Source organism: Rana temporaria, chromosome 4 (genome assembly GCF_905171775.1).
Source record: "Rana temporaria chromosome 4, aRanTem1.1, whole genome shotgun sequence".
Lineage (NCBI taxonomy): Eukaryota > Metazoa > Chordata > Amphibia > Anura > Ranidae > Rana > Rana temporaria.
This window is the reverse complement of record NC_053492.1, coordinates 17123604-17195692: the sequence shown is the minus strand read 5'-3', so window position 1 is coordinate 17195692 and position 72089 is coordinate 17123604. Positions and strand designations below refer to the sequence as shown.

Here is a 72089-nt window from a genome sequence, read left to right as displayed (position 1 = left end):
CACTCAAATGAAATCCACATAGTGTAGTATGTATAAAAATATTTCCAAAGAATAATTTATTTAAATAAAAAATAGAAATAAAAATGACATTTAGGAAAAAACATCAGCTTGTGGTTCCAGATGGCACTGGGTCCCACCAGATAAAAGCAAGCAAAAATTAACAAAAATAAACAGAGCTGGCCGCCCGTCCCAAGCGGGCTGGGATTATTAACGGCTGACAGCGCCGTCGATCTCCTTCACAGCCCAGTGTCGGCTAGTAGCGGCTAGTGTCGGCTGGGACATAGGCGTGCGAGCGTGTGTGCGTAATTGCGTGTGGAAAACATAGCAAATGACGAGGAATCCTATAGACCACGATTAAGATTTGAAGTCTCCCCAGAACCAAAACTGAGAACCCCGCCGAGATACAGTCAGCATCCTGGATCACGGAAAGATACAAGAGAACAATGACGCCATCAAGAACCAGCTGCAGTATTTAATACATTTCCCACTACTCCAAGGAGACACAGATCTCCCCCTACAAGAAACGGGGGATGGAGACAAAACACATCACAATCTGATAGGAGGTTTGAACAAAGGGAGAATAGGGGTTTTCCCAGAGGAGGCTACAACAGACCCCCTGGGAAATGGCAACCCAAGGTCACATACAAGAATCCCGATGGAGAGGACAAACTTGGAATCGGGGAGGAGCCACCGGATGGGAGAATACACCAAGAGACATAGAGAGAGGACAGGAACCCCAGGACCAGCGCACCCACCCCAATCAGGAAATCAATGGGAGAATAGGGAGAACCCAGGAGTGGGAGAGGACCAATGCACCAACAGACTGGCACCAAGAAAGAGGAGACGTACTAGAGGGAAGAGAGGGGGGCAGAAGAAAAAGAGAAAGGGAGAAGAATGGAAAGCCCTAGACCTTGGCCTAAAGTTTGCACCTGACAAGGCTTTGAATAAATTTGACACCTACATAGACTTACAAAAGTTTATGAGGAAACTATACCTCAAAAAACATTTTGCCATTAACAAAGATCAACGAATATTGGAACCATCAGTGTACATACAGACTACACTGAAGAATAAATCAATTTACAACCCCCAAACACCTGGTAACCAATGCCTGGGAGCTTTAAAAAAAATGGTGGAGGAGGACATTAAACATCTTGAAAAGAAACAACGTAGAGGTGATAAAAACATCTGGAGAACCATCAAACAAATTGGGGAAAAGAAGGGGGTAGTCATCAGACCAGCAGATAAGGGTGGGGGGGGACTAGTCATACTTAACAAAACGGACTATGAAACAGAGAATCTACTACAAGTACCCAATACGTATGAGAAACTTAGAAGTAACCCTGCATCCCTCTATAAAAGGCAATTAATAAAGTATGTGAAAAAGGGAGCAGACTTGGGAATTCTTAGCAAAAAAGATGCAACCTACCTTATATCAGAATCAACCAAAACCCCTGTCATTTATCAGGTACCGAAAATCCACAAGAGACTTGAAAAACCTCTTGGTAGGCCCATTGTAAGTGGCATCAACTCGATTTTTTCCAGACTAAGAGAATACTTAGACCAGTTCTTAAAACCCTTAGTGATCAAAGGAAGATCCCACTTAAAAGACAGTACGCAGTTAATGGTGGAACTCCAGGGCATCACAAACACAGATAATTTCTTATTGGCTACCATTGATGTAGACTCCTTATACACCAGTATCAGACAATCAGATGGTTTAAAAGGAGTGGAGATGGCCTTACACCAACTAACAGAGATGAGACAAGAACAAATCTCGTTTATCTTGGAGGGACTTAAATGGCCATGGAGAACAACCATTTCTGGTACAAAAGGGAGTTCTATGTACAGAAGAAAGGAGTATCTATGGGGGCACGCTACGCTCCTAGCGTAGCAAACCTATTTATGGACATGTGGGAGGAGGAATACATATATGACAAGAACATACCCCAACTTAAACTCTATAAACGGTACATTGATGACCTAATAGTTTTATAGATTGGAACAGCTGAATCCCTGGAAAGTTTTATGCAATAGCTTAACAACAACAGATACGGCATAACTTTTACAGGCAAATGGCACACGCAGAGTATTGACTATCTGGACCTCCAAATTTTTAAGGATAGAGGTGAACTATGCACAAAAACATTCTTCAAGAAGACGGACCGAAACGGATACATACCTACGTCCAGTTGTCATCACCCGAAGTGGATAGGAAACATACCCAGAGGGCAATTGTTAAAGCGGATGTGCCACTAAAAAAATATATTAAAAGCCAGCAGCTACAAATACTGCAGCTGCTGACTTTTAATATAAGGACACTTACCTGTCCTGGAGTCCAGCGGTGATCGCAGCAGATGACGAGCCGATCGCTCGTCACCCTGCTGCTCCCCCCTCCATCCACAGTGAGGGAACCAGGAAGTGAAGCGCTCCGGCTTCACTGCCCGGTTCCCTACGGCGCATGCGCGAGTCGCGCTGCGCCCGCCGATTGGCTCCCGCTGTGTGCTGGGAGCCGAGTGTTCCCAGCATACAACGGGGGACGGACGGAAGGTAAGGAAAAAACCCGTCCTTTGCCCGTATCGTAGGGCCGGAAGTGGGTGCAGATACCTGTCTGTAGACAGGTATCTGCACCCCCCTCCCCCCTGAAAGGTGTCAAATGTGACACCGGAGGGGGGGAGGGTGCCGATCAGCGGGACTCCACTTTAGAGTGGAGATCCGCTTTAAGAATAAGGAGAAACTGCCACCGGGTGGAAGACTATGATATTCAGGCTGACATTCTCATTAAGAGATTTAGAGAAAAGGGCTATAAACAAGATCTATTATCCAAACTCAATGAGAACATACGAGATATGGATAGGGGAGTTTGCTTAACAACAAAAAGCCACACCAAACATCAACTATGGACCTAGCCTTCATCACTGAATATAGTAACTAATACCAACAACTGGAACAAATTTTTAAAAAATACTGGCCCATCTTGAAGGCGGACAGAACCTTAGCTGCAGGACTGCCAAAAAAAAAGGGATTTTTAAATACAGCTTACCTGTAAAATCCTTTTCTTGGAGTACATCACGGGACACAGAGCGGCATATTCATTACTATGTGGGTTATATGGAGTACCTTCAGGTGATGGACACTGGCAATCTCAAACAGGAAGTCCCCTCCCTATATAACCCCCTCCCATAGGAGGAGTACCTCAGTTTTGTAGCAAGCAGTATGCCTCCCAAAATGGTCCCCATAAGAGGGGTGGGAGCTCTGTGTCCCGTGATGTACTCCAAGAAAAGGATTTTACAGGTAAGCTGTATTTAAAAATCCCTTTTTCTTTATCGTACATCACGGGACACAGAGTGGCATATTCATTACTATGTGGGATGTCCCAAAGCAATGCTTTAATGAGGGGAGGGAGACATCTTCCCAAGACAACAGGATTTAATTTAGAGATATACTCAAATAATAATAATAAATCCAACTTAGTCGAGAAAAATTAGACTTAAATTTAAATTTCAACTCAAGGGCGCCCCCGATTCTGAGGGTCTTAAATCACAGCCTGCAGCACCGCCTGCTCCAAGGCTGTATCAGCCTTCCTTCTAACGTCCACCTGGTAAAATCCTTTAAACGTGTGGACTAAAGACCAGGTTGCCGTCTTGCAAACTTGAGCCATAGAGATCTGATGGTGTGCTGCCCAGAAGGCGCCCATGGCTCTGGTAGAATGAGTCTTTGCTGACAAAGGAGGAGTCAACCTCTTCAAGCCGTAGGCCTGAGTGTTTAACTGTTTAATCCATCTCGAGATGGTGGATATTGCAGCTGCCTGCCCTCTCTTGGGCCCATCTGGCAAATTGAACAACACCTCTTGTTTTCCAAATCTTCTCTGTAGCTTTAAGATAGGCCTTCATGGCCCTGACAATAACCAAGGTATGCAGCAACCCTTCCTTTCTGGAGGTAGGTTTAGGAAAGAAGGATGGTAATACCAAATCCTGGTTTAGATGACAACTGGATCTAACCTTTGGTAGGAAGGAAGGATGAGGGCGGGAAACCGACCCTGTCCTTATGCAAAATAAGATATGGTTCTTTTTTGTTTACAAATGTTTTATTGAAGTACGTGAATTGGTACACAGATAATTTGCAAAGAGTATACAATCTTATCAGCGGTATACAGTGGTTAAGTATCATGCATGGTAATAAAGGAATGTTTTACATCGATTGGAACCTATGGAGGCAAAAGTAAAGAAGGAAGATGACAGTACGACGAAAAAGGTCGAAGAGTTATAAGAATGAATAGAGCGACCATAAGACTGCTACCAGTATGACCATTTGGTCTCAAACACTTGAAGGCTATCATTGATAGTATGGTATATTCTCTCTGATAGTTTTAAAAGATCCATTCTATCTAGCACCTGTGACCATAATATTTCTTCAGATCTCCAATTTAGAGCTATCATCCACTGCACTGAGCTGCAAAGCGAGTGAAGGAGTCTGGTGCAGGGGAGTGGGATGTCAGGGACATCACCATATAGAAGGCATATCTGGGGGGTGAGGGAGATTTTTTGTTTGGAGGATTCTTCAATTCTTTTAGTAACTTCCCTCCAGACTTGTGAGAGATGTGGGCAGCTCCAAAAAATGTGTAGTAAGGTGCCCTCTAGATGGCAGCCCCTAAAGCATTCTGGAGAAACTGAGGGGTAAAATGTATTGATTTTGGACGGGGTGAGATACCATCTCGTGAATAGTTTGGTTGGTTAGTTTCTCTGAAGGATACTGCTCTGTTGCTTTTGCGAAGATTATCTGTCATGGTGTGCCAGGTCTCAGGAGAGAGATCAATGTTCAGGTCAGATTCCCAGTGTAACATGGGTTGTGTTTTTTCTGGGGTAGAGAAGTCATTAAGGTAGTTGTAAATTCTAGAGATCATCCCTTTGTCTCTGGAAAGTGATTTGCATATTCTCTCGAATATGGTGACAGTGGGGTTCGTGGAGATTGAAAAGTGTGTTTGAAAAAAAGATTTGATCAGTAGATATCTCTCAAATTCTGTGGGAGGAAAATTAAAGTCTCTCTGAAGGGAGACGAAGGGTACAAATTTCCATCTGGATTGAAGTGAACCCAAAGTAGTGAGTCCCTGTTCAACCCAAATGGAAAATGATTGGTTGTCCTTGTATGCAAGGGGGAATCTGGAATCACCTAAAAAGGAGGTGAGTGGGGAGACATCTGAAGCCAGTGAGAAAATGTCTCTGTTGTTTTGCCATAGCTTGTATGCATGAGCCACTATGATGTTGCGTCTAATGAGGTCGCGGTAGAGGACATATTTGGACCAGAGTATACCCTGTAGATGTAGAGGGCGAATAGATAGAGTCTCAAAGTTAATCCAAGGGATATTCTTGTCAGGGGAGAACCACTGAGAGATCTGGGAGAGTCTGGCAGCCAGGAAATATTTCCACAGATTGGGTAGGCCCAAACCACCCTTGGATTGATTTCTGAATTGTAAAGCATAACTATATCTCGGTCTTTTATCGGCCCATATAAATTTATTAATAAGTCTCTGCAGGGCCTCCAGTTTGGATTTGGGGATATTAATCGGTAGCGTGCGAAAGTAGTACAGTAATTTAGGGAGGATATTCATCTTGACCGCACATACTCTGCCCAGGAAGGAAATATGAAAGGAGGACCAAGTGTTCAATAAAGAGGTAATGCGGGCAAATAGGGGGGTGTAGTTGGCCTTGAAAAGACTATTATGTAGAGGGGTGACATTAACTCCTAGGTATTTAATTGATGATGACATCCATGTGAAGGGGAAGTTTGTCTGGAGAAGGTTCAGAGCTATTGGGGGGATGTTGATAGGTAGTGCGGAGCATTTGTTTAGGTTGATTTTAAGCCCAGAGATTTTATGAAAAAGATCTAGTTCTTTGAGAAGAACCGGAATGGAGGTGTGAGGGTTTGTAAGATATATCAGCGCATCATCAGCGTATAAACTGATTTTGTATTCTTTGTGGTCTTTAGTGTAGCCCTTTATATCTGAGTTGGCTCTAATAGCCTGTGCAAGGGGTTCAATAGCAAGGGCGAAGAGAAGAGGGGACAAGGGGCAACCCTGCCTAGTTCCCCTACCCAGGGGGAAAAAGTCAGAGTTGATACCAGGTATCCGGATGCGAGTTTGTGGGGAGTTATATAGCGCATTAAACCCCTGCAAAAATGCCCCAGAGATTCCAAATCTGGGTAATATATAATTTAAATATGACCAGCTTACGCTGTCGAACGCCTTGTGGATATCAAGGCTAAGCAGACAAGCTTGGTTTGAGTGGAGATTCGCATCCTGAACGATGTTGGTAACAAGTCTGATGTTATCCGTAATTTGTCTGTTGGGGATAAATCCTGATTGGTCAATATGTACTAAAGGGGATATAACTTTGGCAAGTCTATCTGCTAAGATTCTGCCAAAGATCTTAAGATCGTTGTTTAAGACCGAAATAGGGTGGAAATTTTGGGGGAGTGAATGGTCCTTATTGGGTTTAGGAATAAGGGACAGGTTTGCCAGCAACATTTCCCCTGGGAAATCATTACCCTCCAAAACGTGGTTGAAAAGGTTTTTTAGGTGAGGGGCAAGAGTAGGGGCGTATTTTTTATAATATAGAGAGGTGTAGCCGTCTGGACCGGGTGCTGTAGAGGATTTGAGTGATTTGATAATTTGAGTAACTTCATCAGTTGTGCATGGGGCATTAAGGGATTCCAAGTGGTCTTGATCTAGGAAAGGGAGGTCAATGTTGTCGAGCCAGGACTTAGCAGTAACACCTGGGGGGGTGTTGGGATCAGACATAAGGTCTCGGTAGAAAGAGGTGAATATATCCATCACCTTTTGTGGATGGGAAACTATATTACCATTATTGTCTCTAAGTTTGTATAAGTGGGTTGGGTTACATTCTTGTTTGAGTTTTCGTGCGAACATCGCTGAGTGGGAGTTGCAGTGAAGCATATATTTGGCTTTGGAGAATCTGAGGGACCTTTCAACTTTGGTGGAGAGGAGTAGATCTAAGGATTTTCGTTTGTCTTGGATTTGTTGGGTAATAATGGGGTCTACTGAGTGGTGTAATTTAATGTAGAGATGGTAAAGCTCGTTGGTAAGGCGCTTGATGTCTGCCTGTCTTTCCCTGTTCCGGGCTGCCGTTAGACTGATAATATGTCCCCTCAAGACTGCCTTATGGGCAATCCAGATCGAGGTGGGCGGGGTTTCACCGTTTATGTTGTCAGAAAAATAGTTTTCTATATGTGAGGAAATGGTAGTCTTGATAATGGGGTCAGATAGCAGGGAGTCATTAAAACGCCAGTTGTATGGGGAGGGAGCAAGGCCTATGTATGATGTGGAGAAGGTGCAAATGTTATGATCTGACCATGGGCAAGGATGGATCTGGGCTTGAGAAGAGTTGGCGAGGAGAATAGGGGTAGAAAAGATATAGTCAAGTCTGGCATAACAATCATGTGGGTGAGAGTAATAGGTGTAGGCCCTAATACCTGAGTTGTGAGCTCTCCAGGTGTCAATTAGTTGCATTTTGTTAGTCAACCGGTTGATAGTCTTGGAGAATGATTTAGTATGTGGAGAAATGATATTTCTGTCAAGGATTGGATGGGCGGCAAGATTAAAGTCCCCGCCTATCAGCATATGAGGGGAGTGATATTTATCAAGGGTTTCGAAAAATTTAATAAAAAATGAGGTGTGGGTATCATTCGGGGCATACACAGATGCTATAGTGATTTCTTTATTATTAATGCATCCCTTGAGGATGATGTATCTACTTTCAGGGTCTCTAAACACATGTTGTACATCAAAGATCAGAGAGTTGCGTGTAAAGATAGCGACACCTTTGGTTTTGTTAGCAAAGGTGGTAAAATAAGTTTGGTTGTAATGTTTATGAAAATATTTAGGGTGATTAGAGGTTGCAAAGTGGGTCTCTTGGAGAAGGATAATATCTGCCCCCAGTTTTTTATATTGTTGGAAAGCCTTTTTGCGCTTGTGGGGGGAGTTAAACCCATTAGTATTGTGTGATAGAATCCTAAGACCCATAATGAGAGTTATAGGAGCCCATCAACTGAACAATATCATGATCCGATATCTGATAAGAGATAAGGGTAGAAAATTGCAAGAAGAGAACATTATCTGAATACAAAGAAAGGTACCTAAACATAAAGTGTAACGACCATGCGCGATAATCACCATGGTATATAACCTCCATAGTATGTAACAGCCTATCGAGGGTACATAGGTAGAGATCATACTGGTTGTGTATAACTGATAATGAAAAATAATGAGGATACTTATACTCTATGCATGTAGATAACATACTAATTTTTTTAAATGGAGAACAGCATAACATTGCAATCCTGGAAAAACCCAAGAACCTTGAGGCAGGTAACCAACTGCCTATCTTGGGTAAGAGCTTCTTCAAAAAAGATATGGTTCTTTACAGGATAAGGCTGCCAGTTCCGATACTCTTCTGGCGGAAACCATGGCGACCAAAAATACTAACTTCCTTGTCAGTAAACCAAAGGAATTTCAGCCAACGGCTCAAAAGGTTGTTTCTGTAAACTTGACAGAACACGAAATAAATCCCCCGGACAAAGCGGGGATTCAACTGGAAGGTTAATGCTCAAGACCCCCCGCATGAAGGTGTTAACCAGCGAGTGGGTGGCTCAAAAGGTTGTTTCTGTAATACTTGACAGAACACGATTTAAATCCCCCGGACAAAGCGGGGATTTAACTGGAGGATTAATACGTAAGACCCCCTGCATGAAGGTCTTAACCCGCGAGTGGGTGGCCAGCGGCCGCTGAAACCACACTGACAAAGCTGACATCTGTCCTTTGATTGTGCTTAATGCCCGGCCTTTATCCACTCCTAGCTGGAGAAAAAACTTAAACACTCGATCAATGGTATACTTGCGAGAAGCCCTTTTTTGGACTCACACCAGCCTACGTAGGTCTTCCAGACCCTGTAATAAATCACCCTGGAGACCGGCTTTCTAGCCCTGATCAGGGTAGAGATTACCTGCCTAGACAGCCCTCTACCCCTGAGATTTAGGGATTCAGCCGCCAGGCCGTCAAATTTAGACGCCGTAATGCAGGGTGGAGAATCGGGCCTTGTGAGAGTAGGTCTGGCCGTAGAGGAAGCGTCCAAGGGTCTCCTACTGCCATCTTTAGGATTAGCGAGTACCATGCCCTCCTGGGCCATGCTGGAGCTACCAGGATGACTGGTTTGTGCTCCACCCTGATCCTGCGCAACAGGCGGGGTAGTAACTGTAGCGGGGGAAAGGCATACAGAAGTTTGAACTGATGCCAAGGGCACACCAACGCATCGGTTCCGCAGGCCATCGGGTCCCTTGTCCGGGACATGAACCTGTCTAGTCTCTTGTTGAACCTTGATGCCATGATATCCACGTCTGGCACACCCCACTTCTGGCAGATTGACCGAAAGACCTGGGGATGTAGAGACCATTCCCCTGGCGACAGAGTTTGGCGACTTAGGAAGTCCGCCTGCAGGTTGTCCACTCCGGGAATAAATATTGCCGATATGCAGGGTACAAACGCTTCTGCCCATAGAAAAATTAAGCTCACTTCTCTTTGAGCGGCGCGACTCCTGGTTCCCCCTTGGTGGTTTATATATGCCACAGCTGTGGCATTGTCTGATTGTATCCTCACCGGGGAGCCCTGCAATTTGGTTGTCCAAGCCTTGAGGGCTAGCCGAGCAGCTCTGAGCTCCAGGATATTGATGGGCAGTTGCTTGTCCGCCTCTGCCCAAGTACCTTGGTGAGTGCTACCATCCAAGACCGCTCCCCAGCCTTTCAGGCTGGCATCTGTGGTCACTATCTTCCAGGCTATGGGGGTGAAAGATTTTCCCTTTAGCAGATTCTGAGGGTTTAACCACCAGCCCAGACTTTGCCGGACTCTTGATGATAGAGTTAAAGGAAACTCCAAGGCCTGGGCCTTCTTGTTCCAAGCTGTTAGAATGGCTGCCTGTAGGACGCGAGTATGGCTCTGTGCGTAAGGTTCCGCCTCGAACGTGGCCACCAGCTTGCCTAGTAAACGCATACATAGGCGAATGGTTGGCTCTCTTTTGCTTAGAACCAATCGAATCAATTCTTTGATAGCCTTGACCTTTACCAGGGGCAAAAATACCTTCTGCTGAACCGTGTCCAACCTCATGCCGAGATATTCCAACTGTTTTGAGGGTTGAAATGCTGATTTTTCTTGGTTTAGGATCCAACCGAACCTCTCCAGGTACTGAACCGTGAGGGCTACTGCTCGCTCCAAGCAAGGAGCCGAGTGATCTATGATTAAGAGGTCGTCCAAGTATGCTAGGACCGTGACCCCTTGGATTCTTAAATTGGCTAGAATTGGAGCCAGAACCTTCGTGAATACCCGGGGGGCCGTAGCCAGCCCGAAAGGGAGCGCCACAAATTGGAAGTGACGCTGGGCCACCGTGAAGCGCAAAAATCTTTGATGTGGCTGAAAGATCGGTATATGAAGGTAAGCGTCTTTTATGTCTATAGACGCCAGAAAGTCGTCCTTCTGGAGCGCGGCGGCTGCTGACCGAACGGATTCCATCCGAAATGACTGGACCTTTAGGTAAACGTTTAGACTCTTTAGGTCCAAAATGGGTCTGACATCGCCGTTGGGTTTTGGTATGACAAACAGATTGGAGTAGAAACCTAGCCCCTTCTCTTGGGCTGGTACCTCTACTATCACGCCCTGGCAAAGCAGACGATCCAATGCCGCTAGCAGCAAGGCCTTTTTTGCTGGATCGTTCGGAACCCTTGATTCCTGGAAATGAGGCGGAGGAAACTTTTGAAACTCTAATCTGTAGCCTGTGGCCACAGATGACTGGACCCATTTGTCGGGGATGTCGGCTTCCCAAACCTCTGCAAAGAGACGAAGCCTTCCCCCCACTCGAGTGAGTGGGGGCGCCCCTTCATAAAGCAGACTTAGGGGCTGGCTTTGTTGGTTTGCGAAACCATGGCTTCTTGCCCCCAGGGGCCTGTCCCTGCGACTTATTGTTAAAGTTGGATCGCGCAGGAGGCCGTCGATACTGCCTGGAATTTGAGGTACTCGGCATAGGGGAAAACTGCCTTTTAAAGGCGGGCCCCCGGAACCTCTTTTTTACTGGTAGAAGGGTACTTTTGCCACTTGAAATAGTCTGAATGTATTTATCCAGATCTTCCCCGAAGAGTCGCCCTCCATGGAAGGGGAACCCCGCCAGAAGTTTCTTGCATGGTGGTTCGGCCGCCCAGTTCTTTAACCATAAGAGCCTCCTCATATGCACCAAACATAGAGATAGACGCGACGCCTGTTGGATGGAGTCCTTTATAGCATCCACCGCAAAGCACAAAGCTCTGGGAATATCAGATAACTCCTCAGCCTGCTGGGCAGGAATGTCCTTAAGCATCTGTTTTGTCTGGTCCTTTAAAGCCTGACAGACCCCGATAGCAGCCACAGCTGGCTGTACCACTGCTCCTGCCGTAGCAAAGGAGGCTTTCAAAAGTGATTCTAAACGTTTATCCACCGGGTCTTTAAACATTTGTATGTTTTCCACTGGGCACGTTAATGATTTATTTACACAGGAGATGGCTGCGTCCACGGCTGGGAGCGCCCATTTTTTGGCAAATTTCTCCTCCATGGGGTAGATACTAGAAAAATTTTTAGGCGGCAGAAAAATTCTGTCCGGCCGTACCCAATCCTGGAAGATTAATTCCTCTAACAGAGGATGGACCGGAAAAACTGCGTTGCTCAAGGGCGCTTTTAAGGATCCCAAAGAGGAAACCTCCGGAAGCTGAGGCTCTGGTACGGGCATCTTAAAGGCCGAGCGGACCATGTCTGTCAAATACTGTATCCATAAACTCTCCGCTTGGGAGGCTGAAAATGGTTCCTCTACAGTAGATTCCTCAATGTCTGAACCCTCTAGGTTCTGGTCCAATTGATCCTCCTGATCTTCTAAGTCCTCCGGGGAAAGAACCTCATTATCCGAGGATATACCCTTAGGCGAAGGGGATCTAGTCCGCTTCTTGCCTGGCATAGATCTGGCGATCATAGCTGCCAATCTTTCCTCTAGCCCTCCTAGGGAGACGGCTAGCATCTCCTCTGTGATAAACACAGGGTTGGGTGGATCTGGGCCAGCCTCAGCACCAGACCCCCCTACTGGCTCACCCAAGGCACCCACCACTGCTTGGTTGACAGGTGGGGAGAGTACCGGCATAGCCTGACTCGTATCCTCAGAATCCGAGGGGGAACCCTTTGGTTTTTTGACCCCTTTTGCCCCTTTTGATCCCGAGCCTTTGGGAGCCATGGTACAATACCGAGGTACCCCCGTATACAACAACTAACTGTTGTAATCAGGAGATAATATATATATGGTTTAAGGAACAACAGTATTACTGATGACCAAACCCTGGTGGGGAATCCAGTCAGTGCCTTCTTTTTTTTTTTTTTTTTTCAAAAGAAAAGGTTTTTTTTTTTTAATTATATATATATTTTTTTTTTTTAAAGCACACTGTCCCCCACAGAAGATTTGCTAGTATCCACCTGCTGCCATAAGGATTTTATAGGCTGGACAAAATTAAGCTAGTTCTGAATTCCAGAACTGCAATACTCGCTTGCGCCACCGGGTGTCACTGTTCTCAGCCACAGCGCTGCCGCTCTGTGTCCTCCTTGTTCCAGGCTCAGATTGAATGAGCTGTACATCACAGAGGAAGGGACGCCCCTTCCTCCTATGAACCTGACGCCCCGCCCCCCCCTCCGAAATGGCGCGAAATTTTGCTATTTCTCATGCACGCGCCCGCGCGTGCGCCCGCTATCGGGGGGGGCCATGCTGGAAGACACCAGGAGTTCTGCTATGCAGGATACATGCCACAGCGCAGAGGAGCCTTAAAGCATCCCTTTACCGGACACAGAGCAGGCTATGCTTCAGCTGCCTGCGGCCTGACACCCAGCCAGGTAGGAACTTTTAGTAGGTTAAGACCTAAGTTCTGGGAAAGGTATAGGCCCACAGCCCCCTTTACCCACCTAGCGCGCAGCCAGATGGTTACCTGCAAACAGACCAGGGAATCCAATATTTGGGGGGTAAAATATCCAGACCATCCTGTCTTTCCTAGACATAGTGGCCCCAACTGCCAATGCCAGAGCATACACAGGCTAACCTCCCCACAGATCCCTGGAGGGCCCGCTGTCGAACCAAGTCCCGCAGGCCCCCCCTCTTACCTGCTCCATGGCGCAGGACCTTGCACAGCAAGCGGTCCAATCTTCACCCATCTCCGTGGGTAGCGTAGTAGACCTTCAGGCTCTGGGGTCCTGGAAGGAACCCACTGTCCTGGACCTATACAGCACCCTGGCAAACAGGTTACCTTAGGCACTTTAACAAAAAAGGCTCTAAGTCCTGGGCCCAGGGTCCAGCTCTCTAAAGAGAGAAGCGTTATAGGCAAAAACCCCCGGCTTGGGGGCCCGGGTACTGTCCACTTTGGCACTGAGGCACTTTGGACAGATCCGGTTAGCCTGCCTTGATCCCAAGGATGTGGAGGCAAAGCTATTCCGTGACCAACACCTAAGACACTGGCGAAAAAACTGAGGTACTCCTCCTATGGGAGGGGGTTATATAGGGAGGGGACTTCCTGTTTGAGATTGCCAGTGTCCATCACCTAAAGGTACTCCATATAACCCACATAGTAATGAATATGCCGCTCTGTGTCCCGTGATGTACGATAAAGAAAAACAAGGTTCATCTACCGTAAGGCACCGACACTGAGAACGCATCTTGTTTATAATGTACTTGACCCCCCAACACAGGTGAACATATGTCCAGAACTCAAAGGGTTCTATAGATGACAAAGGTGCCTTCCCTGCAAAACCAACAGACCACAGCCTCGAAGACGCACAACTTTCAAGTCTCATGTGTTTAACAAAGAATTTTCAAATTAAAGAACTGATCACATGTAACAGCACACATGTGACTTACGTTATAGAATGTCCCTGCCGGCTTCAATATGTTGGCTGTACCACCAGACCCTTAGGTGTTAGAATAAGAGAACACATTAAAAATATTCGTAAGGGATTCCCAAAACACAGTCTCTCCAGACACTTCAAAGAAATGCACCATAAAGATCCATCTTGCCTTACCTTCTATGGGGTCGATATTATTAAAGACCACTGGAGGGGGGCAACAAGAAGATCCAGGTCTCACAAAATGAGACCCGCTGGATACACAGGTTGGGGACCCTAGCCACAGGAGGCCTCAACCTGGATATCGACCTCAACTGTTTCATTTCTAACTTTTAATTTCCAACAATGTATTGACCCCTCTCTATCTTCTTTACCACCATTATGTCCTCATATTTAATTCTTACCCATGGTCCATGGGTTTCTAGGTATAGAAGGATAGAAAGCTTTAACCTTTATTACATTGGGTCTATGCTAGACACAGGGTTTCAGTCACTCCCTTGTAAATGCTTTATACAACACCCTATAAATCCAGTTTTAATTAATTTAATTTTAATTATTATGTCCTAGTCTTCATCTATATACGAACCCTCTAATGATATTACCCTGAAGCCTTTCCTTAGGTTTCTCATCCCATTTGCTTTTAGATAGGGAGGTTTCCAGTGATTCATCTTCAATTAATCTATTTAATTTATATTTTTTCCCATGTATAAATTAAGTTATACATGCTTCTCTAATGGGATACTCCTTGATTGGGGAATCTATGATTTTATCACTGCCTCAAAAAGAATCTATGCTTCTTTATGGCCACACAGACCTTAAAAGCCATATAGGGGATTGAATACACATGCTTATTCTGTTCTGTCACCAGTCACATATTCACTTAATATTGGGTGAAAGTACTATGACTCTCTACTATCTAATGTTTGTTTTATAATTTATGCACTACTGCAACTTTGACCCTCTTTAGGGACGGATGTCAGAACTTACATCACACAGCTGACATTAGTGTAAAAAAACACACACATCACCTCGTGTGTATATATTTCTAGTATTAGAGTATGGATCACAATATCCTTCAGGATCTTTTTCACACTGCAAATTTCACATATAATTTTGCCTTATATATAGTCCTGGTAACTACCACTAGTGGACATTGGTCCCTTTCAGGGCTTATCGTGCTGTGGACTAGATATGTTATCTGACATGCCCATCCCACAGCCATATGTTTGCACGTCTTCACGAAAGATTACACATAATCTGTATATAATATATTTTTTAGGAATGGTCCTTACTGATATATTACTTTTTAGCCAACAAACGTAAAGATTATTAGGTAGATTCACAAAGAGTTAGGCCGGCTTATCAGTAGATAAGCCGGCCTAACTCTGAATCTATGCCGGCGTTTGTTTAAGCGTATGCTCAAACAGAGATACGCTTAATTAGATTATGTAAATGAGCTTTTACGCCGATTCCCGAACGTACGAGAGCCCGCCGCAGTCGACTTATGTCGTTTCCGTAAGGCCTTAGGCGGCCTAAAGTTATTCCACCTATGAGGTTGAATAACAATGTTAAAGTATGGCCGCCGTTCCCGTCGCGAGGTTCGAATTTTTTACGTCGTTTGCGTAAGTCGTCCGCGAATCGGGAGTTACGTCGTTTACGTCCACGTCGAAATCAATTGGCCCGTACGGCGTACTTAGCCGCAATGCGCACTGGGAAATGTAGTCGCCCGGCGCATGCGCAGTGACAAAAAACGTCAAAAACGTGAGGTCAAGCCTCATTTCCATACAACACGCCCCCCTCCAAGTCATTTGAATAAGGCGCCCTTACGCCCAATCATTTGAGGCTACGCCGCCATAGATTAGCAGGTAAGTAGATTGAAAATCACTACTAGCCTAGCTAATTTACGGCGGTGAAGCCTAAACAGGCTAGGCTACGCCGCCCTAAAGTTAGTCCAATGTACCTGAATCTACCTAAATATATGTATTAGACTGTTTATTACAACAGGGGTTTCTACCTTCTTTTGAATCCAATTACATATTGTCTTAGACAGTGGTAGGTGATTATCCCAATTCCTAGTTTTGGCAACACCAAGGGTTAATGGAGGGAGGATCACCTACATCCACGGGAATTAACAATTCTACTGCCCAATTCAAATTAACATATCTCCCCCCCCCCCGGGAGGAGGGACACACCTGCCGATGTGTATGAGAAGTTTGACTTTGAGAAAGTCACATGACGAAACGCGTCAAAAAAAGGTGACCCACACGCAATTACGCACGCTCGCAAGCCTACATCCCAGCCGACACTAGCCGCTAGTATGCCGACACTGGGCTGTGGAGGAGATCAACGGCGCTGTCAGCCGTTACTAATCCCAGCCCGCTTGGGACGGGCGACCAGCTCTGTTTATTTTTGTTCATTTTTGCTTGCTTTTATCTGGTGGGACCCAGTGCCATCTGGAACCACAAGCTGATGTTTTTTCCTAAATGTCATTTTTATTTCTATTTTTTATTTAAATAAATTATTCTTTGGAAATATTTTTATACATACTACACTATGTGGATTTCATTTTTTTCATTTGAGTGACACACTGCACAACCATCACTTGGGGTAGCTACATCTGGTGAGTGGGGACCTATGAGGGGGAGCACAAAAGTCACCTACTATTGGATTGCGTGAGACTGGCACCAAGTCACTTCATCACTACCTGCTAAAGGCATATCAGTGGTTGTATCCGTGTATTTTGACCTTTGACCTATTTATTTTTGTCAGCTTCAATACCAGAACATTATGGATTAATGGGACCTGTAGTGTATATATACTCATTACTGTTTTCAGAGTTGTGGAGTAAATTCTCATGAGGATTGAGAATATATTTTTACTACTATCTATTTTGTTCCCATCTGGACTTTTCACTTGCATTACTATTATTAATTTTTTTATTTGTGTTTGCTTGCAATACTATACCTCTGGATTTTGCCTCTTGGTCACTTGGGAGGCAATAGGCATTATTAGCCTTCAGTTATATTAGGTTCTTTATCACACACTATTGATTACATACGATTACAGCCATATCCAGCACACCTGCCCAGGTTCCTGACCACACACAAAGGAACACATTTTCATTTATATTTTTTTCCACACCTTGATATATATACATATATATATTTTTTTCCTCTTCACACACGTTACCTGGAAACCAACTTAGGCTGGTGGTCCAGGCTTAGCCATTTTTTGGCAAACCCTTTTTTTCACATTTGTACCAGCAACAGGGTAACCTCTACATACCTCACATAGACACACTGGGCCAGATTCACAGCGGACTTACGACGGCGTATCTCCGCGTATGCCGTCGTAAGTCCGAATGTGAGCCGTCGTATCTATGCGCATAAGTCTTAGAATCAGTCACGCATAGATTTCTCCTACGCCGTCGTATCTTGGGTGCAATATTTACGCTGGCCGCAAGGGGCGCTTCCGTAGATTTATGCGTTGAATGTGTAAATTAGGTAGATATACACCGATTTACAAACGTACTTGCGGCCGATATGCCGTTTACGTAAGGCTTACGTCCGGTGTAAAGTTACCCCTGCTATATGAGGCGTAGGTAATGCAAAGTATGGACGTCGGCAAGCGTATCTTTTTACGTCGTTTACGTAAGTCGTACGTGAATGGGGCTGTGCGTAGGTTACGTTCATGTCACAGGCAATGGGCCTGGCGTATCTTAAGGAGTAAATTTGACGTGATACTGAGCATGCGCGCGCATGCGCCGTTCATTAGGCGCATCATTTACGTGGGGTCACGATTGATTTACATACAACACGCCCACCTCTTCCACATTTGAATTACGCGGGCGTACGCCGGCCCATTTTTTAAAATTTTTTGATTCTTTGTAAAATCTTTATTTGTGGACAGCATGGTAATACATTACAACTTATGTTGTCAAAAGCATCATACATCAAACAATAAGCCATCCGTTTTTGTTTTTTTTCCAACATAACAGAGAGAGAAACAGGGGGTGCACATAGTCACACCGGGGCATGGTAGCTATACTAATATCACAGAGGGACTGGAGTACCAGGTGGGGGGCCGAAGACGGGCAGTACACATAAGTTGAGGTTTAAGATACAGAGGTGGCCGCCATCTCTTCAAGTAATAAAAGGGGTTTTCCGGCTCCCTAAGGAGGGGCCGGGAACCGAAGGCTAGCCCAACCAGTCCGACGGACGACAAACGAAACCACTTACACTGTGCAAGTTATAAGGGAAAGCCGGTCGGGTGCGCACAAAGGAAGGGGGGCCTCCATGGACCTCCAACTTACCTTCCTCCCTGCAGCAACCCCCACAGCGATCGACAGGCCTGCCCCGGGGTGGCAAAACAAGCGCCCCACCTCAGGAGAGGTCAGGCTGCCCCCCCGGGAGCCGGCCGCCGAGTCCGTCCGACCAGCCAGGACCCCCAGCGTCTGCCCCCCCCCCAGCACACCAGCCATCAGGACCCCCAGTGTCAACACAACGCCCTTAAGCCCCTAGGGGAAGAGCAGAAAGAAAAGGGAAGAAGTGGAGAAAAGGGGAAGAACGGGAGGGAAAGACAGGAAAAGGAAAAAAGAGATAGAGAAGGATTAGAGTCAGAAGGAACGTACCTGAGACCAGACATCCAGCTCCCCCCCCCCCCCCCCCCGCGCCACTTGCCACCACTAACTCGTAATGATAGCAACTAAGAGAGAACGACACTCAAGAAATTCAGAGCAGCTCAACCAAGGGTAGAGCTGCAGGTTATTGGGCCCGAGGTCTTTGCTTAAGGGAGGGGTCTGCTAACTCCAACAATGCCACATCCAAACTGGAGGAGACAAGTCTCGAGTCCAAGAAATACGCCGTCCAGGCTGACCAGGTGCTAGAGTAGCGCTCCCGAGTATTCCTACAAGTGGCAATCCAGTCCTCCGCCTCCCGTATCTCATCCACCCTGCGAACCCATTGCTCCCTGCTGGGAACCTGTGGGCGCTTCCAATATATTGGAAGTAGCCGTTTTGCTGCATTCAGAAGATGAGGCAGTAGACTGCGCTTATATTGGCTCGTCGGCATGGGAGGAATGTGCAACAGAAAGTGGGTCGGGGAGAAAGGGACGTCCAGGTCCAGTATGTCCTTAATCTGGGACTGTACATCTAACCAGAAAGGTCTGATCACTGGGCAGTCCCACCAGATATGGCAACAGCGCCTCCAGCACCGGTCAGACACTGAAGAGTAGATCCTAGCCAAGTCCGCAGGCACCCGGTACCAACGCGACAGCAATTTATAGTTTGTTTATTGGGTCTTGGAGTCAATTGAGCTAGATCGGGTGAATTGGTACAGTTGCGTCAGCTGGCTAGGGGTAAAAGTTGTTTCCAAATCTCGTTCCCATGTCCGGACAAAAGCGGGTTTCCGTGTGGGGGTCGCAAAGCTAAGCAAGCGGTAAAGTTCAGAGATCATGTGTGGAATCGGTTCCTCTTCAATAAAGAGGCGTTTAAAAGCTTTGAGCGTAGAGGTGTCCCTGATCGAGTCCCCGTGGGTCTCAAAAAAGTGATGAAGCTGTCGGTAGCGCCAAAAGTCCATGGGAAAGGACCCATGCCGTCCTCTAAGCGTCTCTAGGGGCAAAAGCTTACCGTCTCGTAGCAGTTTACCGCAGCTAGCATTACTATCATCCACCCATGGCCCGAAAAAACCCGCCTGCTCCCCCGGTGGGAACCACAGGAAGCCGCCCAAAGGGGCTAAAGAGGACACAGGAGGGGCCAACGCCAGCCGAGCATTGAGCCGGTCCCAGATCCTCAAGGTCTGGGCTGTCAGCGGGGAAACAGAGTCCGACAGTCCTCTATCCCCCCCGGACAGCCAAGGGGCATAAGAAAGGTTCCTACCCGCCATACACTTCTCCATGGAAACCCAGATCTTAGAGGTAGTGTGGAAGCGCCAATTAAGTATCCTCTGTAGAATAATCGCCCTGTGGTATCTCTGAATATCAGGGAGACCCAGGCCCCCTGCCTCTCTCGGGCGTGTAAGCAACCGAAGCGCGGTTCTCGGCCTCCGATCATTCCAAATAAATTTAGAGATCAGGCTGGACACTTGAGTAAAAAAAACCTTAGGAAGGGACATGGGCAACATCTGCATATAAAACAGGATGCGTGGTAGGATATTCATCTTCACTACAGCCAACCTCCCCAGCCAGGTAAAGGCTGTCTTAGTCCAAGTGGCCAGGTCGTTTTTCACTGTGGCTAGCAAGGGGGGGAAGTTGGCTGCATAAAGGGTATCGTACCTATCCGTCAGTCGGACACCTAAGTATTTCAGAGAGGATTTTGCCCAAGTAAATGGGAAAGCAGTCTGTAGCCGGTCAGCCAGTGAGGGCGACATCTGTATAGGAAGTATTTCAGACTTTGAGTAATTGATTTTAAAATTTGAAAGTGATCCAAAATGATTAAGTTCCCGCAGCAAATTTGGCAACGAGATCAGGGGCTCCGTCAAGTGAAACAGCACATCATCAGCGTATGCCGAAAGCTTGTGCTCAGTGTGGCCCACCGTCAGTCCTTTGATGTCAACATTTGCCCGGCTGGTGCGTAAGAAAGGCTCAAGCACCAGGGCAAACAAGATGGGCGACAGCGGACACCCCTGCCTCGTGCCATTTCTGATCGGGAATCTGTGGGAGAGGAATCCATTAACCTTTACCTGGGCACTTGGGTCCGAGTACAACGCCATAATCCAAGTCAGCATATGTGCACGAAGACCCATAGTTTCAAGCACGGCCTGAAGATAGCTCCAGTCCACCCGATCGAAAGCTTTCTCCGCGTCTGTGGAGAGGATAAGATACGGGGAGGAGTCGGCTGAGGCACGCGCCCAGTGAATGAGCTGAATTGCTCTGACAGAGTTGTCCCGGGCCTCCCCGTCTGGTCAGGGTGGACAATTAACGGCATCAGGTGTTTCAGTCTGGTGGCGAGAATCTTTGCTAGGATTTTTACATCCACATTCAGGAGGGATATGGGTCTGTAACTTTGGGGCTGAGTCGGGTCCTTCCCATCTTTGGGGATGACTGAAATATGAGCTAACAACGCCTCACTAGGGATGACGCTTCCTTCTGCTATGGAGTTGAAATAGGCACACATCGACCCAGGCAGAGGCAGGAATTGTCTATAGTAGGCTTTGGTGAATCCGTCGCGGCCGGGGCTCTTGCCATTGGGCAGAGACTTCTCCGCGGGGGTGATAGGGGATTCTAGTTGGGTGGCCTGTTCGTCTGTCAGCGAGGGAAGACCAGACGCCTTCAGATAGTCTCGAGTCATTACCCCCGGGGGGGCGCGTCGAGCCTAAGTCATACAGGGTAGCATAATAATCACGGAACCCAGAGGCTATTTGGGAGGACTTGACTGCCAGTAACTCAGAGGGTAGGCATAGCTTGTGTATCAACATTTGTGCACGCTTCTTCCTGAGTGCCCTGGCTAGCATACGGCCACATTTATTACCGTGCTCGTAGTATTTATGCAACATATATCGCAGCTGTTTACGCGCCTGGCGGTCTAGCAGACGCAAAAATAATTCCCTCAGATCAGTCAGCTCCCGCAGAGCCTCCGGGCCGCCGGTATGCTTATGCCGAAGTTCAGCCGTTTGGAGAGCCTGCAGCACCCTGTTGAAGTCTGCCTGCCGGGCTTTTTTCAGTCTAGATCCCTGGGAGATCAGTTCAACCCTCACTACCGCCTTGTGGCCCTCCCACACTATGCCCTTACTCATACCCTCCGTGGTGTTTTCCCGAAAATAATGGGACAAAACATCCGCCACTCCCGAGACAGCTACCTCGTCATCCAGTAAGGATTCGTTTAGCCGCCACGACCAAGCCCGACGGGCGTCCGGCTGTAGAGCCAACGTGGCTGACACAGGGGCATGGTCAGATATAGTAAGGTTCCCGATAGACGAAGCCTGCAGAACCTCCAGAGCTAGGTGGTCTACACAGATGAGGTCTATACGGGTGTAGACGTCGTGGACCTTCGAGTAGTAACTGTAGTCTCTGTCAGCCGGGTGCAGTACACGCCAGCTATCAAACAGTCGGTGAGACTGAAGGGACCGGCGGAAGTGTCTAAGGAAAGCGTGCTAATGGGAGGGCCGGTTGTGGGAGGTGTCTAGCTGTGGATCGGGACTAACATTAAAGTCACCACCCAGGACTAAGGCCCCTTCTCTAAAGTCCGCCAGGGCGTCCAATGTGCTGTCAAGGAATGAAAGTTGACCCGAATTAGGGGCATAAATCGTGGCGACGGTGAGTCTCTGGCCCAAAACCGAACCCTTTAAAAAAACATATCTTCCCAGGGTGTCTAACTTGCTGTCAGTAACTTGGAAGGGGCAAGATTTGTGTATGGCAATAGCCGTGCCCTTAGACTTGGCATCCGGGGAGTTACTCAGGAACCATTGGTTGTACAAGTGGGTCGGGAGCTTGGGCAGGGACTGGGGTGTAAAATGTGTTTCCTGCAGAAGGACCACCTGCGCCCCAGACCTATTCAGTTCCCACCACAATTTACTACGTTTACACGGGGAGCAAAGACCTCGGACATTATATGAAATTACCTTAAGTGACGCCATCAGAAGATCCGGTCGTGGAGAGGTGTTTTATCCCTGGGGCGGGTGTAGCGCGGAGGACGGAGCCCGGAGGGCGCTCCTGTGAGAAAACAGCAAGCAAGGGAGAGAAAATAGAAAGACGAAAAAGAGAGACAGTGGTTATCAGGGAAACAAATACACAAAACATACGTTTGCAGGGGGGTAAAAAACCCCTGCCAAAACAACAAGGGGATGAACCCCGGGTTCAACCCTCCAAGGGAGAGGTCCCCGAAGCTCATTCCCATTTCCTAATAGGAAAATATACCTAATAAGGTACGGCCTACGGGGGGAACGTGGACCTACAAGAGAGGGCAGGGTGCAAGGATCAGTCCCCGCACACCACCGCCTAGCTAAGATAAAACATTCAATTAGGAGAGGCAATCAGCTCGGCAAAATGCAATAAAAAAGAAGAAAATATAATAAAAGATTAAGAAAAAACAATGAGTCAGGGTCAAACTAACACAGTGGAAACACTCGAACTCGGATGCCAGGGGAATCATTTGACGGGACAGGGCCCGGTTGGGACCAGTCCTCAGCTAAGGTTCAACCATAGGGTCGGGGATAGGGTCCAAGACCAACCCTCGGCATCAACAGAGGCCCCAGACCCTACAGCAGGCCCTACAAAGGCGCACTGCGCCACTATGACTGAGCCTTCCCACCCGGAACAAAACATCCCCACGAAGTCCAGGCATAGAAGGGGGGCTGCACAGGTAGCAATTGGTGAGGGCAAGGGGGGAATGCAAACAGCCACTAGAGAGTAGCAGAAAGGGACAGATGGTATCAGACCCATCAATGCCCCGGGGAGTCCGGACCCCGAGGTGGGTTGGCAGAGGGGCGTCTACGGTCGCGCCTGCGACTTCTGCGATTGACCGACATCCATGGCTGAGGAGGCTGCAAATGGGGGTGTTCAGACAACTCCCTCCAGTCAGGAAAGTCCACCGGATCCAATCCCAGGGTGTCCAAAAAATGCGGGAGGTCATCCTTATTGCGCAGTGTGGCCTGCCGGCCGTCCTTGGATGCTTGAAGATAAAAGGGGAACCCCCAGCGATAGGTCAGGCCTGCTTTTTGCATAGCTTCTAGCAGCGGGCGAAGGGCTCTATGCTGCATGAGTGTGCGCCGCGAAATATCCTGGTAAAAGGAAAGTTTAGCCCCGTCAAAGTCAAAGTATTGCCTCCCTCGCATCTTCTGCATAATTCTGTCTTTCAGGGTATACTTGTGGAGCTTGCATATTATGTCTCTGGGATTATCCACATCCTGAGAAGGGGGCCTAAGGGCCGTGTGGGCGCGGTCGATCTCGATGGGAGCTGTGGCAGGCAGACCCAGTATCTCCCTGAATACATCTTCCAGCGTGGGGACAATGTCTTTGGGAGCAGTCGCCTCTGGCAGGCCGCGTATGCGAATATTAGCCCTCCTGCTGCGATTTTCAAAGTCATCAAGCTGGCAGAGTAATGCTTAAATTTTTTGGTCCTGGGCACTGCATCTGTCCTGTAACATGGAGATTGCTGGCAAGGCCTCCTCCAGCCTCTGTTCCACTGACTCCATTCTGGCCCCCAGATGATTAGTATCTGCCTTTAGCTGTGCTATGTCTGCAGTGAAGGCCTTCTCCACCCTGGCAGTGAATTTTTCTAGGTCAGCACGTGTGGGGAGAGACTAAATATGGCGCTTCAAATCCCCATCATTCAGAACGTCTGCCATGTCAGGGCCCCGTCCATGGGAGGTGGAGGATCCCGGGGAGAGAGGGGGAGCAGTGTCACTCACCAGCTCCGGAGAGGGGATCTGGGTGTCTGCCAACTCCTGCTGCTGGAACGCGGCCTTCTGTGCTGCCTTGGACGCCTTTGCTGCTTTAGGCGTCGGCGCCATCTTGGAGGCTTCTGGGCCTGGTCCTCGGGCTCCGCCGAAGAAGCTTCCAGCTGCTCCTGTCGGGTCCCGTCCGTTCTCGCCTGCTGGGAGAGTGCCCGCCGTCCCTGGGACATTGTGTGAGCCGATCGGGGAGCGAATCGCCCCTCCGTGCTGAGATTAAGGCTGCGGTGTGCGAGGAGCTGAGGCAACACACGTCCTCACTCCTCCATAGCCAAGCCACGCCCCACGCCGGCCCATTTATGCTACGCCGCCGCAACTTACGGAGCAAGTGCTTTGTGAATACTGCACTTGCCCGTCCAAGTTGAGGAGGCGTAGCGTAAATAGGATACGCTACGCCCGCACAAAGTTACACCCATATACGTGAATCTGGCCCACTGTCTTTGGCAACCCACATTCTTTGTAATTTGCCTCTTGATCGCCATTAGCAGCGCCATTTCCCCTTTCTCGTTTTATCAAGGGTGGGCAAGGGTCCATCTTTCCCGTACAAGTCATAAATGCCCAAAGGTCAAGTATATTCCACCATAGTAACGTACATGAGAAGAATCATCTTTTGCAATCGTATATTGTATGGGAACAGGTTCTGCCTGTTCTCAGTGCTTCCCTTCCTTCTTCCCTATAAGAGCCCAAGACATTATAGGGACCCAGTTATGCAATCAGAATTTGCGTAAGTGGCTAATTACGTAGGAAGCCTTTTATTTTTGCAATCATCCATTGTGTGGTAGCTGATTCAACCCTGTTCCCTCCCTTCCTTCTTCCTCATATGGTCTATATAAAAGTCTCCTCATCTCACGGACTTCTCAGAAAGATTTCTAGGAACTGAACATGTCTCCAGAGACCGGATCCCTCCTGCTACTCCTCCTGATCTGTGCAGGAGCCACCGCTTTAATTCCAACCACTGCAGACCCCACCGAGGATAAAGAATTGTTAGGTAAGAATTTTAAATTATGTAAAATTCAGGTAAGGACTCAACCAACTTATAAATGTCTACGTCTTAGATATATATTACTATAGAAAATAAAATGCAGGCAAATCTATTATATTTTTAGAGTGTTGTGCAATGTGTATATTCATCATTTATGAATGAGAATGGGTTCAAAACCTCTTCCAATGCTTTGTTATTTTGTTCTGGGATGGAGAAGGTTAATGCCTCGTACACACGGCTGGTTTTCCCGACGGGAAAACTGCGAGGAGAGCCTTAAGCTAGGAATCCCGATGTGTGTATGCTCCTCGCATTTTTTTAGACGGGAAAACTGCCCAAAGACCGCCGGACAAAAAAAGAGAACAGCTCCCCCGGGAAACCGGCTGACTTTTGCCCAGTGGTTTTTGGCAGTTTTCCTATGGGATTCCCGACCAAAGCTCCATCGCAGTTTTCCTTTCGGGAAAACTGGCCGTGTGTAGGGGAAAGGCTGACTGAGCAGGTTCTCGGCTTTCCCCTCTGGATTTCGACGGGAACTTTTCCCTTTCGGAAATCCCGCATTTGTGTAAGGGGCATTAGAGTAGTGATGGTCAAATTACTTGATATAAGGGGCTTTAAATTGATTGTAAAAAAACCTATTCAGTTTAAAATAGAAATTAAATGCAAAACATTTTTTATAGATATAAGAAAAAATGTAAATACCTTTTTTTTACCGCCGGACAGTTTCTTATCCTGAGTGGACCTCACATAACGTCCTGTCAGGAAGCACCAGTTGCGCAGCAGCGAATAGGCATGGTCTGTCACCGGGACACAGCCGATGACTGATCAGAGTCCCGGCTTGCTGCTGGTACCACGCCACCGCCGTGACCAATCACAGCAGGTCAACATGACAGTTGTACACAATGGATGGCTTCCTTTCATGCCATCCATTGTATACAATTGTGTTGCTAGCTGTGATTGGTCAATTTGATCACATGGTACAAATAGGGGGCAACCACAGCTCATCTGTACCATATGATTAGCTGTGATTGGTCAATTTGATCACATGGTACGGATGGGGGTAACCACAGCTCATCTGTACCATATGATTAGCTGTTTTTGGTCAATTTGATCACATGGTACGGATAGGGGGTAACCACAGCTCATCTGTACCATATGATTAGCTGTGATTGGTCAATTTGATCACATGGTACAGATAGGGGGCAACCACAACTCATCTGTACCATATGATTAGCTTTGACCAATCATAGCTCATCACAACAAAACAAACTGAATGATTCAGTTTCATTCAGTAAAATGTTTGCTTATAGCAATGTAATTCACTGCTATAAGCAAACATAATGTTTAACCACTTCAGCCCCGGACCATTTGTCTGGCCAAAGACCAGAGCATTTTTTTGCGATTCGGCACTGCGTCACTCTAACTGACAATTGCGCGATCCTACTACGTGGCTCCCAAACAAAATTAACGTCCTTTCTTTCCCCACAATAGAGCTTTCTTTTGGTGGCATTTGATCACCTCTGCGGTTTTTATTTTTTGCACTATAAACGAAAATAGAGTGACAATTTGGAAAAAAAGTTATATTTTTTACATTTTGCTATAATAAATATCCCCAAAAATTATATAAAAAAACATTTTTTTTCCTCAGTTTAGGCCGATATGTATTCTTCAACCTATTTTTGGCAAAAAAAATCACAATAAGCATTTATTGATTGGTTTGCGCAAAAGTTATAGCGTCTTTTAACGCAGCGATCAGCAATTTTTATTGTGACTGAGACATTATGGCGGACACATCGGACACTTTTGATGCCATTTTGGGACCATTGTCATTGATACAGCGATCAGTGCTATAAAAATGCACTGATTACTGTACAAATGACACTGGCAGTGAAGGGGTTAACCAGTAGGGGGCGCTGAAGGGGTTAAGAGTGTCCTAGGGATGTGTTCTAACTGTGGGGGGGGGGTGGGCTACATGTGACATGACACAGATCACCGCTCCTGATTACAGGGAGCTGTGATCAGTGTCCCGTCACTATGAAGAATGGGGAAATGCTTTTTTATATCAGCATTTCCCCGTTTTTCCTCTCCGTGAGACAATCGCGGGTATGCCCGCGGACATCGAGTCTGCCGAACCCGCGGTCGGACTCACGGAGCTCGCGGCGCGCACGTGCCCACAATGCCGCAACTTAAAGGGGACGTACAGGTATGTCCATCTGCCCAACAGTGTCATTGTGCCGACATATATAGTCGTGCACTGGTCCTTGAGCGGTTAAAAAAAAAAAAAACTGATCACTTCCCCAGAGTAGTACAATGTCAGTGTGTTAAAAAAAATTGTAAAATATATATATATATATATATATATATATATATATATATATATATATTTATTTTCGTACTGTCACCATTCAGTGTCCCTGATCACTGCCACACTGTTATATGACGACGCTGTACTGCACAAAAAAATTGTGACTTTTTTTTTTTTATTATTTCTTTATTTTTCAAGAAATTATGACAAAAAAATATGAATTAAAAAAAAAAACCATGCCTCTTACTAAGTACCTTGGACTGGTCCAAATCATTTGGTGGAGGGGGGGATTATAGTGTGTTTTTTTTTTTTCAGGGGTTGGGTTGGCCCCTTAGTTCCATTGAAGGGAACTCTTAAGGCGTCAGCATACCAAGACATTTAGGACAATTTCATGCTTCCAACTTTGTGGGAACAGTTGGAGGACGGCCCCTTCCTGTTCCAACATGACTGCACATCAGTGCACAAAGCAAGGTCCATAAAGACATGGATGAGTGCGTTTTGAGTGGAGGAAATTGACTGGCCTGCACAGAGTCCTGACCTCAACCCGATAGAACACCTTTGGGATAAATTAGAGCAGAGACTGCAAGCCAGTCCTTCTCGTCCAAAATCAGTGCCTGACCTCACAAATGCGTTTCTGGAAGAATGGTCAAACATTCCACTAGAGACACACTCCTAAACCTTGTGGACAGCCTTCCCAGAAGAGTTGAAGCTGTTATAGCTGCAAAGAGTGGGCCAACTCAATATTGAACCCTACAGACTAAGGCCCCATACACACGATAGAATCCATCCGCTGAAAAATCCCAGCGAATGGGTTTCAGCGGATAGATCCTATGGTGTGTACACGCCAGCGGATCTGTTTCCGCGGATATTTATCCCCTGGGATGGATTTCCAGCGGATAAATATTTGATGACATGCTATCAAATCTATCCGCTGGAATCCATCCCAACGGATGGATCCGGTGAGTCTGTACAGACCAGCGGATCCATCCGTCCGAAGGGATCCCCCGCATGCGTCGTAATGATTCGACGCATGCGTGGAATTCCTTATATGACAGCGTCGCGCACGTCGCCGCGTCATAATCGCGGCGACGGCGCGACACGTCATCGCCAGAGGATTTCGGCGCGGATTTCGATTCGATGGTGAGTACACTCCATCGCATGGAAATCCGCGCAAATCCTCGAGAGGATTTATCCGCGGATACGGTCCGCTGGACCGTATCCGCGGATAAATCCTCTCGTGTGTATGGGGCCTCAGAGTGGGATGCCATTACATTTCATGTGCGTGTAAAGGCAGGTGTCCCAATACTTTGGACAATTAAGTGTATGTACAGTATGTGTGTGTGTATATATCTAAGAAAATATCTGTGATTTATTTATGGTTCACCTCATAACCCTCTCAGGTATGCGGCCTCCGGGGAAACCTTACGAGAAACCTGGTAAGTGTCCTGCAAATGTGAAATTCCCAGTTGATGGCTCCACGTTGAAGAATGAATGTAGGATGGATGGAGACTGCAAAGGCAAGATGAAGTGCTGCTTCTCAGGGGGTAGAAGACTATGTCTGCTGCCATTGGACGGTAAATATTTTACAATCTGTCTGAGAATACGATGAGATCATAAAAACTTGACCTGTTCTGCTTTGTGTCCGAGACAGAAACAGAAAGAGAGAGATTTAAGCTAATCTTCAGATGTATTTCAACTTTTCTCAATGCTTCCCGTTGTAAAAATGCTGTTTACAGAGATAGGTAGCTGAAGGTGAAATTTACACATATAAGTGAGTCAGAGCAGAGACTCCTCCTCCTCCAAGGTAGTGTGAGGGGAGGCAACTAATACTCTTTCTGGGAATCTTTTGCAATGTATTAAATTGAATGTAGTACACACAGATATAGAATATCAGTTTAAATATATAGGGGCCAGATCCACAAAAGAATTACGCGTAATTTTAAATTTCCTGCGTCGTATCGTTGTTTTGTATCCACAAAACAAGATACGACGGCATCTCGGGTCGATCCGACAGGCGTACGTCTTAGTACGCCGTCGGATCTAAGCTGCAACTTTTCGGTGACCGCTAGGTGGCGTTTCCGTCGAAATCCGCGTCGAGTATGCAAATTAGCTAGTTACGGCGATCCACTAACATACGTCCGCCGCATTTTTTTACGTCGTTTGCGTTCGGCTTTTTCCGGCGTATAGTTAAAGCTGCTGTTATGAGGCGTACTCAATGTTAAGTATGGCCGTCCTTCCCGCGCAGAAATTTGAAATTTTTACGTTGTTTGCGTAAGTCGTTCGCGAATAGGGATTTGCATAGAATGACGTCACCGTCGGAAGCATTGGCTTGTTTCGGGGTATAATTTCGAGCATGCGCACTGGGATACCCCCACGGACGGCGCATGCGCAGTTAAAAAAAAACGTTGTTTACGTCGGGTCACAACGTATTTACATAAAACACGCCCCCATCACAGCCATTTGAATTCCACGCCATTACGCCGCCAAAGATACACTACACTGCCGTAGCTTACGGCGCGGATTCTTTGTGGATTAAAAAAAAAAAAAGATAAGTTGCGGCGGCGTAGTGTATCTTAGATACGCTGCGCCCGGCGCAAAGGTACGTGGATCTGCCTCATAAACTTTAGATAAACATAAATATTGTACTTGGCCTGCACTCATCAACCTTTTATGGTCCCCGGCCAGCGCTCATCACCCCTCATAGTCCCAACCTGCACTCATCACCCTTCATAGTTCCGGCCTGCCCTCATCACCCTTCATAGTCCTGACCTGCACTCATCACCCTTCATAGTCCCGGCTTGCACTCATCACCCTTCATAGTCCCAGCCTGAACTCATCACCCTTCATAGTCCTGACCTGCACTCATTATCCTTCATAGTCCTGACCTGCACTCATCACCCGTCATAGTCCCGGCCTGAACTCATCACCCTTCAAAGTTCCGGCCTGCACTCATCACCCTTCATAGTCCCGGCCTGCACTCATCACCCGTCATAGTCCCGGCCAGCACTCATCACCCTTCATAGTCCCGGCCTGAACTCATCACCCTTCAAAGTTCCGGCCTGCACTCATCACCCTTCATAGTTCCGGCCTGCACTCATCACCCTTCATAGTTCCGGCCTGCACTCATCACCCTTCATAATTCCGGCCTGCCCTCATCACCCTTCATAGTCCCGGCCTGCACTCATCACCCTTCATAGTTCCGGCCTGCCCTCATCACCCTTCATAGTCCTGACCTGCACTCATCACCCTTCATAGTCCCGGCTTGCACTCATCACCCTTCATAGTCCCAGCCTGAACTCATCACCCTTCATAGTCCTGACCTGCACTCATTATCCTTCATAGTCCTGACCTGCACTCATCACCCGTCATAGTCCCGGCCTGAACTCATCACCCTTCAAAGTTCCGGCCTGCACTCATCACCCTTCATAGTTCCGGCCTGCCCTCATCACCCTTCATAGTTCCAGCCTGCACTCATCACCCTTCATAGTTTCGGCCTGTACTTATCACCCTTCATAGTCCCGGCATGCACTTATCACCCTTCATAGTCCCGGCCTGCACTCATCACTCTTCATAGTCCTGGCCTGCACTCATCACCCTCTATTCTCAGTCTCTAGTTCAGTCTCAGTTTCTCAGTCTCTACTTCCTTCCATCATCATCACAGCTATTTTATCTCTCTGCAGTCAAGAATAATGCCTGCCCATACTCTGATGGCTCAGAGTGTATAACTACGAAATTTTCACCCTGGTGCCAGAGTGATGACCAGTGCCAAGGCACCGACCGATGCTGTTATTACAAGTGCAGGGCCCAGTGCACTCCAACCGTGAAAGGTAATGGAAATTGCTGTATAACCAAAACTATTATTACTGAACTGAAGGTATTGCAGCAGAATCATAACTAGAACCTTCAGAGCCCTGGTCCAAGAAACCATAAAGGGCCACCCTCACCCCCATATGGGGCCCCCACAGTGGTGGAACGCCAGGGCCCGGTCCCAAGTGCGACCTCTGCGACCCTGGTAGTTCCACCACTAGTGTCAATAGTTTTTTTTGTTTTTGTTATTGTATTTATTTATTCTACCATTTCCTTTTATTTATTTACAATTTTATTTTTGTATTATTTTTATAATTTTTTTAGGAGCCCCATTTGGAGTATTAGGTGGGATATCAGGGGTCTAAACAGAGAACAGTCACTGCTCTCAATCTCCATCTCTGCAGCCTCAGCTGCACAGAATGCATACACAGGAATTGCTCTGTAAAGAACTGCCCATTCATCCACAAACTGAAGCATAGTAAACACAGCTTACTATGCCTCAGCTATGACTAAACAGAGTCAGCAATCGGTGCGGATCACTGACTCTATTCATTAAGACAATGAAGGGTGCAGTAAATGACACATTTGCCGGCCTCTACCCTGCTCTCCATCCTGACAGATCCCCCTCAGGAGTCAGCAGGACAGGAGAGGGGGGAACCTGGCAGTGCTGCGACAGTTGAGGGGGAGGGTGTGTGGGGGGGGGGGTACACAGGAGCCTGATCACAGCTATAAGTGGATAAGAGGTGAAGCGGGGGCGGTATGTAGAGGAACCAATCCCTTCCATCTTTACAATTCAACCTCTAAAATTATAACATTCCATTTTCTACTCTGCTGTGATGCGCTTCATATTATTAATATTTGGTATCATCCATCAGGCTAGGAGATCACCTGAGTACAGGGGAGCCCCATTTCTTGAAATCTACCCCTACGAAGTTGTAATGATCAGTTTTATTTCATTCGGTGAGGTACACCTCAAAATAAAATTCTCAGCACCAGAGTATAATATTTTATCTGGTATGTGAACTTCTGAATTTTTCCACAAAGATCCCAGTGTCTATTAATTATAGCCATGTGCATTTGATGTGGTTTTATTCCCATTATAGACCCCAAAATAATAGAGAAAATCATATTTTTGTGCCTCCCTAGCTAGTGTAGGTTACTGGGCAAATTTTGTTTGGCTCCTCTGTAACCAGTGGAGCAGGGGTTGACTGCTTTAGCCTGTTCAGTGTCTCACAGTCTGCTGGTCTGATTGCTTCCCCCTGTATTCTAGAAGATTCTAGAATTATAGTGGGAGGAAGAACAGAGGAGGCGGCCTGAATATTTATGGGGATCCAATAAATCCCTGGGGAGGTGTACCCAGTAGGTGGTTGGAGCGCCTATTAATAGTCAGAGGCCTGAGGGAGGGAGTAGATGTTGCTGGGTCTAATCCTGCCAGAGGAGACCCCTATGCAGGGGTTTTGCCTCAGGGGCAGGTTGCTAGAGGTGCCATTCAGTAGTCATCAAGATCCCAACTGGAGCAACAGCTGAGAAGATTGGAGTTTGTGAGTCAGGAGAGCTCACTGAAAAGTACAGTACCAGGTGGAATTTGGGGAAAGAGTATCCAGCTGTCATGTAGTATTGTGAGTCTGTGTCTCCCTCACTGAAGAATGCCCAGTGGATATCGGAAGGAGGCAACCGATTATCCTGTGGCATTGTGAGTAGAGTTGAGCGGACACCTGGATGTTCGGGTTAAAAAAAACCCGAACCCAAACTCCGAACCCCATTGAAGTCAATGGGACACAGACTTTTAGTATAAAAAAAAAAAAAATGCGCGGAGGTCCCCCCAAATTCAATAACCAGACCCTTTAGGTCTGGTATGGATATTAAGGGGAACCCCGCCGTCAATTTAAAAAAAAAATGACGTGGGGTTCCCCCTAAATATCCATAACCAGACCCTTCAGGTCTGGTATGGATTTTAAAGGGAACTCCACCCCAAATTTAAAAAAATGGCGTGGAGTTCCCCTAAGATCCACACCAGACCCCTTATCCGAGCACGTTGACCTGGCCGGCCGCAGAAAAGAGGGGGGGACAGAGTGCGGCCCCCCCTCTCCTGAACCGCACCAGGCCACATGCCCTCAACATTGGGAGGGTGCTTTGGGGTGCCCCCCAAAGCACCTTGTCCCCATGTTGATGGGGACAAGGGTCTCATCCCCACAACCCTTGCCCGGTGGTTGTGGGGGTATGCGGGCAAGGGGACCCCCAGATCCTGACCCCCTCCTGTGTGAAATGGTAATGGGGTACACTGTACCCCTACCATTTCACGAAGGAAGTGTAAATAGTCGTTTTCAGAAAAAAATGACTTTATTAATTAAACCAAATAAAAATCCAGCGGTGAAAAAAATATGATCGATGCTGTTCCCTGCTCCAACGTTGTCTATATCCTGCGCCGGGTTCCCTTTAATATCCATACCAGACCTAAAGGGTCTGGTTATTGAATTTGGGGGGACCTCCGCGCATTTTTTTTTTCCCGAACTCCGAACCCAAACTTTTTCCAATTATTCGGGTTCGGGTACAAAAAAAAACCAAAGTCCGTACCAAACCCGAACTTTACAGTTCGGGTTCGCTCAACTCTAACTGTGAGTAGATAACCAAAGTGGTGTTAGTGGCTGTGTGCAGCTATCAATTCTTTGGAAGAAGTCATAGACATCTGTCAGCAGTGCAGAGATTGTGGGACTTTATGTGCAAAGAGGGGAGTCCTCCTATTTTCCCTTCACCCTATCCAGTAAAACATCAAAAATATATCCCTATATAATTCCCCTGAGACAGTGGAGATGGAGAAAATGCTGTGTGCCTGGCTGTCTGTGCATTAATTTAGGCTCCTTCTTTTTATTGTAAGCACATCACACCTTAGACAAGCCGATCTCAACCAGAGTTCCATGGAACCCTGGGGTTCCTCCAGAGGTTGCTATGCATTCCTTGAGCTGTGACTAATTGACCTCTCATCTAATGGTGCTTGCATACTTCTGGGGCCAACACCACTTGGCAGAACCAGCAACATGGCACCAATCATCTTTTTGATCAGCCATTCTTAAATATAGTTCCAAGGAAACCTAATGTTTCTCCAGGGGTTGCTAGAGGTCCTTTGAACTGTGGATGATGACAATTAGAGTTCCAAAGAAACCTAGGGTTCCTTCAAAGGTTGATAGGGGTTCCTTGAACTGTGGCTATTTGACCTTCCATTTGTGGGTGCCTGCATACTTTCGGACCAACCTCACTCGGTAGAACTAGTGGCATGGCACCAATAAACGTTTTGATCAGCCGTTCTCAAATAGAGTTCCAAGGAAACCTAATGTTTCTCCAGGGGTTGCTAGAGGTCCCTTGAACTTTGGCTGATGGCACTAATTATCTTTTTGAGAAGCTATTCATAATCAGGGTTCCACCAGAGGTTGATAAGGGGTTCCTTGAGCTGTGATAAATTGACTACCAATCTGATAGTGCCTGCGTAGTTCCAGAGCAAATTCCACTTGGCAGAAGTAGTGGCATGGCACCTTTAAACTTTTTGATCAGCCATTCTCAAAATAGAGTTCCAAGGAATTCTAATGTTTCTCGTGGGGTTGCTAGAGGTCCCTTGAACTGTGGCTGATGGCACCAATTATCTTTTTGAAAATCTATTCCTAATTAGGGTTCCTCCAGAGGTTGATAAGGGGTTCCTTGACCTGTGATCAATTGACTTCCCATCTGATAGTGCCTGCATAGTTCCAGGGCAAATTCCACTTGGCAGAACTAGTGGCATGGCACCAATATTTTTAGTTGACGATGAGGGTGGCATTCTTCTCACTGACTACTAATATAAGTGACATTTCTCTCATTGAACCCTGATGAAAACATTTTAACAGGGGTTCCACAAGACCTGGCAATTATTTCAAGGGTTCCTCTAGGGTTAGAAGGTTAAGAAACACTGGCTTAGATGATGCAAATTCAGACACTATAGAGTACGTTCCATAGCAAACCATAGTGAATTCAGTGTATACACCGATCAGCCATAACTTTATGACTGCCCACCATAACCCATCAAGGCATGGACTCCACTAGACCTCTGAAGGTGTGCTGTGGTACCTGACACCAAGCCATCAGTAGCAGATCCCTTAAAACCTGTAAGGCCTCGTACACACGACCGAGAATCTCGTCAGGAAAAAAAGGTTGTTTTCCCTGACAAGATTCTTGGCAAGAAGCTCTTGCCGCCCGAGTGTACTGACTTTCATTTCAAAAGAACTGCGGTTCTCTTGAAAGGAAAGAACGCGGTGACGACATTGCGTACGACGAGCATGTGCTCGTCACATTCGATGCCGTCGCCGCCATCTTGCTCCACCCTACCTATCCTGTGGAAGCTACCGCGCATGCGTCAAAGTCATTTCGAGCATGCGCGGGTTTCAAGGCGACAGGTAAGTATACACACTCTCGGGTTTCTCGTCTGGAAACAGGCAAACGAGAATCTCGATGAGAAAAAAAAGAGCAGGTTCTCTTTTTTTCTCATCGAGATTCTTGCCTGATTTCCAAACGAAAAAACCTGAATGCCTCGTACACACGAACGGGAATCTCGTCAAGAAGCACTTTTCTTGCTGGTTTTTGCAGAGAAACCCAGTCGTGTGTACGATAAGGTGACCATATTTTTTTTTGCAAGTAATGGCGGCAATCAGCGACTCAATGCCTGTCGCCGCCACTGCCCGCCTCACAGTCTATCAAGTCTTACCCTCTGGGGCCCGGCTACTACTGGGTGGGGAGTGGAGGAAGATCACTCCACCAGGGAAGGCAAGGAGATAAGCAGGCAGGGGGCTGGCCGGGACTTGAGCCAAGGCAGGAGAACATGCGAGCGGAGCTGAATGAGCACCCAAAACTGAAGAAATATTTCCTCCGCTCCAACCAGTATATGATCATCAGAAAAGGCCACAAATAATGGAAAAAATACACCCCCTAAGCTAGTAGGAGTGGCGAAACGGGGCGTGTTATTCAGAATTTTTTTTTCAATTCTTGAAATTGCCCCAGCCCCTATTCAAATCCAATCCGGGGACAAAACCGGTGACAGACTTGGTCTGGGGACATTGTCCTCAATCCAGGGACTTTCCCCGGAAACCAGGGATGTCTGGTCACCCTAGTGTACGAGGCCTAAGGTGTGAGGTAGGGCATCCATGGATCAGATTTGTTTTTCCAGCACATCCCACAGATGCTTGATTAGATTGAGATCTGAAGAATTTGGAGGCCAAGTCAACACCTCAAACTTGTGTCTCTTAAACCATTCTTGAATTCATCAGACCAGGTCACAATCTTCCATTGCTCCGTGGTCCAGTTCTGATGCTCACGTACCCATTGTAGGCATTTTTGGCTGTGGAAACTGATCAGCATGGGCATTCTCATCAGTCTGGGGCTACGCAGACCCATACATAACAAACTGCGATACTCTGTGTGTTTGGACACCTTTCTATCAAAACCACCATTAACTTTCTTAGCAATTTGAGCTACAGTAGCTCTTCTATTGGTTTGAACTACATGGGCCAGCTTTGGCTGCCCATGACCTTATTGACAGTTTTTTTTTAACGGACCACTTTTGGTAGGTCCTGACCACTGCTGACCAGGAACATCCCACAAATAATTGTGAATGATGGTGGAAACCTCCAAGGGTAATCCAAGTATTAATACACTCCAATGTTACTCAAACATATATACTGTGCAAAAAAGTGGCAAAAATTGGTTGATTGTTCTAAGGAATACGGCACCTCATCCCCAAAATGTTGTTAGTAATCAAAGGGAGTAGGGAATGCAGGATTATTGCGGTGCCTCAGAAAATCAATACCAATATTTATAAGAAATGTTTACAAGGTTTTATTAAGTGCAAAGGAAAATTAAAATACATATACAAAACAGTAAAAGAAGATAATTCACATAGATAATATAAAGGGAGCCTTTATCTCATGTATAGCGGTCAAGTCTTCCCGACTCGTTTCGCCAAACATTGGCTTCATCAGGGGATTAAGTTCACGGTCACGTCTTAATCCCCTGATGAAGCCAATGTTTGGCGAAACTAGTATTTTAATTTTCCTTTGCAATTAATAAAACTTTGTAAAAAAAATCTTATAAATATTGGTATTGATTTTCTGAGGCAACGCAATAATCCCGCATTCCCTACTCCCTTTGATTACTAATATATACTGTGTAATCTTGATACACATAATACTATATGAAAAATGGTGGGAACCTCCAATCCATTAAAAAAGTGCTGTGCTAATATCCAAAGTATCCAACTCAAAAGGACTTTATACTGTAAGTTGGATATTAGCACAAACATTTTGGAATTAATTGGAAGTTTCCTACACTATTTATATAGTATTATGTATATCGAGATAGTACAGTGTATATGTTTGAATAACACTGTGATCTAATGGGGGGGGGGGGGTCTCTAAGGAGGAAAACTGATATAAAAGAACTCAGATCTAATGGGGAGGGTCTCTAAGAGAGGAGCACTGATAAAAGAGGGTTGTGATCTAATGGAGGCCACTACCCCTGTATTATGAAGGGGTGGGGGGCTGGAAGGGAAGGGCCCCAATGGGGGGGGGGTGGTCTTTATGGTTCCTTGTATCAGTGCCCTGAAGGTTCTATTTATGCCTCTGATCTGTATAATGTTTCCATCCCATGGAAAATACAGAGCATGCCACCGCTGACCTCTTGCTGAAAATGATAGCTGCCTGCCTGCAGTGACTTAGGAAGCATCAAAGCCTTTAGTACAGACTGAAGGCAGACAGGCAGTATTTTTTTATTTTTTTTTACATAAGCTTTGGTAGCCTTCATATTTCTTGTAGATCTGGAAATCCCGGGGTAAGGTATTATTTAATCTGGCTGTGTTTTGTATTGCAGTAAAACCTGGATTATGCCCACCTACTAGAAAATGTTCTTTTCCCCTACCGAAACCAAAGTGTAAAAGTGACAGTGACTGTAAAGGAAAGAAGAAGTGCTGCACCCCATGGTGCAGGCTGGAGTGTACCGATCCCTGGACACCTGAGGTACAACTGCCAATCAATCTACAATCAACACCATAGGTCTATCTATCTATCTATCTATCTATCTATCTATCTATCTATCTATCTATCTATCTATCTATCTATCTATCTATCTATCTATCTATCTATCCTCCAGCTCCACCTAGTGACCACAATGGGGCAATTTCCTAAAATACCTTAATATGCAAAATACTGCATTGTGGCCACTAGATGGAGCTGACAATCATAGGAAAAAAACATTATGAATAAAATAGGTGGACAAGTCATGACAGCTGGGCGAGTGCTTGTGATTTCCATTCCAGCATATTTTTTTTTTAACCACTTGCTGACCGCTGCACACCGATATACGTTGGCAGCGGTAGGCAAATAGGCATACCTGTACATCCCCTTTAAGAATCTGTGCGGCGGCGCACCTGAGCTGTTGATCTCTCCAGCTCCTCCAGAGTTACCATGGGCCTCTTGGCTGCTTCTCTGATGAATGCTCTCCTTGCCCGGCCTGTCAGTTTAGGTGGACGGTAGGTTTGCATTTGTGCCATACTCTTTCCATTTTCTGATGATGGATTAAAAAGTACTGCGTGAGATGTTCAAAGCTTGGGATATTTTTTGGTTATAACCTAACCCTGCTTTATACTTCTCCGCAACTTTATCCCTGCCCTGTCTGGTGTGTTCCTTGGCCTTCATAATGCTGTTTGTTCATTAAGATCCTCTAAAAAACCTCTGAGGGGTTCACAGAACAGCTGCATTTATACTGAGATTAAATTACACACAGGTGGACTCTATCTACTAATTAGGTGACTTCTGAAGGCAATTGGTTCCACTAGATTTAAGTTAGGGGTATCAGAGTGAAGGGGGCTGGATACAAATGCACATCACACTTTTCAGGTATTTATTCATAAAACATTTTGAAAACCATTTATCATTTTCCTTCCATTTCACAATTATGTGCCACTTTGTGTTGGTCTATCACATAGAATCCCCAAAAAAAAAACATTTCCGTTTGGTTATAACGTGACAAAATGTGGAAAAGTTCAAGAGGTATGAATACTTTTTCAAGGCACTGTAAGAGCATTATAGACACATAAAACAACAATCACTGCTGAGCAAACGCATCACCTCCTGCTATCTCAAGAACCTAGAGAGTAGGGATGAGCCAAACACCCCCCGTTCGGTTCGCACCAGAACCTTCGAACGGACCGAACGTTCGCGCGAACATTTAGAACCCCATTGAAGTCTATGGGACTCGAACGTTCGAATTCAAAAGTGCTCATTTTAAAGCCTAATATGCAAGTTAAGGGCCCATATTCTCTCTAAAAATCCGCGGGCTGCGCTTAAGGCACTTACACTCCGCTGTCCCAACTTACAGGAGCAAGTGTTGTATTCCCCAAACACTTTCTCCGTAAGTTGGGACGGCGGAGTGTAAATGCCCCGGCGTAGCCTGGCGGATCTCCAAGGGAGCGGCTTGTATTCAAATTAAGCGCGCCCCCGATTCTAATGAACTGCGCATGCGCCGGGCTTCAAAAAGCCCAGTGCGCATGCTCCAGTTCTCGGCGGAAAACGTCAATGACGCTGACGTGTGCGTCATTGACGTAAAGTCGTATTCAAGAACGACTTACGTAAACGACGTACCCGACGAAAAAACACGACGCGGACCCGACGCCATCCGTAACATGGCCTACGTGGGACTTGCGGAAACTTACCCCTCATATAGCAGGGGTAAGTTTACGCTTACGCAAACGACGTTAGCGACGGTTACGCGACGCGAACTCGTTCGGGAATCGGCGTAGAAGGCTCATTTGCATAAGCAAATGAGTCCTTCACGTAAATGCCATCTAGCGGCGGCCGGCGTCATTACATTTAAGATCCGCCAGTGTAAGTGACTTACAGATGGCGGATCTTAAGTGTATCTATGCGAAAATGATTCTAAGAATCAGTCGCATAGATACACGGGCCAAAAAAGGGAGTTACGATGGAGTATCCTGAGATACTCCATCGTAACTTCACTGAGAATATGGGCCATTGTCGGAAAACGGGTTTGAGAACCCGGGTCTTGCCCCAGGGAACATGTATCAATGGAAAAAAAAGTTTTAAAAACGGTCGTTTTTTCTGGAGCAGTGATTTTAATGATGCTTAAAGTGAAAAAAATAAATTGAAAAATTCCTTTAACCACTTCCATACAGGGCATTTTCACCCCATTCCTGCCCAGACCAATTTTTAGTTTTCAGCGCTGTCGCACTTTGAATGACAATTGCGCGGTCGTGCGACGTGGCTCTTTTTTTTACCACAAATAGAGCTTTCTTTTGATGGTATTTGATCACCTCTGCTATTTTTTGCGCTATAAACAAAAGAAGAGCGACAATTTAAAAAAAAAACAATATCTTTTACTTTTTGATTCAATAAATTTTATAATTTTCATCTACATATTTTTGGTAAAAAAAAAATATCGCAATAAGCGAATTTGATTGGTTTGCGCAAAAATTCTAGCGTCTACAAGTGGAAGCCTCCTGAGGTAGCAGATTCGCTAACACTAGAAAGGTGTCCAGCCTAGACTGGTGAGGGTGAGGAAATGGGTGAAATGCCATTCTAAAGATTTAAGATGCCCCCAGACATCATTAAAGCGGATGTGCCAGTATAAAAAAATATTAAAAGCCAGCAGGTACAAATACTGCAGCTGCTGACTTTTAATATTAGGACACTTACCTGTCCTGGAGTCCAGCGCCGTCCGCAGCAGAGGATGAGCGATCGCTCGTCTCTCTGCTGCTCCCCCCACCATCCTCAGTGAGGGAACCAGGAAGTGAAGCGCTCCGGCGCCCGCTGATTGGCTCACACGCTGTGTGCTGGGAGCAGAGTGTTCCCAGCACACAACGGGCGACAGACGGGAAGTCAGAAAAAACCCTCTTTTGCCCGTAGCGTGTGGCCGGAAGTGGGTGCAAATACCTGTCTTTAGACAGGTATCTGCACCCCCCTCCCCCCTGAAAGGTGTCAAATGTGACACCGGAGGGGGGGCGGGTGCCGATCAGCGTGAGTTCCACTTTAGGGTGGAGCTCCGCTTTAAGGTCAACAGCCTAATGCCGCGTACACACAATTGGAAATTCCAAAACCGTGGATTTTTTCTGATAGAATGTTGGCTCAAACTTGTGTTGCAAACACACGGTCACACAAATCTTGTCTGAAATTCTAATCGTCAAGAACGCGGTGATGTACAAGACGTACGACGAGCCAAGATCAATTAACCACTTAAGGACCGCCTCATGTACATATACGTCAGCAGAATGGCACAGGCAGGCACATCCACGTATATATACGTGCCCTGCTTGACGTGGGTCGGGGGTCCGATCGGGACCCCTCCCCGTACATGCGGCGGTCCCCGTGGCTTCAGGAGCGATCCGGGACGACGGCGCAGCTATTCGTTTATAGCCGCTCCGTCGCGATCGCTCCCCGGAGCTGAAGAACGGGGAGAGCCGTGTGTAAACACGGCTTCCCCGTGCTTCACTGTGTCGGCGCATCGATCACGTCATTCCCTTTATAGGGAAGACACGATCGATGACGTCATTCCTACAGCCACACCCCCCTACACTAGTAAACACACACAAAGTAAACCCTAACTCCTACAGCGCCCCCTGTGGTTAACTCCCAAACTGCAACTGTCATTTTCACAATAAAGAATGCAATTTAAATGTATTTTTTGCTGTGAAAATGACAATTGTCCCAAAAATGTGTCAAAATTGTCCGAAGTGTCCGCCATAATGTCGCAGTCACGAAAAAAATTGCTGATCGCCGCCATTAGGAGTAAAAAAAAAAAAATGAATAAAAATGCAAAAAAACTATCCCCTATTTTGTAAACACTATAAATTTTGCGCAAATCAACCGATAAACGATTATTGCGATTTTTTTTACCAAAAATAGGTAGAAGAATACGTATCGGCCTAAACTGAGGAAAAAAAATGTTATATATGTTTTTGGGGGATATTTATTATAGCAAAAAGTTAAAAATATAGCATTTTTTTCAAAATTGTCGCTCTATTTTTGTTTATAGCGCAAAAAATAAAAACCGCAGAGGTGATCAAATACCACCAAAAGAAAGCTCTATTTGTGGGGAAAAAAAGACGCCAATTTTGTTTGGGAGCCACGTCGCACGACCGCGCAATTGTCTGTTAAAGCGACGCAGTCCCGAACTGTAAAAACCCCTTGGGTCTTTAGGCAGCATTTTGGTCCGGGGCTTAAGTGGTTAAGTTCAATAGGCAGTTCGGCTCTTCTGCTTGATTCTGAGCATGCGTGTTTTTTTTGCGCATCGGAATTACATACAGACGAGAGGATTTTCCGATAGAAACTTTTTCTGATGGGGAAAATAGAGAACCTGCTCTCAATCTTTTGTTGGCGGAAATTCCGACAGAAAAAATCTGATGGAGCATACACACGGTCAGAATTTCCGGCACAAAGCTCACATCGGACTTTTCTTGTCAAAATTTCCGATCGTGTGTACACAGCATTAGACAACATATACATGTAGAGCTGGGTAGACTGAACACATGTTGGACCTGATGAAGATTTGGGAACCGTAAATCTGTCTTCCTTAGACGAGAGCATTTTACTGAATTGCTCACTGATGATAATTCCATCCTGGCATTGGTGGGTTATGGTGAATTGAAGCAGTTGTTGAAAAAATAGCTTGCTGTTGGTGTTAGGCCCATAAATTACCTCAATAGCAAATTCCCTGCTCATGTACCTCCCTCTACCTTCCACTTGATCTGCTCACTGGTTTATAATACAGTGGAACTTTGGAATTTCGAGCATAATCCGTTCCAGGAGAATGCTCGTAATCCAAAGCACTCGCATATCAAAGCGAATTTCCCCATAGAAGTCAATGGAAACTAAAATAATTAGTTCCACATTGACTTCGATGGCATGCAATACCGCATGTGGCCAGAGGTGGGGGGGGCATCGGAGAGCCTCGGAAATACTCAGAAAGGCTTGGGGACAGTTCGGCTGAATTCGGAAAACCTCGGAAAGGCACGAGAACAACGTTTTGCCGAGTATTTCCAAGCCGCTCGGCTCTGGCGCCCTTGCACCTCTGGCCATATGCGGTATTGTACACCGCTGTGGCTTGAATCCTGCTCGTATTCCGAAACGCTCATTAACCACATAATCCAAGGTTTCACTGTACAGCAAGATAGTTGTTGGTAAGAATTATTGTCCCGGCTTTATAAACTCGTACAGGGGAGCCAGAAATGGAAAACAATATCATAAAAGTAAAAAGTAGTTCAATAAAGGTGCATTAAACATCCAATACACATAACACACAGAATTAGAAACCAGAGAGCTACAGGGAACCTCTATTACACTGTGTACAGTATATGGAGTATCTAAAAAGGACAGCTCCAGCTACAACAAGAAATTACAGCAAGAAAAATCCAGCCCAGCCAATTGAAAGTCTTATCCTTGTCTGATTTTCTGTTTTCTTTTCCTTCTTTCCAAGCACTGACTAACCACATTTCAATAACTTTTACATGTTTTTAAGGATTATGAATTCCCAGAAGTAGTCTGAAGATTGGAGAGATCCAGGCGGAGACTATCATGCTTCTCATCAGAGACACTTCCTCTAGGCCCATAATGAATTCCCTGCAAATGTCTGAAGTTTCCTTCATGTCAGCAATACACCTTCTGCTAATTAATAAAGATAATTTGAAGTGTCACATGTATATGTAGCGTCATTACTTTTTCTAGGTGCAGAAAGCAACCTCCAAAATGTTGAACAGTTTGGGAGGTTGTTTTCTCCTTTTTCGGTTTAATATGAAAATTAGGTCTTTAGAATGGTCGCTGACCATCTTCAGTCCTTCTCTGCTTTGGAGTTTCTGCCTGGCTGTGGTATAGAGGTTCTCCAGAAAGCTGACCCCTTTGAGGGCTCATGTTGATGGGCCTTGTGTTTTCGGCTGCACATCAAACTCAAATTAGGAGATCCCCCATTTACTTAGAATCTTAGAAAGATAGAAAAGTGATGAAAAAAAAAAAGACCAAGGGGCCCAACAAGTCTATCCTGATTAGGGTACGTCGAACAAGTCTGCCCATTTTTTTTTTGTTTTGATAATAGTATAGATCTAAAGTATGTGTGATGTGGTTGGCACCACCTGTCTGACCTGCTTTGTGTTTCTCTGGATGCAGTACATCCTACTGAGATTCCTTTGCATTGCAGACAAAGAAAGGCAAACACAGCCCCATGCATAGCTCCCAACTGTCCCTGATTTGGAGCAAAGTCCCTCTGTCCCTCATTCCTCTGATCTATGGAGTTGTATATAAAATGTACTTGTTATCTATCAAAACGTGTTCTCCAGCTCTAAACCTTTCATCTGATTTCTAAAATGCTGCATTTGTAAATGCCAAAAGCCAATATAAAGGAATAGTAGTGGTAAAAAAGCACTTGTGGGTTTAACCAATCTTGTTTTTTTTTGTACAATTCTCCTTTAAGGGGGTGTGGCAAGGGGTGTGTCCTATGCCTGCATACTTTTAATGATAGGTGTCCCTCATTCTCATCTCAAAAAGTTGGGAGGTATGCCCATGCCATTCCTTCCAGGTTCTCTGATATTGTTTTTATTTCATTTATTTATATCACTGATGTAGAGAATATATGGAAACCCCTATAAGGTCCCACAAGTAGGTCCAGGGAAAACACCCATTTTACCACTAAGAACCTTCAAAAAGTGGGAGCCATAATCTGATGGAGCATGTTGGCTGCACACCATTTACCGACTATTAACAAAGTCTGAAACAGAAACTTTCATGTGTATGACTTTTCATGCAAGGTCTTCCTTACCACACATTCAAACACATCCATCCTGAGGAACCAACCTCCTGCCCAGTACCTCCAGGAGTCAAGTAGGGGCTCTGCCCACTGGACCAATCATTAATTCACAGTGTTCTGTGAATGTGAAAACTGCAAGTTCCAACAACCTTTGTGGCTGTTGGCTTGTACATAGTTTTCAATGAACTACGAGGGCGTTGTTGAACGCTCTAGAAGTTCATTGAGCTTCCTGTCATTAATTAACTGCCTGCCGGTATTGGAGGTATAGACAGACAGCTGTCCTCCCAGCTGTGTACAGAGCGGTTCTTGTAGCCGGGGAGCGGAGTACAGGGGACACGGTGAGAGAATATGTGGAAGTGAACCATGACCTCATTAGGTCAATTTCCATATCAAGAGAAAAACCTAAAGGAACTGGAGAAACACATAGTCTGTCGGGATCCCCAGTTATCAACACTGCTGGCGATATTTGGAGAGCGTCTTCACCTAATATTTCCATCATTCTTCATCTACGGTCACACCGGCACCGGGAAAACCTACATTGTGAAGACAGTGATGAGCACTCTAGTGACCTGTCCTGATCCTGATCAACTGTGAGCATCCACCTGTTGGTTTGTTGTGGCTCAGCCCCCTGGACTACCCGAGGTGTTGCGGTTGCTGTTACTTTCTTGGACGGAGGACCTTGGCTGGGTTATAGCCGCAGGCTTGTTATAACTTGCTTCTGGTAAGCCTTTAATTGTGACGGTGGAGGTGCACTATTCAGCTTGGTGTATTATCAGATTACTTTGGAAAATCCGTGATTTGTGGACTAAAATCTCTTAATCCAATTAAATTTTTTCACTTGTGGACTTTTTTATGCCTCTATTATTGTTTCACTTACACTTATATTTTATCAAGTCAACTGGTTGTTGAGTGATAACTATTTTTGAACTATTTATCACTATTTTTGGTAGACTGTCACATGTGTTGTTACACTTTATATTATTTATTAGAATTTATTTATTTACTTTCTAGTTGCAGCTTTTTCTTATGCCGCGTACACACGACCGTTTCTCATGACGAGAAAAATATTTTTTTTGGTCGTGAAAAACGGTCGTGTGTATGCTCCAGAGCATTTTTGTAGACGAGAAAAATGCCAGATTTTCTTTTTTAACCTGCTCTATTTTTTCTCGTCGTTTTTCACGCCGTTCTTTTTTACCTCGTGAAAAACGATCGTGTGTACTCTTTAACGAGGGGGGAAAAAACGTGTATGCTCAGAAGCAAGTAATGAGACTGGGAAATTAGCAAAAGCAGCCCAAAGGGTGGCGCCATTCGAATGGAACTTCCCCTTTATAGTGCCGTCGTACATGTTGTACTTCACCGCGCTTTTGCTTGAGCATTTTTTTCCCCGAACGTGTGTATGCAAGGCAGGCTTGAGAGGAATCACGACAAATCACGTAGAGAAAAACGATGTTTTTTTGCATGACATGAATAACGGTAGTGTGTAAAGGGTTGCTTTATTAGCGTGGTATCTTTCTTTGTTAATAGCTACACAGACAGTCTGCAGGACTGTGGCATTACACCCACAATCTGATGATTGTGGTGAAATACTTTACAGGCTCCTAACAAAAAATAATGTTGTACCTGCAAAAGAAATGTACATTTTTTACATTTTTTTGTAAAGGTAAACTTATCCTTTAAAATGCGATTACTCAGGCACGCAACACTATACCCAAATAACTTTTTATCATATTATTGAGGCAGATAGAACTTTCTTTTGGTGGTATTTTTTTATTTATATATTGAAAATATTGAAAAAAAAATCTTAGTTTTTATTATAACATTTTACAAATAAATAATATGTTTTCATGAATTTAGGCTGAAATGTATTCTGCTACATTTCTTTGGTAAAAAATATCCCAACTCAGTGTATATTATTTAGTCAGTGTAAAAGTTAAAGGTCGGATTCAGAAACAAATGCCTATCTTTAGGCGGGCGTAGCGTATCTCATATACGCTACGCCGCCGTAACTTTGAGAGGCAAGTCCCGTATTCAAAAAGAACTTGCGCCCGAAGTTACGGCGGCGTAGCGTATATGGGCCGGCGTAAGCCCGCCAAATTCAAAATAGGCTGGTAGGGGGCATGTTGTATGTTGTATGCTAAGTAATCGTGACCCCACGTAATTGACGTTACGAACGAACGGCGCATGCGCCGTCCGTGAAAGTATCCCAGTGCGCATGCTCCAAATTATGCCGCAAATAGTCATTGCTTTAGACGTGAACGTAACTTACGCACAGCCCTATTCGCGTACGACTTACGTAAACGACGCAAAATTCGACGCTGGCCCAATGTCCATACTTAACATTGGCTACGCCTCATATAGCAGGGGTAACTTTACGCCGGAAAAAGCCTTACGTAAACGACGTAAATCAATGCGCCAGGCGGACGTACGTTTCTGAATCGACGTATCTATCTTATTTGCATATCCTACGCGGAAATCTACGGAAGCACCCCTAGCGATCAGCGCAAATATGCACCCAAGATACGACGGCGTAGAAGACTTACGACCCGCTCATATCTAGGCAACATTGAGGCGTATCTGATTCTATTAATCAGGCGCCGAGATGCGACGGCCCGCATTCCGAGTTACGACGGCGTATCCTGGAGATACGCCAACGTAACTCCTTTCTGAATCCGGGCCAAAGAGTCTACAAACCGCGGAGAATGTTGGACAAAAGATGTCCCAAATTTAGTAGAAGAGAACTGGGAGGAGTTATGGAGGTTCCCATCCCAGATATTAGTATCACTTCGAGATAAATTAATACAATTTAAAATAACACACAGGAGCTACTATAGACCATAAGTTATATAAGATTTTTCCATCAAACCCTCATTACTGTTGGAGATGTGCAGGCATTCCAGGAAATTGTATTCACATATTCTGGACTTGTCCAAAGATAGTGGTATTCTGGAGGGAGGTCTTGAGAATAATTACGATAGTAACATCAATATCTTTGGAACAAAAGGCAGAGATGTCTAAAAAAATCATGTCTACAGGAAAAAGAACACAGGTGGGGCTATTACTTTTCTATGCAAGAAAGACAATAGTGTTGAGTTGGAAGAAGGTTGAAGCTCCCTCGTTGGTGTATTGGAAAAATGTAGTGAATAGCAATTTGCCATTGTATAGGGCAGTGATGGCGAACCTTGGCACCCCAGATGTTTTGGAACTACATTTCCCATGATGCTCATGCACTCTGCAGTGTAGTTGAGCATCATGGGAAATGTGGTTCCAAAACATCTGGGGTGCCAAGGTTTACCATCACTGGTATAGGGAGACATATTGTAATAGAGGACAGGGGGAGAAATATGAAAGTACAGTATGGGCAGGTTGGATAGAGAATTCCATGACGACTTCAGGATAGAGAGGGTAGGAAGATAGGGTAAACCACACAATAGAATGGACACAGTTGTACCGTAATCACGTTGCTGGTGTCAGGACCTGGGCTTGAACCTGGGACCTCGTCTGTGTCTGGCATCGACTCTTCCCACTGAGCTATATGGGATGCTGGACAGTTCACTGCCTGATCTGCTGGATAAACCTATCTGATCCATTAGACTACTCTGCTTGGTGTCTTGATTGCTGTTGAACCTTGAACCCCTTGCTCCTCCCATGAACTTCCTATAAAAGCCTTGTCTCAGCACTTCCTTTTTGCCAGGTTATTGTGCCTTCCCTGCCAGTCCCTTGCGGTTGTCTTTCCTGCTGCTATCTGTGCCTACAACCACTCGTGATTGACCCATGGCTTGTTCCTGGGCTACTCTACTGCCTGATCCCAACCTGCAACCACCCATGTTTGACCCTCGGCCTGTTCGTTGACTACTCTACTGCTTGATCCCAACCTGCAGCCACTCGTGATTGGTCCCTTGGCTTGTTTACTGACCACGCTGCTGTTTCATCCTTGTCTGTTTATCCACTATTGGACCCCGGCTTGCTCACAACCTGGTGGGGCAAACTTGAGGAGCGCGACCTGGTACTAGCTTGCAGCTAAATCCATCTCCACCATCAGGAGCTCTGGGGAAAACCAGCTAGTACTTATACTCCGCACCTCAGGGGAGCCTGTGTCATCTGCCAGAAGTGACTGCCTGTATGCCTGTCCTGCCACTGCTATTGCAATTGGTCTTTAAGCCCGACAGCTGGTGTGTTTTTATGCCCATTATTAATTGTTACCTTGTGCATATGCATTTTATTGATTAAATGTTTTTCACAGCTTAGATGCATAGAGAGGCCCAAAATCCAAAGAGCACCTTTGAAATGTCAAGGAGTGTAAATTATAATTAAATTAATTACCTATCACAATTTTGGAGGCCCTTGAGCACCAGGACAATGGAAATACCCACAATATGAAGACATTTCGGACAGCCAACAGCTCGAGGCATGATGAGTCTCTTGAAGACTTCATTTTGTTGCCACAAATTTTAAGAAAAGGTAGAAAGAAAATGAAAATGTATTTTCCCACATGCAGCATACTTGGAATTACACCCCAAAACACATTCTTCTACTCCTCCTGAATAGGGCCATACCACAGAGAGAGACTTTTTCACTGCCTAACCAGATTATAAAAAAATCAATTGTAATATCACACTATATAAGCATCAAATAGAACATCAAAGTCTAATGTCAAAGATGTCATATAATTGAAAAGAAAGAGAAAGGTAGATTGTTGACTGTCGATCTAGTTTAAAAACAAGGTGATTAATCAGTAAATCGATTGGATTGAGGTCTGGGCTTTGACTACACATAACAACACATTTACATGTTTCCCTTTAAACCACTCAGGTGTTGCTTTAGCAGTTTGTTTGGGGTCATTGTCCTGCTGGAAGGTGAACCTCCGTCCTAGCCTCAAATCACACACAGAGTGGTACAGGTTTTGCTCAAGAATATCCCTGTATTTAACACCATCCATCTTTCCCTCAACTCTGACCAGTTTCCCAGTCTCGACTGCTGAAAAACATCCCCACAGCATGATGCTGCCACCACCATATTTCATTGTGGGGCTGGTGTTCTTTGGGTGATGTGTTGTATTTGCGCCACACATAGGGTTTTCTTTGATGGCCTAAAAGTACAGTAGGTGTCTGTGATATTGTGTTTTTAGCACGACAGCATCGCGCTGATTCTCGGCGACATGGTGCCGAGATCTCGCCGACATCTCGCACTCACTGGAATAGTGACAGCACATTCCAACGCGCGCGTCATAGAAGCGACGGGAGATCCGACTTGGATTCCTGCCAATTCTACACGTGTGCGGCGTTTGTTATGAATCCTGAGAGGGAAGCGTGGCTTGCATCGGATTTATATAGGCCTCACAGTCCCATCATGCTCCGGTAGGTACCATGTGGGTAGGTATCACATGGGTAGGTACCAGAGCATGATGGGACTGTGAGGCCTATATAAATCCGATGCAAGCCATGCACCCGTCATTGCAGCGAGAAGAGGTGACGTGTCAGCATCGGGAGAAGAGAAGAAGAGAAGACGTCACAGCACAGCGGCCTGAAGGGAGAAGTAGAAGTCGTCACAGAACAGCGGAAGAAGAGGAGAAGACGTCACAGAACAGCGGAAGAAGGAGAAGGCACCGGACAGCGGGAGGAAGAACCGGGGTGCGCCGAGTCAAGAGCGGAGAGCGGCGAACATAGAAGAAGACCCCCCAGAGCGGAGAAGACGTCACAGAAGAGCGGTGAAGACCCCGGAGAGCAGGAGAAGACCCCCGGAAATCGGAAGAAGAAGCTCCCCCTGGTAAAAGAGCTAAAGAATACAGGGGGAGCCTCCGGAGCAGACTAATAAAATATTTTAATACCCTGTGTTTTTTATTTGTGTTTTTACCACTTTTCCTCCAGGTGAATGGGTAGGGGTACGATGTACCCCATATCCATTCACTTAGGGTGGGGGGCTGGTATCTGGGGGCCCCCTTATTAAAGGGGGCTCCCAGATTCCGATAAGCCTCCCGCCCGCATACCCCGACAACCAACGGCCAGGGTTGTCGGGAAGGGGCCCTGTCCTCATCAACATGGGGACAGGGTGCTCGGCGGTGGGGGGGCCCTGCAGTGCGCCCCCCTGCCCCAGAGCACCCAACCCCCCCATGTTGAGGGCATGCAGCCTGGTACGGCTCTGGAGTGGAGGGCCGCTCGCTCTTCCCCACTCCTTTCCTGACCGGCCGGGTAGCGTGCTTTGGATACGGGTCTGGTATGGATTGTAGGGGGACCCCCTACGCTGTTTTTTCGGCGTAGGGGAGCTCTCCTTACAACCCATAAGAGACCTAAGGGCCCGGTATGCTCCTGAGGGGGGAACCCATGCCGAATTTTTATTTAAAATCCGGCGGGGACTTCCCCCTCAGGATTCATAACAAACGCCGCACACGTGTAGAATTGGCGGGAATCCAAGTCGGATCTCCCGTCGCTTCTATGACGGCTTTCTCTCCATCGCGGCAAGCCAGCTCGGCGCTGGCTCCCGCGATGGGGCTCGTAGGTGCTCAATCTCGCAGAGAAAGGGAGCGAGATTGACACAATATCGCGTGCACTTACTGTAACATTTTGGTCTCATCAGACCAGAGCACCTTCCTGCATACAATTTGAGGGTCTCCCACATGCCTTTTCGTAAACTCAAAATGTGCCATTTTGTTTTTTGCTGAAAGTATTGGATAAAACCCAACTCTATGGAGCGTACGGCTTATTGTTGTCCTATGATACTCCAGTCTCTGCTGTGGAACTCTGCAGCTCCTCCAGAGTTACCTTATGCCTCTGTGCTGCCTCTCTGATTAATGGCCTTCTTGCCTGGTCCGTGGGTTTTGGTGTGCGGCCGTCTCTTGGCAGGTTTGCTGTTGTGCCATGTTATTTCCATTTGGTTATGATAGATGTGATGGGGCTCCTAGGAATCATCAAAGATTAGTATTTTTTTTTATAACCCTGACTTGTACTTCTCAACAACATTGTCCCTTACTTGTTTGGAGAGTTCCTTGGTCTTCATGGCAGTGTTTGGTTAGTGGTGCCTCTTGCTTAGGTGTTGCAGCCTCTGGGGCCTTTCAAAAAGTTGTGTATATGTAATGACAGATCATGTGACACTTAGATTGCACACAGGTTGACATCATTTCACTAATTATGTGACTTCTGAAAGTAATTGGTTGCACCAGAGATTTTTATGAGCTTCATAACAAAGGGGGTGAATACATACATACTTCCATGAAGACCAAGGAACTCTCCAAACAAGTAAGGGACAATGTTGTTGGGAAGTAAAAGTCAGGGTTAGGGTATAAAAAAAATATCCAAATCTTTGATGATCCCTAGGAGCGCCATAAAATCTATTATAACCAAATGGAAAGAACATGGCACAACAGCAAACCTGCCAAGAGCCACCAAAACTCACAGACCGGGCAAGGAGGGCATTAATCAGAGTGGCAGCACAGAGACCTAAGGTAACATTAGGGATAACAACGAATATTCAGCAAGAGTAAAGATGGAGAGAGGCACGAGGCAGGGGTGTCCTTTGTCACCCCTGCTCTTTGCCTTGGCAATGGAACCGTTAGCCACTACAATATGAAGGGATACGAAAATGAGGGTGTTCGTGAGACCGACTGGGGAGGAGAGAATTGCTCTGTATGCGGACGATGTGCTCCTCTTCCTTGGTGACACGGGTCAATCCATCAAACAGGCAATGACCATTTTTGGAGACTTCGGAAGAATATCCGGACTGGTCATAAACTGGGAGAAATCTGCTTTAATGCCGGTAGATCCAATGAGGAACCAGGGCCTGGCTGAGATTCCACAGCTGGAGACAGTGGGGAAAATTAAATATCTAGGAATAGTTATAACAAATGATCTCAATAAATACATAGAGAATAATATGGCTCCACTGTTGGTTAATTTTAAAAACAAAATTGGTATCTGGCGGCACCTTCCGTTGTTGGTCGCAGGGAGATGCAACCTGATTAAAATGTTATGGATGCCTCAATTATTATATGTACTACACAATGCCCCAATATGTATACACAAAAAATGGTTTAGGAATATAGATACTCTCTTTAGAGAATTAATATGGAAAGGTGGACAAGCTAGAATAGGGTTGCAAACTTTGCAGCTGCCAATAAGGGAGGAGGGAATGGCCGTACCACATCCACGTTGCTATTTTCTGGCAGCCCAACTGCAGCATCTTGGAGTAAAAACAGAATCAGGTGGAGATATAAATGGAGGTTTAATGATTCAAGGGGCCCCTCATAAAACAATTGTAGAGGTGCTGGAGGCTAACTCATTTATTAACATAACCCCTACGGTTAAGATGGCCACCAAAGTTTGGAAAGCAGTAATGTCAGCGGGAGGACAGGTAGAAGTGACAGAAAATGCACCATTGTGGAACAACAGGAACCTCCAGGAGTTAGAGACAGTGGGAGAAATCAAAGAGTGGGCAGTAAAAGGGATAGTTAAATTGGCTCAGTTATATGAGGGAAGAACCTTAAAAACGTTCGCTACTTTGAGAGAGGAATTTGAAATCCCTAACCATATGTTTTATAGGTACCACAACTCTGTAAGCCCTCACAGTTACTCTTGGTGGGCACAGGAATGGGCCCTGCTGTGAAATATTAGATCAAGAATTGTAATTACATGCCTCTGTTGAACAGGGGCAGAAAAATTGGGCCTTTGTTGGTGGTGGTGCTGGTGCCACAACACTGCAACCCCTCACAGATACTCTAGTTGGAGCGCAGGAATGAGCCCGCTGCAAAGTATTGCATCAAAAATTGTAATTACATACCCCTGTTAAACAGTGGCAGAAAAATTGGGCCTTAGGCACTGGTGCCACAACACTGCAACCCCTTTACAGATACTCTAGTTGGAGTGCAGGAATGAGCCCGCTGCAAAGTATTGCATCAACAATTGTAATTACACGCCCCTGTTAAACAGGGGCAGAAAAATTGGGCCTTAGCCACTGGTGGCGGTGCCCAGAACCAACAATGATCTTACAAGCTATCAGCATGATCATTGAGGAGGAAAAGGATAGTCACTCAGCAAGCATTACAGTATAGTCACTCAGCATCAGCATAGGCAGTCTTGAAGGGATCTGACATTTCAAAAAACAATTATTCAGTTACATCAGCATCAGGTGCTTGGTAGCTGGTGGTGATCCAATCCTGATTCATTTTTATGAAGGTTAGTCGATCGACCGAGTCAGTGGAGAGGCGCACCCTGTGCTCGGTTACAAAGCCTCCAGCAGCACTGAAAGTGCGTTCTGAAAGAACGCTGGATGCAGGACAAGCCAGTAGCTCAATTGCGTACTGTGCAAGCTCTGGCCAGTGATCCATCCTCAAGACCCAGTAAGCCAGAGGATTTTCGGTGGGAAAGGTGTTAAAGTCTGATCTTGACCCTGGGTATTCCCGCACCATGTAAAACAGACGCTGGCGATGGTTGCTGGAACCGGTCATACCTTGGGGCTGCGGACTAAAAAATTGTCTGAACGCATCGGTCAGATGGCCACCTTCTCCACCGCTCCTTCTTTGACTGACCGAAGCCTCAGCAACACGTTGTCCAGGACCTGTGTTTTGTAACCCCCCAGTCTCTGGGAACGCATTGCACAGACCTTTCTGCAAGGCCTCCCGAAGATGTTTCATCTTCTGCTCCCTCTGCGCCGGCAAGATAAGGTCTGCAACCTTATTCTTGTAACGTGGATCAAGGAGAGTTGCCAGCCAGTAATGATCCCTCTCCTTGATAGCACGAATACGAGGATCCTTCCGCAGGCTTTGCAGGATCAGGGAGGCCATACAACGTAGGTTTGCTGAGGCATTCGGTGCAGAGTCCTCTGGGTCACTGAGGACGACATGATCTGCAGCCACCTCGTCCCAGACACGTACAAGTCCATGGGTTTCTTGGGACTGTAATTGATCCCTTGAAGACTGCTACTGATGCTGAGTGCTAGGCTCCACCTCCATGCTGACACAATCCTCCTCCTCCTTCTCGTCCTCTTCCTGTGTGATAGGCGGGCAAGCAGGAACACTGGCTGGATAAAGGGGGCCTTGAGAGGTAAGGAAGTCCTCCTCTTCCTCCCTCTGTTCTGTCTCAAGGGCCCTGTCCATTATTCCATGCAGCGTGTGCTCCAACATGTGAATAAGAGGGACAGTCTCACTGATGCATACACTGTCAATGCTCACCATCCTCGTGGCCTCCTCAAATGGTGACAGGACAGTGCATGCATCCCTCATCATGGCCCACTGGCGTGGGGGAAAAAAAACAAGCTCCCCTGACCCAGTTCTGCTGCCATATTGGCACAGATACTCATTGATGGCCCTCTGCTGCGTGTGCAGCCGCTGCAGCATGGCCAACGTAGAGTTCCACCTGGTGGGCATGTCACAGATTAGGCGGTGCTTGGGCAGGTTGTATTCCCTTTGGAGGTCTGCCAGCCGAGCACTGGCATTATATGACCATCGGAAATGCACACAGACTTTCCTGGCCTGCTTCAGGACATCCTGTAAGCCTGGGTACCTGCCCAATAACCGCTGCACCACCAAATTAAGGACATGAGCAAAACAGGGCACATGGGTCAGTTGTCCCTGTCGCAGGGCAGAGAGGAGGTTGGTGCCATTGTAGCAAACCACCATTCCTGGCTTAAGCTGGCGTGGCATCAACCACCTCTGAGCCTGCCCCTGCAGAGCTGACAGAACCTCTGGCCCAGTGTGGCTCCTGTCCCCCAAGCACACCAGCTCAAGCACCGCATGGCATCTCTTTGCCTGCGTACCTGCGTAGCCCCTTGAACACCTACGGAGCACCGCTGGTTCCGATGACACATAAGCACAGGAAGAGGCCACAGAGGAAGAAGAGGAGGGGGTGGAGGAGAGAGGTGTGTCACAACCAGTAGTAGCATTTTGGAGGCGTGGTGGCGGAACAACCTCCAACACTACTGTACCTTGTCCTGCGTCCTTCCCAGCTGCCAGCAGACTCACCCAATGTGCCGTGAAAGATAGGTACTGTCCCTGTCCATGCCTGCTGTGTCAGTCAGCGGTAATATGCACCTTACCACTGACCGCCCTGTCCAGCGAGGCATGGACATTGCCTTCCACATGCCGGTAGAGAGCCAGAATCGCCTTCCGTGAGAGGTGTTTGGGAACTTGCCACTGAGGTACTGCACATTCCACAAACTCACAGAAGGGGGCAGAATCTACCAACTGAAAAGGCAGCAGTTGAAGTGCTAGCAATTTAGCTAGGCTAGCATTCAACCGCTGGGCATGTGGATGGCTGGGAGAGAACTTTTATCAGCGCTGCAGCAGCTGGGGCAGGGAAATTTGCCTGGTACAATCTGCCATTGGTGTACCGATAGTAGATCGCCCGCATGTACTAGGCTGTGACACATGTAATTCTACACCTTCAGTCCTATCAGTGCAGGCTTCAGAGAGGACTGAGGGTATACTGTAGTGGGGTTGGAGATCCCAGCTGATGAGGGGGAGGTGCGCTTTGTTCTTTGGTGTGGGTCTTTGAGGTACGCTTGCCAATGAACTGCATGGCAGGTCGACATATGTCTGGTCAAGCATGTGGTGCCCAAGTGGGTAATGTTTTGGCCACGCGAGATACGCTTGAGACATATGTTGCAAATAGCAGCGGTGCGATCTGATGCACTTGTCTCAAAAAAGGCCCACACCAAAGAACTTTTGGAATAACGCTGAGACACAGCAGCGCCCTGCACATGCGTAGCTCTGTGTTGTGATGCAGTTGGTGTGCTGCCCTTAAGATGGCCCCTGGAGGGCATCCTGCCTCGTTGGAGATGTGCCTGTGCTGCCTCCTCCTCCTCTCTCCTATCAGGCACCCACGTAGAGTCAGTGACCTCATCATCCCCTCCCTCCTCATCACTGTAGAAAAAAGGGAGCAGATTGAGCCATTGAGCAGAGGGATCAGGACGCCTTGGCAGCTGCTTTGCCAGACAAAGTACCCTGAGCCTGAGTGAGAGAGAATAAGGAGGATGAGGACGGCTTGGTCATTCACTCTACCAAGTCTTTGGCATGTTGCGGCTCAACGCAGCCAGCTGCCGAAAACAAGGACGAGCATGTCCAACGGCCACGTACTGATGAGGATGCACCGTTTCCACGACCAGCACTGTTGCCTCTAGACGCAGAGCCTGCTTGCGATCGTGACTCTCTGACTTTCCTTGTTGTCCTTCCAGACATACTAATGGCCTGCAGAGGACAAAGGCAGTACACACACCTCGTAGCTTTAGGTGCAAACTGCAGAGGACATGGGCAGTACACACCAAATAGCTTGAGGTGCAAACTGCAGAGGACAAAGGCAGTACACGCTACTTAGCTTTAGGTGCAATCTGTAGAGGACACGGGCAGTACACACCAAGTAGCTTTAGGTGCAAACTGCAGAGGACAAAGGCAGTATACACACCACGTAGCTTTATGGTGCACACTGCAGAGGACACAGGAGGTACACACTACATAGCTTTAGGTGAAAACTGCAGAGGACACGGCAGTACACACACCACGTAGCTTTATGGTGCAAACTGCAGATGACACAGGCAATACACCACGTGAGAATACTGCAGCTAGCACAATCACCTGCCTGCCAGTAAATTAGGAAGAGCTGATCTAGCTAAACTATACAGTGTATAAATATATGTACAACACCTGGGATGCATATATATGCTCTGCACACTGTGGGCCAGATTCATGAACAATGGTGCAGATTTGCACCGGCGTGGTGCATCATTTTTAGACTACACCGGTCCAGCGCGGAGAGGCAGTTAGGTGATTCAAGAAACTTTTTTTGTCTACGATGCCCCAGCGGGGCGGATTTTAGACGGCGTAAGGCGGGGTAAGGCCAACTGGGAGTCACCCTATGCTAATGAAGTGCCGACCGTGGCGCAGGGGTCACGCCGGGGCGCATCTTAGACCGCACATGCTCAGTGACATCCAGGGGTAAATGCCCCAATCTGCACATGCTCAGAACTGCGCCACGGCGTGATCCCTGAGCTACGCCGACCCACTACCAAAGCCCAGTCCATGAATCAGCCCAGACTTCCGCCCTGCAGGTGCAAATTTACTGAAGCTTTTTTTTTCTAAGCTAGGTCGTTTGCATTGTGGTGGGGCAGTTATGGCTGATGAGGAATCCTCAGGTGGGCGGATGACCAATTTCAGCCCAGAGGAGAGGGCTGTAATTATTGAGGGCCTCTCCCAACATGGGGACCGCCTCTATGTGTTGTCCAGCAAGTGTTGTTGCTCAGTTCGTTTGTAACGCTGCTGCTTTAGCTGCTCTCCAGCTGACCTCTGCAAATTTGGTGCAAAGTTACCCCTGCTTTTATGAGGTGTAACTTTGCACCGGAAATTTCAGCTCCGCTCACCGGGAGTAGCCTGCGCCGGTCAAGCTTAAGTTGATGAATCGGCCCAAAAACCTAATTTGCATATTTAAAACACAAAAACCATGGCCGCGCCAGATCCGACCAGCGTAAATCTGCGCCAACGCCGCGCCGGCGTGGAAAGGTTACACCGAGGCGATGAAGTCTATTTGGAGGCGTAATCTGGTTCTCTGGGTAAGGCGCAGCGATCCGCCGGCGCAAATCTGCACTTACACCGCAGATCTCCCAAAAAAATGGTGTAAGTGCTTCATGAATCTGGCCCACTAACTTTAACTGACTAGCCCGCCTGCTTTATCTACCTAGAAAAAAATGACACTCTCTCTCTCTCTCTCTCTCTGTGTCAGGGATCGGATGGGAGACTGAATTGATGAGGTCGGCCTCTCTTATATCTCCTGTCCTGGCTCCGCTGAAGGTGAAACAGAGGAAGCCGAAGGACAGGAGGGACACGAGTGCCTGGAGCCGGGGGTCCCGGGAGAACAGCTTGGCAGGGTTCAGCGGCCTGGAGTAGTCCGTGATGAGTTGCGCATGAACAGGTGAAAGCCAGGCAGGTAACCGAGGGTTAACAGTGACCAGGGGCATAGACAGGAGCAAGGTCTCAGGGATAGCCAGGTTCGTCAGCAAGCGGGCAGTGAGGTACCGAATCGTAGACAGAGCCAGAGTCAGGAACGGAGCCGGGTCAGAATACTGGGAAAACATACAGGATCAAGCAGGATTACAGAAACAAGCTGAAGATCAGTCAGCAAGGGCACAAGAGCCCAGACACCCTTTAAATAGGCTGTCTGGCGCCAAACTGAATTAGGCTCGTACGTGTGCGCGCGTGTGCCCATATCTGTGCGCATGCGTGCCCGCAATTGCGAGCTCTGGCGCGCATGTGCGCATCTGTGAGCCATTCTATGGCAAATACTATGCGCTTGCGCACGTCTATGTGCAAAGCGTCTCACGGGAATTCCCTGACATTGCCCCCCCCTTAGGGGCAGCCTCCGGATGCCCACAAGAGACAGTTTTTCAGGATGAAGCTGGAGGTAGGCCTGTATCAACCGGGGAGCATGAACATTGGAGGCTGGTTCCCAGGAATTATCCTCAGGACCATAACCTTTCCATTTAATGAGGAACTGAGTCCGACCTCCCCTCTTCCTACAGTCCAGAACAGCCTCAACCTCATATTCTTCACTTCCTTCAACCAGTAGTGGGGCAGGGGCTTCGGTGCCACGATTTGGGAAGGGGTTAGAGACCGTAGGCTTGAGCAGCGAAATGTGTAACACAGGATGGATCTTTAAACTGCTTGGCAAGGATAATTCAAAAGCCACAGAATTGATCCGTTTTTTTATTGGAAAAGGACCCAAAAATTTTGGCCCAAGTTTCTTTGAAGGGCATTTCAGTTTTAGGTTAGCTGTGGACAGAAAAACCCTGTCTCCTGGCTTCAAGTTCAGGTTCCCTCTTCTCTTCCTATCAAAAAACTTCTTATTAGTCGCCTGTGACTTTAGGATCGTTTCTCGCAAGAGTTGATTATTGATGGTAAAAAAGTCTAGTCTCTCTTGCACAGCTGGTACAGAAGTCTCCATGGGTACATCGGGTAGAAAGGAAGGGTGATACCCATAATTAACATAGAAGGGTGACTGTTTGATAGCAGAATGAACAGAATTATTATACGCAAATTCCGCCAAGGGGAGTAGGGACACCCAATCATCCTGAGAAAAGGATGAGAAACACCTCAAGTATTGCTCTAGGGACTGATCAGTCCTCTCAGTCTGACCATTGGTCTGCGGGTGATAAGCAGATGAAAGACATAGTTCAATCCTCAAGGCTTTACATAGGGCCCTCCAAAATTTGGAGGTGAACTGTACCCCACGATCTGAGGTTATACTTGCTGGAATGCCATGCAGTCTCACGATCTCCTTAATAAATACAGAAGCGGTTTCAGAGGCAGAGGGGGTTCCTTTCAGAGGTAAAAAATGGGCCATCTTTGAAAAACGATCCACTATAACAAAGATGGTGGTGAATCCTTCGGACGGGGGGAGTTCCACAATGAAGTCAAAGGAAATCATGTTCCAAGGTTTTTCAGGTACAGGAAGGGATTCTAGCAACCCCCAGGTCTTGGCACGATCAGACTTGTTTCTGAGACATACGGAGCAGGACCTGACATAATCTCTACAATCTTTCAATAAATCAGGCCACCAAAAGGAACGGGACACTAGGTCAGAGGTTTTGTGAATTCCAAAGTGACCGGCAAGTGGATGGTCATGGCATTTCTTGAGGATGTGAACTCTAAACTGCTCAGGAATAAAAATTTGCTCCTTGTGGAAGAAGAGCCCATTCTTTTGGTTGAAGGTGCAGATCCAGAGGAGGGGGATGATTAGCAAATGCCTCCTTGATTTGGGACATCACATCTGCCTGCAGGAGTAGAAAGTTTTTGGCAGGTAATATAGTGTCAGGTTCAGGAGAGGAGGCCGGCTCGGAGAACATGCGCGAGAGCGCATCGGGTTTACCGTTCTTGGATCCGGGGCGGAAGGTAAGATGAAAAGTGAAGCGTGAAAACAATAGTGCCCATCTGGCCTGTCGGGGTCTTAGGCGTTTGGCAGTTCTTAAACATTCCAAATTCTTATGATCGGTAAAAATAAGGATAGGATGCGCAGCCCCTTCCAACAGATAGCGCCATTCCTCTAGGGCGGCTTTGATGGCTAATAGTTCACGATCCCCCACGTCATAATTCTTTTCAGAAGAGTTCAGTTTCCTAGAGAAGAAGGCAATTGGATGGAGTAAAGATTTAGCCCCCTGTCTTTGGGATAGTATAGCCCCAACTGCGGTTTCAGAGGCATCTACCTAGAGCACGTAGGCCAGAGCAGGATCAGGGTGTCTTAGAATGGGGGCAGAAGTGAACAAAGTCTTTAATTTTTCAAAGGCATCCTGTGCCTCGGAAGTCCATTTGAAAGAAGTATGTTGTTTAGTCAACTGGGTGACAGGAGCAATGATACCGGAAAAGTTTTTAATAAATTTTCTATAAAAATTGGCAAAGCCTACAAAACGTTGAATGGCTTTCTTGTCTTCAGGAGCAGGCCAATCAAGCACAGCAGCAACTTTTTGCGGATCCATAGAGATGCCTTCTGCAGAAATAACAAGTCCCAAGAATTGGATAGAAGGTCTTTCAAAGTCGCATTTTTCGGCTTTAGCGTAAAGATGGTGTTGTCGCAGTCTTTCAAGTACTTTCTTTACATGACACCTGTGAAGATCAAGAGAACTGGAAAATATAAGAATATCGTCCAGGTAGACAACAATGAACAAGTCTAAGTAGTCCCGGAAGATGTCATTCACCAGATGTTGGAATGTGGCAGGGGCATTGCAGAGGCCAAATGGCATGACAAGGTATTCATAGTGTCCAAAGCGTGTTCGGAATGCAGTTTTCCATTCGTCCCCGTTACGAATTCTGACTAAGTTGTATGCACCCCTCAGATCTAACTTAGAGAACACTTGTGCCCCTCGCAATCTTTGAAAGAGTTCTGGAATCAGAGGAAGTGGGTACCGATTCTTAACCGTTATCTTGTTAAGATCTCGATAATCCACACAGGGTCTGAGGGTTTGATCCTTTTTTTTTAAACAATAATGTTTATTAAGATTTTCACATAGAAAACAATAGCATCAATGATATTTGTTATTAAACTTACATATGTTATGTTAAACAAAAAGAAAAAAAAGAGAAATCGTCAGATAAGTTACAGTAGCCTGACAGAGTTATACTGTACTTTAAACAGCGAACAGTTTGTGTGATGGAGGTATTGCTTACTAACCCCGACACCCCAATTTGGGAGCTAATTGTGTCAAGGGCTCATATGCAACATGGCCAATCACCATCCCAGATATATCTCTTGGTTTTTGCGAAGAGGGGATGGGAACAAATACGTATTTGCACATCAGAATAGATAAGCGTGGCAGTACGAGAAACAATAGAACAGTGAAAAATGACATTACTGCACATGTTATTTGAAGGATATAGACATTATTACCTAAACAGGTTCTAAACTGAATATGAAACAGACTAAGGATAAAAGGAGTAGTTCTTGAGAAGCTCCAGTGGATTAAAGTGTTAAACTTCTATGATCCTTGATCCATAGTGCCCAGTTTTTATAGAAAGACGGGGTGGTCATTTTAGCTTTGGCGAAAAAGAATTCCATTCGGAAATGATTATTTAACAGAATGATCAGGTCCGACAGTGTGGGTGGATGCAGTGATTTCCACTTCTTTGCAAGAGCAAGACGTGCAGCTATTAATATGTGAGAGGCCAGTAGTTTGACATGTCCAGGCCAGGTAGGGATCGAGAGCCCTAGTAGAAGATCCAGTGGAAGAAGGGAAGAGGACATATTGCATACCTTCAGAATAAAAGTGGACACTTCCTTCCAATAGACTTTAATGTGGGGGCAATCCCACCAAATATGTTGTAAGGTTCCCACTTCGCTGCATCCTCTCCAGCATAGAGATGAGGTTGTAGGGTAGATAGTCGCTAGTCTTGCTGGGGTAAAATACCATTTGTGAAACAGTTTTTGAATCGATTCCCAGTGGGAAGTACAATGTGAAATGCGAAGGGGCAAACTTACGGCCCTATGCCAAGCATCGGGCATAGGTGGATTATCCGTGAGTGATGACCAGAAGGTGATCGAAGAAGAGGGTAGATCTGTGGTGGGTGTAGATAACAAGTTGTATGCCAGAGAGATTCCTTTGACTGAGGGGTTGGGGGTCTCATAGAATTTCAGAAGAGAAACAGGTAAAGAGTCTTCATCCTGTATGTTGATTTTAGACAATATTGATCTGATTCTAAGATACAGGAAGAAAGTCTTAGAGGAGATGCCATATTGTTGTTGCAGGTGAGAGAACGTATGTAGCCCGGAGGCAGAGAATAGCAGCCCAAGGTTGTTGAGTCCTTTACTGGACCAGGCAGTAAGGGATAAATCAGGTGAAAGAATTTCAATCGATTTGATGGGCAAACGATGAAGGATAGACCTAGGAAGGCCTGTTGAATGCTGTGTAGCTGCTGACCAGACCCGTAGAGCAGCTGTTGTTGAGCCCAAATACTGGTGAGGGGGTTTGAAGTTCAGTAAAGTGGCTGCAAGAAGTAGTTTAGTGTCCACGTTGAGGGCTACTGTTTCAATCTGAGTCCATAGTTTATTGGAAATGGGTAACCACCATTCCCTGAGTTGGTCTAGAATCACTGCTCTGTAGTATGCTTGTATATTTGGTGCTCCCATACCTCCATGGCGTACCGGAGTGAGGAGAAGTAGTGACCTCAGCCTGGGTTTCTTACGTTGCCAAATGAACGTGTTTATTATACCTTGCAGATCTTTTAACTGTTGGGGCAACATAGGTAAAGGAATCGTGCGAAACATATAAAGTATGTGAGGGAGCAAATACATTTTCGTTTGAGCAATTCTGCCTGCCCAAGAGACAGGAAAATGGCTCAAGTCTTTGGATATGTGCAGAAGCTTCTCTCTTAGGTTTTCATAATTCACTTTTAATAAAGATTTACTTGGAAAGGTTAGGTGAATTCCTAAATATGGAAGTGAGAAACTAGAGGACCAAATAAAGGAGGTTTCTTCCGAAATTTTTCGTTTGACATGTGGGTCGATACCTAGGTCTAATAGGATGGATTTACTATGATTGATCTTGTAGAGAGAAATTGAGCTAAAGCGTTCTAGGATTTGTTGAACAGCCAAGAGGGAAGATTCTGGATTGGTTAAAGTAATGATAACATCATCGGCGTATAAGCCCAGTTTGTGTTCTATTTCCCCAATCTTGATGCCCGTTACTGACGGAGCCGATCTGATGGAGTGTGCAAGAGGTTCCATCACCAGGGCAAAGATCAAGGGAGAGAGAGGACAACCCTGCCTTGTGCCATTGGTAATTATAAAGGGATCGGATTTAATGCCTGAGGTCCAGACTCTCGCACTGGGAGAGGAATAAAGGTTCATGATGGCCGTTAGGAACGTTCCGGCTAAGCCAAATTTGCGAAGGACTGCTTCCATGTATGCCCAATGGACCCTGTCGAACGCCTTCTCTGCATCCAATGAAAGGAAGAGAGAAGGCGCTCGACAGTGCTCCACCCATTGTATTAAATTAATGAGGCGTCTAGTGCCATCAGAGGCCTGTCTGCCAGGCACAAAACCTACCTGGTCGGGGTGGACTATCTGGGGAATAACCTGAGAGAGACGCTGAGCTAATAGTTTGGCATATAGCTTAGTGTCTGTGTTCAGGAGTGAGATTGGGCGATAATTGGCCGGGGAATCAGGGGCTTTGCCCGGTTTTGGTAAAGTAACTACTAGGGCCTCCAAGGCTTCTTTTGGAATCTTGCCGGAAGTTGCGTAATAATTGAAAGTGTTACAAAGATGGGGAGCGATCAGGTCTTGGAAATGTTTGTAGTATTCATTAGAGAACCCGTCTGGACCTGGGGCTTTATGTAGGGGCAATTGTTTAATGGCTCTTATAATCTCGGCGGGGGTAAAAGGCGACGACAGGGCTTCTAGCTGGGTAGAGGAGATGGAGGGAAGTTGAATAGATGAGAGAAAGGCTTCAATATCCTCTTGTTTGGGTGGAACTACCGTATCTGAGTCTATAAGGTTATATAATTTGGTGTAAAAGGCACTAAATTCGTTTGCTATATCCAACGGGTTGGTTAAACGTTTACCCTGGGGGTTTGTAAGGAAATGTATTTTTTTCTGAGCTAGTTGTCTTTTAACCTGTTTGGCCATGAATGCTCCTGGTTTATTGGCTGAGGTATATATTTGGAGTTTCAAACGTTTAATGTAGTAGTCAAATTTGTTGTGAAGATGTTCACTAAGCTGGGATCTGAGGGTCTTTAACTCAAGGGACAATTTGGGGGATGGACATTGTTTGTTAATTTTATCAAGATCATAAATCCGTTTCAAAAGGGACTCTGTAGTGGCTGAGTGTTTTCTTTTATCCTGGGCACCCATTTTTATGAATAAACCTCTTAGAGTAGCCTTGTGCGCATGCCAAAGAATAGATTGATCAACACCTGACTGCACATTCCTCTCAAAGTAGCTCTCAATCTCGGATCGAATTGCGTCTGCATGGGTGGGGTTAGTGAGAAGAGACGTATTCAATCTCCATACAGTATGTCTTGGAGAGTGGGAATGGGGGAATAATTTAATAGATACAGGGGCGTGATCAGACCATGAGATTACGCCTATGTTTGCCTCTGTAACTGATTGGAGTAGGTATTTATCTACAAGAAACAAATCGATACGAGAGTAAGATTGCTGGGCATGGGAGTAGAAGGAGTAGTCTCGCTCCTCACCGTGAAGGCACCTCCAAGGATCAAATAGGTCCTCATTATGTAATAAAGAGGATAGTGCGGAGGGTCTTCTTTTAAGAGGGTTGGAAGTGTCAAGATTTGTGTCAATAATATCATTGAAGTCTCCACATAACACCACTGGATCAGACCTGTATGGGGTCAGTTTGGAAATCAATTTGGTATAAAAGGATTTTTGCGCTGTGTTGGGCGCATATAAGTTTACTAATGTGATGCGACGATTTTCAATTGTCGCAGAAACAATCAGATATCTACCATCCATATCTGCTTCACAGTGATGCAACGTGAAGGTGACCGAGGAGCTGATCGCAATCATGACTCCTCTTTTCTTTTTGGGTGCATTGGCAAAGAAACAGTGTGGATAACGCTTATGTGAGCATTTAGGAGGATTATGTTGGGAAAAGTGCGTCTCTTGCACGCAAAACACATCAGCTTTTTGTGCCAGGGCCTCCTTCCACAACATATTACGCTTAAAAGGGGAGTTCAATCCCTTGGCGTTGAGTGAGACAATTGTGATGGCCATAATAGTAGATATTACCTGGGTAGGAGTACGGATGGAGCGAGACCACACCGGAGATATCAGACAAGATAGATTAACACTGGAATCAAATCTGAATGCCTATTTATATAGTAGGGGTAAATAAGCAGTTAGTCATGGAAAATTCAACCAGAAACTTCTGTAACTAAATAAAAGGTGTAACACAGTATAACAGATATAGAACTAGAACAGTAACAGATGTGCACAGCACACAACAACCTGTAGGGGTGGAATCAAGGTGAATATACGCCCTTGCCGGATCCAGTGTATTTAAGGAACCGACGGTTAAAGTAATAAGTGTACTCAGTCCTTATCCGGAGCCCTATTGCGTGGTGTTGGTGGACGAGGTTGGGATCTCAAGTGCCCTGCAGCATCATTTGGAAGAGGAAGGAACCCCCAATTGGTCAGGATTTTATACCCTTCCTTAGGCGTAAGGATGGGTATGGATTGTTGCTTGTAGGTGACCAGCAATTTGGTGGGGAAGCCCCATTTGTAGATAATTTTACGTTCCTGGAGAATGGAAGTGATCGGATTGAATGCTTTGCGCATCTCCATAGTTGCTTTCGATAGATCACTGAACATCAGAACATTGGCGTACGGTGCCGGTAGAGGTCTGGTGGTTCTGGCAGCTTGGAGAATTTGGTCTTTCACATGAAAATAGTGTATTCTTGCCAGAATATCTCTCGGGGTGTCTGGAGGGAGGTGTGCAGGTTTTGAGATTCTATGGGCCCGATCAATTGTTAGATCTCTATCGTTTAAATGAGGAAGTAAGGTAGAGAACAATTGCTGCAAATATTGGGTAATCTCATTAGGCTTAACCGTCTCGGGCACACCTCTAAATTTGATGTTATTGCGCCTTGAGCGGTCCTCCAAGTCTGCTAATTTCAATTTTATGTGGCGAATTTCTGATGTGTGGTGATCATGTGCATCTAACAGTTCGTTATGCGCTGTAGCATGGTCATGCATAGTATCTTCCAATGCATCAGCTCTTTCTTCTAGGCAATCCACCCTGTCATGCAACTGAGACATAGATAATTGCAAATCCCTATGTAGATCTTTTTGCAAGGTTAACAGCATTGATTTCAACATAGCTTCCGATACAGGATTGTCTGACACAGGGATGGACGCTAAAGCTGGAACGATGTCAGTGTCTGACACAGCATTAGGGGCATTAGCCCATAGCTGCCTCTTAGGCAGGGGTTCCTTGATGGGGGAGAGCGCAGGGGATGATGCCAGTCTCTTACCTCTTTCTGCGGTGTGCAGTAAGGGAGGGTTGTTGGGTAAAGGCAAGGTGTCCATGTCCTCCCTCAGATCCTCTCCGGGAGGTAAAGCGCGGGGATCCACCGTGGAGATGCTATGCATCTCATTGCTGGAGCGGGGCGGAGTGCTTCTCCTGTTCCCGGCCTCGGCGCCATCTTGATTTTTTTGCATGGCCGCGCTCGAGAAATAATCCGTCAGACGGCGGGGAGCTGGCGGTTTATACCGCTTCTGGGGCATGCCCGGGGAGGTCCTGAGCTGTTTCTCTGCTTGTGCGGGCGAAGTGCGGGTCGGTTAGTTGCCGCGAGTTGCTACGGATCCAAGCAGCGGAGCGGAGCTAAGGACTCAAGCTTCCATCCGAGTCCGCAGCAGGCCACGCCCCCGGGTTTGATCCTTTTTTTCGACAAAAAAGATGCCTGCCCCTGTAGGGGATGTGGAATGTCGGATGAAGCCTTTCTCCATATTTTCGTCGATGTAGTGACGGAGGGCTTCTAATTCGGGCTCAGAAAGAGGATAGATGCGGCCAAACGGAATCTCAGCTCCGGGCAACAGTTCTATGGGGCAATCATAGGCCCGGTGAGGAGGTAGAGAGTCTGCATTCTTCTTGTTGAAGACATCGAGAAATTCGTGATAGACTGCAGGAACAAGTTTTGAGGTTTCTGGATCAGGCTGGATGGCCAGGAGAGGTGTAGTGGTGCGTACTTCGTGCGAAATACAGTGTACCAGGCAGTAAGGTGAAGAGAAAAGGACCTCCCCTGTAAGCCAATTGATGCTGGGATTATGTGCCCTCAGTCAGGGCATACCCAAGATGATAGGGAATAAGGGTGACGAGATGACATCTAGACGTAGGAACTCATGATGACTGGTAGAAGAAAGGCAGAGGATGGGGACCGTTTCCTGTGTTACTGGGCCAGATTTTATATCAGAGCCATCAGCAAGGTGTACCACGAACCCTTGTTTTTTGGTATTAAGAGGGAGATTGTGTTGAGCTGCGAAACTAGAGTCCACAAAGCAGCTGCAGGCACCAGAGTCTATGATTGCAGAGACGGAAATTGTTTTCTCAGCGAGCTGTAGATGGAAAGGAAGGGTTAGGTGAACCCGGTCAGGTCCGGGTGGATGCAGCGTGTGGATCCAGTTAATAGGGGATTTGTGTGGCCGTACAGGACAGCTGCGCAAATAGTGACCGGCATCACCACAGTAGAGGCACAGGTCAGAGTGCTGGCGATGAAGGCGTTCGGCTGCGGACAGAGGGGACCTCAAAAAACTCTTCCGAGAAGGAGCTCGGGGTGAGCTAGTCGTGTCACTGGAGAGACAGGTAATGGCATTCTTGGATCTGTGATGGGGAAAGTCTCTGTGGGTCTTCTCAGACTGGCGTTCCCGTAACCGTCGGTCAATCAAAATGACAAGTTTAATCAGGTCCTCCAGAACAGGGGGTACTTCCACTCTGGCAAGTTCATCCTTAATAGCATCAGATAACCCACAGCGAAACTGGTGATGAAGGGCTGATTGGTTCCACTCTGTATCAGTACTACAGAGGCGAAAGTCTGTTACGTAATCCTCCACAGGTCTCTGGCCCTGCTGTAGTTTGCTGAGTTCTTGTTCGGCAGTCTGCCTACAAAAGGGGTCAGCGTACAGCTGCGACATGGCGGAGAAAAAAGAGTCCATAGAGGCTAGGGCTGGATCAAGCTGCTCACGAAGCTGAAAGGCCCAGGATTGGGGCTCATCCAGAAGGAGGGAGATAACAAATCCCACCCTGACATCTTGCGTGGAGAAAGTTCTTGGGAGGAGAGAAAAATAAAGTTTGCATGCATTACGAAAATTCCGGAATTTCCTGCGATCTCCAGAAAAGCGTTCGGGGATAGGCACTCGGGGTTCAGGGATAGGGTAGGTTCCACTGAATATGTAGGCCTCCGTCTGAGTAGCAACATCTGTAGCATCAGAAGGACCTAAAAGTGGCAAAGTCTCTGCGTTAGTTGGTAACTGATTTTCCATGCGACTTAGATCTGCTTGCAACTTTTGCACGATGTGCGTTAATGCAGCGATTGATTGCAAAAAGTCCTTGGGTGGAGAGGCCTCCCTTTCAGACTCCATTATTGGCTGACTGATACTGTCAGGGATCGGATGGGAGACTGAATTGATGAGGTCGGCCTCTCTTATATCTCCTGTCCTGGCTCCGCTGAAAGTGAAACAGAGGAAGCCGAAGGACAGGAGGGACACGAGTGCCTGGAGCCGGGGGTCCCGGGAGAACAGCTTGGCAGGGTTCAGCGGCCTGGAGTAGTCCGTGATGAGTTGCGCATGAACAGGTGAAAGCCAGGCAGGTAACCGAGGGTTAACAGTGACCAGGGGCATAGACAGGAGCAAGGTCTCAGGGATAGCCAGGTTCGTCAGCAAGCGGGCAGTGAGGTACCGAATCGTAGACAGAGCCAGAGTCAGGAACGGAGCCGGGTCAGAATACTGGGAAAACATACAGGATCAAGCAGGATTACAGAAACAAGCTGAAGATCAGTCAGCAAGGGCACAAGAGCCCAGACACCCTTTAAATAGGCTGTCTGGCGCCAAACTGAATTAGGCTCGTACGTGTGCGCGCGTGTGCCCGTATCTGTGCGCATGCATGCCCGCAATTGCGAGCTCTGGCGCGCATGCGCGCATCTGTGAGCCATTCTATGGCAAAGACTATGCGCTTGCGCACGTCTATGTGCAAAGCGTCTTACGGGAATTCCCTGACACTCTGTCTCTAACCACAGCCGCAACACACTACACAAGGCCGACCTGCAGGCGGCCTTTTATAGTGTGGGGTGTGTACTAAACCCCCTGAGCCATAATTGGCCAAAGCCACCCTAGCTTTGGCCAATTATGGCTCTCCGTTTTTTGCGCGCTGTGATTTGCCAAGCATGCGGGTCATAGTGCATGCTTGGCCAATCATCAGTCAGCAATGCACTGCGATGCTGCAGTGAATTATGGGCCGTGATGCGCCACTTGAATTTGGCACGAACGGCCCGTAACGTTCGTATTTTGACGAACGGTCGAACATACGATGTTCGAGCCAAACATGGGTTTGACTCGAACACGAAGCTCATCCCTACTACTGGTGATTGTGACACACCTCTCTCCTCCACCCCCTCCCCTTCTTCCTCTGTGGCCTCTTCCTGTGCCGATTTGTCCTCGGATCCAGCGGTGCTCCGCGGGCATTCAAGGGGCTATGCAGGTACGCAGGCAAAGAGATGCCATGCGGTTTTTGAGCTGTTGTGCTTGGGGGACAGGAGCCACACTGGGGCAGAAGTTCTGTCAGCTCTGCAGCGGCAGGCTCCGAGGTGGTGTACGCCACGCCAGCTTAAGTCAGGAATGGTGGTTTACGACAATGGCACCAACCTCCTCTCCGCCTTCCGACAGGGACAACTGACCCATGTGCCCTGTTTTGCTCATGTCCTTAACTTGGTGGTGCAGCAGGTCTTGGGCAGGTACCCAGGCTTACAGGATGTCCTAAAGCAGGCCAGGAAAGTCTGTGTGCATTTTCCATGGTCATATAATGCCAGTGTTCGGCTGGCTGACCTCCAAAAGGAGTACAACCTGCCCAAGAACCGCCTAATCTGTGACATGCCCACCAGGTGGAACTCTACGTTGGCCATGCTGCAGTGGCTGCACACGCAGCAGAGGGCCATCAATGAGTATCTGTGCCAATATGGCACCAGGAGAGGGTCAGGGGAGCTTGGTTTTTTTCCCCACGCCAGTGGGCCATAATGAGGGATGCATGCACTGTCCTGTCACCATTTTAGGAGGCCACGAGTATGGTGAGCAGTGACAGTGCATGCATCAGTGACACTGTTCCTCTTATCCACCTGTTGGAGCACACGCTGCATGGAATAATGGATAGGGCCCTTGAGGCAGAACAGAGGGAGGAAGAGGAGGACTTCCTTACCTCTCAAGGCCCCATTTATCCAGACAGTGCTTGCCCGCCTATCACACAGGAAAAGGAGGAGGAGGAGGATTGTGTCAGCATGGAGATTGAGCCTAGCACTCAGCATCAGCAGCAGTCTTCAAGGGATCAATTACAGTCCCAAGAAACCCATGGACTTGTACGTGGCTGGGACGAGGTGGCTGCGGATCCTGTCATCCTCAGTGACTGAGGAATTCGCACCGAATGCCTCAGCAAACCTACGCTGTATGGTCTCCCTGATCCTGCAAAGCCTGCGGAAGTTTCCTCGTATTCGTGCTATCACAGAGAGGGATCATTACTGTCTGGCAACCCTCCTTGATCCACGTTACAAGGGTACCGTTGCGGACCTTATCTTGCCGGCGCAGATGGAGCAGAAGATGAAACATCTTCGGGAGGCCTTGCAGAAAGGTCTGTGCAATGCGTTCCCAGAGACTGGGAGTTTACAAA

General features: G+C 46.7%; 1 protein-coding gene across 1 annotated transcript; it reads left to right on the top strand.

The window, feature by feature from the left end:
* Positions 1-25188: 25188 nt before the first annotated feature.
* On the top strand, positions 25189-44145 carry LOC120935989 (whey acidic protein-like). The gene is made up of 5 exons (XM_040348050.1): positions 25189-25327; positions 29021-29194; positions 31301-31447; positions 38313-38458; positions 43971-44145. Exons 1-5 carry the CDS (start codon positions 25222-25224, stop codon positions 43995-43997), a joined length of 600 nt encoding a protein of 199 aa, XP_040203984.1. The 5' UTR covers positions 25189-25221; the 3' UTR covers positions 43998-44145.
* The last annotated feature ends 27944 nt before the right edge of the window (positions 44146-72089 follow it).

Coding starts and splice junctions, on each gene's coding strand:
- LOC120935989 (XM_040348050.1), top strand. CDS start 25,222: ATGTCTCCAGAGACCGGATCCCTCCTGCTACTCCTCCTGATCTGTGCA. Junction 25,328..29,020: donor CGAGGATAAAGAATTGTTAG/GTAAGAATTTTA, acceptor TAACCCTCTCAG/GTATGCGGCCTCCGGGGAAA. Junction 38,459..43,970: donor CCGATCCCTGGACACCTGAG/GTACAACTGCCA, acceptor CATGTTTTTAAG/GATTATGAATTCCCAGAAGT.